This window comes from Lolium perenne, chromosome 2, assembly GCF_019359855.2.
Source record: "Lolium perenne isolate Kyuss_39 chromosome 2, Kyuss_2.0, whole genome shotgun sequence".
Lineage (NCBI taxonomy): Eukaryota > Viridiplantae > Streptophyta > Magnoliopsida > Poales > Poaceae > Lolium > Lolium perenne.
Window position 1 is genome coordinate 9,448,558 of NC_067245.2, and position 71,800 is coordinate 9,520,357.

The 71,800-nt window shown below is 51.7% G+C and overlaps 1 protein-coding gene across 1 annotated transcript; it reads left to right on the top strand.

Annotated features, from left to right (window-relative positions):
- Window positions 1-11,640: 11,640 nt before the first annotated feature.
- LOC139835391 (uncharacterized) lies at window positions 11,641-35,554 on the top strand. Its single transcript, XM_071825235.1, has 3 exons — window positions 11,641-11,868; window positions 24,197-25,039; window positions 35,309-35,554. Exons 1-3 carry the CDS (start codon window positions 11,641-11,643, stop codon window positions 35,552-35,554), a joined length of 1,317 nt encoding a protein of 438 aa, XP_071681336.1.
- Window positions 35,555-71,800: the final 36,246 nt, after the last annotated feature.

Sequence of the window (71,800 nt, forward strand, 5' to 3'; positions counted from 1 at the left end):
GTTTATTTAGTAAAACATTCGAATCATAATGAATATTTTGCTCAATGTCTATTTTGTACAGGGATGATGGTAAATGAGGCTGGTTCCTCTGACGGATCAGGTACCAGTTAACTGCTCTCGTGGCAAACCCACAAAAACCTACTTCAAGCTCGAGTCCCTAGACTCGAACTCGGGATACTGGCGCGATTCGACACGCGCCGCTAAAGGACTTACCGTGAATCAAATCCCAGTTTTATTTTATCGAGTACCTTACGCGTCCGTCAGGATTTTTCTTCGCATCTGCTGATGCGGATAAAGTGGGAGAGCGCATTCGGGTGCGATGCCACGCCACACAGGATGGATCCTGGGGTCTTACCTTCGCACTCATTTTTGAGTCACGGCATTCAGAGTTTTTATCGCGGCGGACGCGCTCTGAGAATATATTGTCGAGCATCTTTGTGCGGCTGCTGGAATTCTTTATTTTGTCGAGTTAACTCGTGAAACAATATCTTGACCTCCCGATGGGAGTACATGACGAGTTATATGTAACTCGAAGATGTACGGAAGAAGTTCCTCGACTGCAATTTTATATTGACTTGTTACTTTCCCTTCTTTTTCTTCTCTATATTTCATCGGGTGTGCGACCAGCGCTCCCGATGGGAGTAGCCCCCGAGGCTACAGCCGAGTGTTTGCACTTGGTTGTAGGCTCAACTTCTATTATTTTGATCAACTCTGTATTTTTTCCTTCACCACGTCATCTTATCAGAAGTATGCACAATACTTCTGATAAGAGAAGCCCCCGAGCATATGAACAGGTGCTTGCATCTGGGCATAGGCTCCCGAATTTTCTTTCCAGCCATACATTGCTTCAGATCTCGAAGTTTTCTTTCAACTATATTTCGCTCCATCACTCGAAGCTTTTTCGATACTGACGTCTTTGCTGACGAGAGCCATGTGTGACCACCTTGGGAAGACACGACTCCTGGCAAACCACTGTTCTGTGGGTCCAACTTCTGCACTTCCTCCACGTCGGGCAAGTGGGGCGTGCACGTCCTCCGAAATTCCCGGCACGCGCGCGGTAACTTCCTCCTGGTAAAATTAAAGTGTAATGACCATTTTGCCACTTGAACACGTGTAGGGCTCGGGATCTTTTCCTTTTCATCTAACGGCTGAGCGTATCGTCTTCCACCTATAAATTCTACCCTTCTCCTCACTTTTCCCCCTTTGCTACGCCGCACATCTGCTCTTGCCTCTCTTCTTCTTCCTCCTCGACCACCTCGCGCACTTGTCCTCTACTTCCCCTCTGCTTCTCGACCGCGCTTCCACCATGGCCCCGCGCACCAAGCTCTGCAAGAACCGTGCTCCTTGCACCGAGGAGCGCGTGGAGAAGAACAAGATCTCCGGATGGGATAGGTCGAAGCTTTCCGCGCAGGACAAGCGGATGCTCAAGAGGATGGGCCTGCTCAACAAGGAAGCAATGAGGATGCCAGGGGATGAAAGTTCCCCTCATCCCCCTTCAGGTTTCCGGGTAACTTTCGTCGATTTTCTCATCCGCGGTTTTTCCATTCCCGTCCGTGAGTTTCTCCGCGAACTCCTTCACCAGCTGACCCCTAATTCTCTCCTCCATATCTCTATCTTCATCACCCTCTGCGAGTGCTTCCTGGGCATCCACCCTCACTGGGTCCTGTGGAAACGCATCTTTTACCTCCGCTGCAACAACTCGAAAAACACCATCTACAACGTAGGTGGTGTGTGCATCTGTGTCCGGCCAGAGGTCAGATATTTTGATGTGAAGTTCGCCGACTCCGTCCAAGGCTGGCGTAGGAAGTGGCTTTACGTCAAGGATGAATCTTCGGCTACCCAAGAGTATGGTCTTGCTCCCTTTGACGCTTCCAAAGATATTCAGAGGCGCAGGTCTTGGGACGCAGAGGCTACAGCCGAAGAAAAGGCAGCCACTGACGCGCTGATCGCTCGCATCCAAGAGCTCCAAAACACTCAAGGGGCGGAACTATCGGGTATGCAAATTATTGCACACTTTCTGCGGATTCGAGTGCAGCCTCTTCAGGCTCGCCAAAATCCTCTGTGGATGTACTCGGGTACTGAGGATGGTGACAGAGTTTCCGAAGATATTCCCTTGAAAGATTTGGAGAAGCTTGTCCGCCGCTTCACCTCCCTGAGCAAGAACAACGAAGTCCCTTCTTTCTACCGCGTGGAGCCTTTCAGTGGTGACCACGCTCTCCCCGATGTAAGTTTTTTTCTTCGAATTGTACTCCTATCTTGTTGGCTACGATTGTTTGTCCTTCGAGGTTTGATAATTTCATTTTGCTCTCTCGTTCTTTTTTGGTATAGGATCACGAGACTCTTTCCTTCCTTCCTCCACTACCTGAAGGTGGAGATGTAGATGAGCGAGCCGTCGGTACAGACGACTCGCGAGAATCTTCTGTTCCCAAGAGTGAACCCGCAGAATCTCAGAAAAGTGCGGGTTCCTCTGACAAAGATTCGGAGTCATAGGAACCTTCTGACTCCGCTCACTCCATCTCTCCTCCTCCTGCTGCTTCTCAAGACAAGTGCAAGAGGAAGAGAAACACCGACGAAGAAGATTCCGGTGCATCCAAACTCTCCGAACCAGGCGTCGAAGAATCTTCTCCCGAAGAACAAGAAGCCTTCGGCCCCTACGCCGCTACTGGCGATGTTAGCTCGTAAGTTGCCCTTTCCTGTTCTTTGCTATCTTTTTTCTTTTGGTTTCCTTATATTTATTTTGCTGCTATATTGACAGAGCCGATGAAGAAGAAGTGGAGCCTGATACGTCTCAAACGTATCTATAATTTCTTATGTTCCATGCTAGTTTTATGACAATACTCACATGTTTTATATACACTTTATATCATTTTTATGCATTTTCCGGCACTAACCTATTAACAAGATGCCGAAGCGCCAGTTCCTGTTTTCTGCTGTTTTTGGTTTTAGAAATCCTACACAGGAAATATTCTCGGAATTGGACGAAACAAAAGCCCACGGTCTTATTTTCCACGGAGTCTTCCAGAACACCGAAGAGGAGACGAAGAGGGGCCACGAGGCAGCCACACCATAGGGGGGCGCGGCCCCACCCCTGGCCACGCCGCCATATGGGGTGGGCCCCTCGAGCGTCCCCCGACTCTGCCCCTTCGCCTATATAATCCTTCCGTCGCGAAAACCCTAGTACCGAGAGCCACGATACGAGAAAAGTTACGGAGACGCCGCCGCCTTCAATCCCATCTCGGGGGATTCTGAAGATCGCCTCTGGCACCCTGCCGGAGAGGGGAATCATCACCGGAGGGCTCTACATCACCATGCCCGCCTCCGTACTGATGCGTGAGTAGTTCATCCTTGGACTATGGGTCCATAGCAGTAGCTAGATGGTTGTCTTCTCCTCTTGTGCTATCATGTTTAGATCTTGTGAGCTGCCTATCATGATCAAGATCATCTATTTGTAATGCTACATGTTGTGTTTGTTGGGATCCGATGAATATAGAATACTATGTCAAGTTGATTATCGATCTATCATATATGTGTTGTTTATGATCTTGCATGCTCTCCGTTGCTAGTAGAGGCTCTGGCCAAGTTGATACGTGTAACTCCAAGAGGGAGTATTTATGCTAGATAGTGGGTTCATGCCTCCATTGAATCTGGGACAGTGACAGAAAGTTCTAAGGTTGTGGATGTGCTGTTGCCACTAGGGATAAAACATCAATGCTTTGTCTAAGGATATTTGTATTGTTTACATTACGCACAGTACTTAATGCAATTGTCTGTTGTTTGCAACTCAATACTGGAAGGGGTGCGGATGCTAACCCGAAGGAGGACTTTTTAGGCATAGATGCATGCTGGATAGCGGTCTATGTTCTTTGTCGTAATGCCCTAAGTAAATCTCATAGTAGTCATCATGATATGTATGTGCATTGTTATGCCCTCTCTATTTGTCAATTGCCCAACTGTAATTTGTTCACCCAACATGTTCTTTATCTTATTGGAGAGACACCACTAGTGAACTGTGGACCCCGGTCCATTCTTTTACATCTGAAATACAACTTACTGCAATCATTGTTCTCTGTTGTTCTTTGCAAGCAAACATCATTCTCCACACCATACGTTTAATCCTTTGTTTACAGCAAGCCGGTGAGATTGACAACCTCACTGTTAAGTTGGGGCAAAGTATCTTGATTGTGTTGTGCAGGTTCCACGTTGGCGCCGGAATCCCTGGTGTTGCGCCGCACCACACTCCTTCACCAACAACCTTCACGTGGCCATCATCTCCTACTGGTTCGATAAACCTTGGTTTCTTACTGAGGGAAAACTTGCTGCTGTACGCATCACACCTTCCTCTTGGGGTTCCCAACGGACGTGTGCTTTACCGTCACAAGGAGCTACTTTCTGGCGTCGTTGCAATCCCTGCCGCGTCAACATCAGCTACTTTTCTGGCGCCGTTGCCGGGGAGATCAAGACACGCTGCAAGGGGAGTCTCTCACACCCAATCTCTTTACTTTGTTTATTGTCTTGCTTTATTTTATTTTCTATCTTGTTTGCTTTCTTTATATCAAAAACACAAAAAAATTAGTTACTTGCATTTACTTTATTTATCAGTTTACCTTAGTTTATTTCATCATGCTTCTCCCTAAGTTCACTTTGAAAGATATATCAGTAGGGCGTGGGTCTATCATTGGAAGAGATAATATAGAAGAATTTTTCACTCATGTTAGTAAGGTTAAAGATTTTGAAGATAGATCCTTGGTGGAACTTGCTCCTAATTATGAAATTGCTACTGCCTCTTTAGTGCACATGTTGGAAGCTAGATTTGTTAATCTTAATCCTATAATGCAACATATGTTTCTTACACTCTGTGATATGGAAGAAGGAGAGAAGAAAGATTTTATTTTAGAAACCCTTCTTAAAGAATTTGCTCATGTAGCTAGAGAAGCTAGAAAAGTCTTTATTCAACATAAGATGCTTGGCTTTTATACCAATTTTGCAAGTCCCTTGAAAAGATGGAAAAAGATACGCTAAAGTACACTAATGAAGCCAATTGTGAGGGGGAGACTAAAGTACCAATACCTTATAAGCTCATAGGAATGCATGAGGCACTAGAAAAGAATTTTGATTGGATTGTTCCTGAAAATTTATTTGAGGAGGATAGTAAGCCTAAAAGTAATGAAAGAGGAGTTTCTGAAACTTACATAGATAAGATACAATGCATTGTTGAGAAAACTCCCAACTCCTCTGTTGATGCTTCTTCTCTTGATGTTACTTGATTTACACTTTCTGCGCCTAGCTGAAAGGCGTTAAAGAAAAGCGCTTATGGGAGACAACCCATTATTTTATTTCTGCAATTTTTGTTTTATATTTGAGTCAAGGTGCTTGTTACTACTGTAGCAATACCTTTGTATCTTTACTTTATTGCATTGTTGTGCCAAGTAAAGTCTTTGATAGAGAGTTGATACTAGATTTGGATTTCTGTGCAGAAACAGATTTTTTAGCTATAATGAATTTGAGCTGTTCTCTCTGTAGGAGAATCTAAAAATTCTGTAAAAATTCATGAGTAATCCTCAGATATGTACGCAACTTTCATTCAATTTGAGCTTCTTCATCTGAGCAAGTTAAGTGCCTCGAAAAAATTCGTCTTTACGGATAGTTCTGTTTTGACAGATTCTGCCTTTTATTTCACATTGCCTCCTTTACTGTGTTTGAGTGGATTTCTTTGCTCCATTAAATTTCAGTAGCCTTGGGTAATGTCCAGAAGTGTTGGGAATGATTGTGTCCTCGCTGAACATGTGAATTTTGATTATGCACTGACCCTCTAATGAGATTGTTTTGAGTTTGGTGTGAAGGAAGTTTTCAAGGATCAAGAGAGGAGGATGATATAATATGATCAAGAAGAGTGAAAATTCTAAGCTTGGGGATGCCCCCGTGGTTCATCCCTGCATATTTCAAGAAGACTCAAGCATCTAAGCTTGGGGATGCCCAAGGCATCCCCTTCTTCATCAACCACTTATCAGGTCACCTCTAGTGAAACTATATTTTTATTCCGTCACATCTTATATGCTTTACTTGGAGCGTCTGTGTGCTTTTATTTTTGTTTGTGTTTTAATAAATTCGGATCCTAGCATTCCTTGTGTGGGAGAAAGACACGCTCCGCTTTTTCATATTGAACACTGGTGCTCTTAGTTTTACTTTTAATGTTCATGGCGAAAGTTGAAAGCTTCATTTATTGCTATTTGGTTGGAAACAGAAAATGCTTCATGTGGTAATTGGTATGTTGTCTTGAATAATTTGATACTTGGCAATTGTTTTGAGCTCTCAAGTAGATCATGTTTAAGCTCTTGCATCATGTAGTTTAAACCTATTAGTGGAGAACTACCGTAGAGCTTGTTGAAATTTGGTTTGCATGATTGGTCTCTCTAAAGTCTAGATATTTTCTGGTAAAAGTGTTTGAGCAACAAGGAAGACAGTGTAGAGTCTTATAATTCTTGCAATATGTTCTTATGTAAGTTTTGCTGTACCGGTTCATACTTGTGTTTGCTTCAAACAACCTTGCTAGCCAAAGCCTTGTACTGAGAGGGAACGCTTCTCGTGCATCCAAAACCTTGAGCCAAAACCTATGCCATTTGTGTCCACCATAACTACCTACTATGTGGTATTTTTCTGCCATTCCAAAGTAAATTGCTTGCGTGCTACCTTTAAAAAATTCATTCCTTGCCTTTGCAATACATAGCTCATGGGAAAGTAGCCTAAAAAACTATTGTAGTAAAGAATATGTCGCTTATGTATCTTAGTTCTTATAAGTTGCTTGTTGAGCGGTAACCATGTTTCTGGGGACGCCATCAACCTGTCACACCTTTGTTGAATATCATGTGAGTTGCTATGCATGTTCGTCTTGTCTGAAGTAAGGGAGATTTGCCATGAGTTAAATGGTTTGAGTATGCATATTGTTAGAGAAGAACTTTGGGCCGCCAACCAAAGCCATGTATCATGGTGGAAGTTCCAGCTTGGACATTAATCCTCAAATCTCTTATGAGAATATTATCTGTTGTTGAATGCTTAAAGCATAAAAGAGGAGTCCATTATCTGTTTTCTATGTTGTCCCGGTATGGATGTCCTCAAGTTGAGATCTATCAAAATTGAGAGATCAAATGCGATCTATCTCCTTGGACCTTTGTACAGGTGGCATAGAGGTACCCCTTTGTGACACTTGGTTGAAACATATGTAATGCAATGATAATCCATGGAAATCCGAGCTAATTAGGACAAGGAGCGGGCACTATTAGTATTCGATGCATGAGGCTTGCAACTTGTAGGAGGTTTTATGCATAACACATATGAATTATTACTACCGTTGACAAAATTGTTTCCATGTTTTCAAAATAAAAAGCCCAAGCACATGAGTAATCCCTGCTTCCCTCTGCGAAGGGCCTTTCTTTTACTTTATGTTGAGTCAGTTTACCTACTTCTTTCTATCTTAGAAGCAAACACTTGTGTCAACTGTGTGCATTGATTCTTACATACTTGCTTATTTGCACTCATCATATTACTTTGTGTTGACAATTATCCATGAGATATACATGTTGAAAGTTGAAAGCAACTGCTGAAACTTAAATCTTCCTTTGTGTTGTTTCAAAACCTTCTATTAAGAATCTATTGCTTTATGAGTTAACTCTTATGCAAGACTTGTTGATGCTCGTCTTGAAAGTACTATTCATGAAAAGTCTTTGCTATATGATTCAGTTTTTTAGTCATTATCTATTTGTTAACAAACTATAGACCATTGCTTTGAATCACTTCATTCATCTCATATGCTTTACAATAGTATTGATCAAGATTATGATGGTAGCATGTCACTTCAGAAATTATCCTTTTTATCGTTTACCTACTCGAGGGCGAGTAGGAACTAAGCTTGGGGATGCTTGATACGTCTCAAACGTATCTATAATTTGTTATGTTCCATGCTAGTTTTATGACAATACTCACATGTTTTATATACACTTTATATCATTTTTATGCATTTTCCGGCACTAACCTATTAACAAGATGCCGAAGCGCCAGTTCCTGTTTTCTGCTGTTTTTGGTTTCAGAAATCCTACACAGGAAATATTCTCGGAATTGGACGAAACAAAAGCCCACGGTCTTATTTTCCACGGAGTCTTCCAGAACACCGAAGAGGAGACGAAGAGGGGCCACGAGGCGGCCACACCATAGGGGGGTGCGGCCCCACCCCTGGCCGCGCCGCCATATGGGGTGGGCCCCTCGGGCGTCCCCCGACTCTGCCCCTTCGCCTATATAATCCTTCCGTCGCGAAAACCCTAGTACCGAGAGCCACGATACGAGAAAAGTTACGGAGACGCCGCCGCCATCAATCCCATCTCGGGGGATTCTGAAGATCGCCTCCGGCACCCTGCCGGAGAGGGGAATCATCACCGGAGGGCTCTACATCACCATGCCCGCCTCCGGACTGATGCGTGAGTAGTTCATCCTTGGACTATGGGTCCATAGCAGTAGCTAGATGGTTGTCTTCTCCTCTTGTGCTATCATGTTTAGATCTTGTGAGCTGCCTATCATGATCAAGATCATCTATTTGTAATGCTACATGTTGCGTTTGTTGGGATCCGATGAATATGAAATACTATGTCAAGTTGATTATCGATCTATCATATATGTGTTGTTTATGATCTTGCATGCTCTCCGTTGCTAGTAGAGGCTCTGGCCAAGTTGATACTTGTAACTCCAAGAGGGAGTATTTCTGCTAGATAGTGGGTTCATGCCTCCATTGAATCTGGGACAGTGACAGAAAGTTCTAAGGTTGTGGATGTGCTGTTGCCACTAGGGATAAAACATCAATGCTTTGTCTAAGGATATTTGTATTGTTTACATTACGCACAGTACTTAATGCAATTGTCTGTTGTTTGCAACTCAATACTGGAAGGGGTGCGGATGCTAACCCGAAGGTGGACTTTTTAGGCATAGATGCATGCTGGATAGCGGTCTATGTTCTTTGTCGTAATGCCCTAAGTAAATCTCATAGTAGTCATCATGATATGTATGTGCATTGTTATGCCCTCTCTATTTGTCAATTGCCCAACTGTAATTTGTTCACCCAACATGTTATTTATCTTATTGGAGAGACACCACTAGTGAACTGTGGACCCCGGTCCATTCTTTTACATCTGAAATACAACTTACTGCAATCATTGTTCGCTGTTGTTCTTTGCAAGCAAACATCATTCTCCACACCATACGTTTAATCCTTTGTTTACAGCAAGCCGGTGAGATTGACAACCTCACTGTTAAGTTGGGGCAAAGTATCTTGATTGTGTTGTGCAGGTTCCACGTTGGCGCCGGAATCCCTGGTGTTGCGCCGCACTACACTCCTTCACCAACAACCTTCACGTGGCCTTCATCTCCTACTGGTTCGATAAACCTTGGTTTCTTACTGAGGGAAAACTTGCTGTTGTACGCATCACACCTTCCTCTTGGGGTTCCCAACGGACGTGTGCTTTACCGTGACAAGGAGCTACTTTCTGGCGTCGTTGCAATCCCTGCCGCGTCAACAGCAGAGCCCGAAGCTCATGGGCCAGCCAACACGAGCAACTCCAACACATTGGTCCTTTCTGAGGATCGTCGTGTCGCGCCAGAAGCTTCGCCTCCCGCGCAAGATGATCCAGAAGCATCGATTCCAGCGCCCAGCCCCCGAGCACCGAAGAAGAAGATGGCTAAAACCGGGGCTGCTGGCAAACAAGAACTTGCCACCGGGAGTATGTCGACTCCTCTCCTTGACGATGTAAGTTACCTTTTCTTGTTTGTCGCCTTTTTTGTTTAGTCAAACAATTTTCTGTTTTTTGGTACTATATTTCTTTCTTGTCGACTTTTTGTAGCCCTTGATGAAGGAGTTGGTCAACTTAGGCTCCCGTTTTATCGGGTTCCGTGATGAGGCCGAAACTTTAAGAGGTAAGACTTTTCCGCACTTGATGTTTTATATATTCCTATCTTGTTTTTGTATCTTCATTTATCTTTTCTTCCAAAGGTGTTGCGTCGTGCTGAAGAACGCGCCAACGATTTGGAGGAAAAGCTCAGAGCTAGCGAGGAAGCTCGCGAAAAGGCTGAAGAGGATGCTGCCGGTGTCAAAGATCTTCGTCGAAGACTTCAAGCTGCTGAAGATGCCTTGAGCGATAGGGAGGACAAGCTCGTCCAGCATGATAATGATATAATTACGCGCCTCGAGACACAATCCAGAAGATTCTCGAGTAATACTACCTCTCCCTTTGTCATTCAACTTTTCCTTGTGCTAAAACTATCTTTGATGTTGATGAAGTCCTTCTTTTCTCCAGCAAGGAAGATGGGTGAGCACTACAACTTGAACCAGGAATCGGAAGATCGTGTCCTGGATCCTCTCGACATTCTTGAGTTGAATTGCGACCTGGCGCACAAGTGCCCGACGGCCGCGCGGAATGCGCTGAAGCGCATCTTCCCTCACTTCTTCGCGAAGATCATGCAGCCCGAGATTTTCTCCCAACTCTCCCACCAATTTCTGGCAAAGGATGATCCAGCTTTGGCCTATCATCAAGCGAGCTTAAAGATTGGAGTTGAAGGGACCATCGCTCTTGTGGCGGCCAGTGGTCAAAAGGTCGACTGGGTGAGAGCTGCTGCTATCAAGGGTTTGAATAGCGAGAAGTGGAAGGCCCTAGTGAAGGATGCCAAGCTTTCCTCGAAGAAACTTATCGCCTTCCTTGACCCGAAGTCTTCAGCATCTGCTAGCACTGCCCAAACGAAGGTCAAGTAGACCAACTTGTACTTCCTTTTGTTTTCCTTTTTGTAGATACTGCCGCCTTTTGCTGCTCCCGATCATTTATGTAGGCTCCCTATGAGCCGTATTTTGTAAAGACTCATTTATGTAACGTGCTCTGAATATGAATGAAAAACGTGTCTTGCCGAATGATTGATGTCGATACTTTCTTGTCTTCCAGTTAATTTTTGACAACTATACTGGGGCTGGACCTTCCGACGCTTCTCCTGCTACCTCACATTCCGCGAGAGTACTTGGCGGTGCTTCCTTGGATGTTTCGTCGTGTCCTGGCTCAGTTGACCAAGAGATAGCTGATCTACGACAACAGTTGCAGTCGATGAAAAAAACAAACCGTGACTGTTTTGGAGCAATCTCGTAAATCCTCGAATCGGGAACAAGCTGCTCTTCGTCAAGCGCAAGAAGCTCTTGAATTGAAGGAAACTACGACTGCCAACGCCGCTCGATCTGCTCAGCGCGAGAGTTATATGCTCGACCTGATGACTGATGCAAGTCAAGATATGGCTGGTATGTTACTTCTGTCTCATCATTTCCTTGCTGTTTTTCTGTGTCCCTCCTTGTGCTACATTGCTTCTTCTCTTGTTTCTCGTAGGTTCGTTCCTGGATGCTGTCGTCGAAGAGCAAAGAGTGAACTCGCGAGTTGAAGCCCTTCTTCGTCTTGCCAGGGCTAACGACATTGATTTTTGGGCACACAAAGATCGCACTCGTCGTATTGTTCAATTTCAGGATCGAGCCACCCAAACTCGAGGATTTCTTGACTTCTGCAATAGTACCTTGGATATGGTGTATAATGCCTGTTTCCTCGGAACCCTAAGCCCAAAAATCTTACCGAACTCATGGACAAATTCAAGGACGTGCACAATATCCACGACTTTGTAAAGGCTCAGATGGTGGCTGGCGCCAAGTTTGCATTGATTTGTATGAAGATTTTCCATTCGAAGTTGGATCTTGACAAGGTCTGCGAGAGCCTTCTTCTCAAGATGTCGAAAAGGAAAATAAACATTGACAAGCACAATGCGGCTGTGTCTCCTGTCGCCGAAAAAATGATTGATGAGCTCCTCAAGGTAGACACCACTTTCTTCAAGGAGTATCGATACGACGATTCCAGACAGAATATTCATGCTACAAGAGAAAACATAGATAGATGGATATAATTTTTTTATATTGCTCAATGCGTGAGGTTTGGACCAAGACGCAGAGTTCTATATGTATATTTGTCGTGTATACTGTAAATTTCTGCGAGACATATATGAAGTCAAAGCAAATTCTTCTAGTTGTACTGTAACCTTTCCCTTAGCCCCCGAGTATCTCGGGTAACATGATTATGTTTATTTTTCGTGAGGTTTTTGTAGAACCAAAGTGTATATATTTGCTGAGTGTGTCGAAGTCAACTATGTTGTAATTTTTGCGGGTTCGAGCCCCCGAGTGTTGCTCATACAGAGAGAAAAACATATATCACCAATATTTTTTATTTCAACCATGCTATATTGCAGCACCGCAAGCCCGCCTCATTAAAAACCTTTCAGCCCCACTCGTTGCCCTGAAAGGAAAAGAGTGCGTCTGAAAACTTGCGAGCTCTTCAGATACAATGTATGTTTACATAGTTGGTACTATATTGATTTCCTTCTAGGCGTAAAAACGTCGCAGCTGTGCAACGTTCCACGGGTTCGGTTCGTCCTTGCCCATCTTCTTGTCCTTCAGTCGATATGCTCCTCCCGGAATAACTTCAGTAATGATGTATGGTCCCAACCATGGAGATTCCAGCGTCTTGTGTCCATCTTGCTTGAGTCGAAGGACTAGATCGCCGACTTCAAATGATCTGGGCCGTAAACGTCGGTTGTGATAATTTTTGAGGTTCTACTGGTATGCACTTACTCTTGATAGCACCACATCTCTTGCTTCATCGATTGCGTCGACATCATCTTCCAGCGCCTTCTGTGAAGCTTCTTCATCATATTCCATGACTCTGGGAGAGTTGTGTTCTATTTCTATCGGGAGCACTGCTTCAGCACCATGGACCAAAAAGAACGGAGTTTCTTGAGTTGCTGCGTTTGGCGTTGTTCGTAAGCTCCACAACACATAGGCAACTTGTCCATCCAGGTCTGTCTCGCTTTTTCAAGTGGTGTCAGTAGACGTTTCTTGATGCCATTGCAGATTAGGCCGCTTGCTTTTTCGACTTGATCATTGGTTTGTGGGTGCGCCACCGATGCAACTGTAGCTTGATACCTACACCTTCACAATAATCTTTGAATTCTCGGGAGGTGAAATTGCTGCCATTGTCCGTGACGATGCTGTTAGGGACGCCGAACCGAAAAACTATCCCCTTGATGAAGTTTACTGCTGATGTTGCATCTGCCGAAGTTACTGGTACCGCTTCAATCCACTTTGTGAATCTGTCGACAGCCAGAAGCAAGTATACGTGTCCTCCTGGCCATGACTTGTATAATTTTCCCATCATATCTAATCCCCATTGTGCGAAAGGCCATGCCAAGGGTATTGGCATTAATTCTGCTGCTGGAGAATGAGGTTTAGACGCGAATCTTTGACAAGCTTCGCAAGTACGCACGATTTCTTTCGCATCCTCTATTGCTGTTAGCCAATAAAATCCAGCTCGAAAAGCCTTGGCTGCGATTGCTCGACTGCTTGCGTGGTGGCCACATATCCCTTCGTGTATGTCCTTCAATATGACTCATCCTTCTTCGGGTGTAACACACCTCTGCAGCACGTCCGATATACTTCGCTTGTATAGCTCTCCCTTGACCAATGTAAACGCCTTAGATCATCGAATAACTCGTCTTGCTTAGACCGGATCTTCGGGTATTTCTTTCTTCGTGATATATGTCAAGTACACCTGCATCCAGGGGATTTGAATCATCATGACCTCCTCTGGTTCTTCCTCATCATCCGACATATGTGTTTCTGGAGCTGCTGGAGCCCCCGAGTCTTTCTTGGGTTTCTCTTTTTTCTTCGGCTGTTTTGGCGCTGTTGCTTTCTTTGACTTGGTTGACCTTTCACTAATTTCCTCCCAAAAAACTCTGGGTGGTATGGGCAAACACTGCGAGCCGATGTTTGCCAAAACATCAGCATCATCGTTGCTGAGCCTGCTCACGTGATTAACTTCGCAACCATCGAAGGTTTTCTCGAGTTCGTTGTACACCTCCTTATACGCTATCATACTGGCATTGACTGCATCGCACTTGTTCATCACCTGCTGGGCGACCAACTGGGAGTCGCCTAAGATTTTTAGGCGAGTAGCGCCTCAAGCTTTTGCCATCTTCATCCCGTGAATAAGGGCTTCATATTCTGCTTCATTATTTGATCCATTGGGGAAGGTCATCCGCAATATATACTTCATCTTGTCATCCTGTGGTGAAACAAGTACCACGCCTGCTCTAGCTCCTTCCAATCTCTTGGACCCGTCGAAGTTCATATGCCAGGTACTCGATAAATCTGGGGGTCCCATGTTTTGGAGTTCCGTCCACTCTGCAACAAAGTCCGGTAGAATTTGCGACTTGATTGCCTTTCTTTTTTCATATGTGATGTCCCGAGGGGAAAGCTCGATTCCCCAAAGGGAGACACGTCCTGTAGCTTCTGGATTGTTCAAGAAGTTCGAGAGAGGCGCCTCGTCGACCACTATTATCGGGTGTGCCGAAAAATAGTGTCTTAGCTTCCGTGCTGACATAAAAACTCCGTATGCCAATTTCTGATAGTGCGGGTAGCGCTGTTTGAATGGTGATAAGACTTCTCTGAGGAAATATATTGGCCACTGAACCCCATGAATTTTCCCTTTTTCCTCTCGTTCTACCACGAGAACTGTGCTAACCACTTGAGGTGTGGCCGCGATGTATAACAGCAGAGGCTCTTTTTCTCGTGGTGCCACTAATACTGGGGGTGTCGAAATTGTACGCTTTAGATGCTCAAAAGCTTTGTCTGCCTCCTCGTTCCACTTGAACTTTTCTCCTTGCTTGATGAGCGCGTAAAAGGGCACCGCTTTTGTTCCCAACCTTGTGATGAACCTGCTCAAAGCTGCGACTCGTCCAGTTAACTGATGTATCTCTTTGAGATTGGTTGGTTTTCTCATCGTCAGGATAGCTTGTATTTTCTCTAGATTGGCCTCAATTCCTCTAGCTGACACCAAGTATCCGAGGAGTTCTCCCGCAGGAACACCAAAGGAGCATTTTGTCGGGTTCAACTTGAGACGGGACTTGTCGAGGTTGTTGAAGGTTTCCCTAAGATCATCAATGAGGGCTGACCCTTGCTTTGTTGTTATGACTACATCATCGATGTATACTTGGACGTTTTTCCCGATCTGCGTAGCGAGGCACTTCTGCATCATCCTCTGATATGTGGCTCCCGCGTTTTTCAACCCGAAAGGCATTGTTCTGTAGCAGAATACGCCATAAGGGGTTATGAAAGCTGTTTTGACTTCATCTTCTTCTTTTAGGCAGATCTGGTTATAACCAGAATACGCGTCGAGGAAGGAAAGACATTCGCATCCTGCCATGGAATCGATAATTTGATCGATCCTCGGGAGGGGAAAGTGAGCCTTTGGACAATGTTTGTTGAGACACGTGAAATCGACGCACATGCGAAGGACTTCAGTGTTTTTCTTCGGGACCAGCACTGGGTTGGCGACCCACATGGCCTCAGTGTGTAACTCTTTGATGAAACCCGCCTCTTTTACCCGACGGATATCAGATAGCATAGCTTTGCGGTTTGGCTCGAAGAATCGCCGCAAAGGTTGTCGAATTGGTCTAGCTCTTGGATCTAAATTGAGAGGGTGCTCGGCAAGTTTTCTGGGTACTCCTGGCATGTCAGCTGGACACCATGCAAAGATTTCCCAGCGCTCACGGAGGAACTTGATGAGCGCGCTTTCCTATGCGCTGTCCAAGTTGGAAGCGATGGACGTCGTCTTTTTAGGATCTGTCAGGTGGATCCGCACTTCCTTAGAATTCTTGGAGGTGTCGAAAGCTTGCTCTTGCAAGGATCTACCTCCATCAGGCAACACGTCGTAGTTGGTGGTAAGCTTGGATGCCTCGTACTCAGCCTGCATCCCGAATGTTTCGGAAAGCTTGTGGAAATCCTTGTCGCACTTATCTGCCAAAGCAAAACTTCCTTTGACTGTTATTGGTCCCTTAGGTCCAGGGATTCTCCATAGCAGGTACGTGTAGTGCAACACAACCATGAATCTGGCATATGCGGGTCGTCCCAAGAGGGCATGATACTGCGATGGCCAGTCGATGACTTCGAACTCCAACTTCTCCTTTCTGAAATTTTCTTGTGTTCCAAACTGCACGTCGAGAGCAATCTTGCCCAAAGGATAATTTGGTTTCTCAGGTGCGATGCCGTGAAAACGCGTGTCCGTTCGTGTCAAGTTTGCCAGAGAGATGTTCATCTTCCTCAATGTGTCCGCGTATATGAGATTTAGACTGCTTCCACCATCTATGAATATTCGGGAGACATCATATCCTTCAATAACCGCTGGAAGTATCATGGCTGAGTGTCCTGGCCGTGGAACTTGAGGTGGGTGATCCTCCTGTGTGAATCCTATCAGCTATCTCGACCAATTAAGGTACTCGGTGGTTCGTGGAGGTGATGTCACTGCCATGTACACCTGTCGAGAAATTAGCTTCTGCGACCTATTCGAAGGTCTGCCCTTCTGTATTATCGATACTGCTCCTTTTGTATTTGTGAAGTCATCATTGTTGCCTGGAGGTGCCGCGAGTTGCAACTGATGCTGGTTCACACTAGTAATTGCGGGCGGTGGTGGCAGATGAACTTCGCTCCTTGGCCCCTGCACATATCCCCTGCTTGCTTCTTGCGCGTTTGTGCTCTCCGTATATCTTCGCAAAGCTTGGAAAGTTCGACAGTCCTTCTGAAGATGACCCGACTGTCTCCTTCCATCATTGTCAACGTAAAAGTGCATCTGGCACGGTCCATTCAGCAGATCTTCGGGTGACATGTTGTATGGTCTTGGAAACCTTGGCCGATTATTTTGTCTGCTAGAACTTGGTGCATCTCTATGATCGTTGTGTTGGTCATTGCTCCTTTGATAATCATCGCGAGGATTTCCTCCATTATTTCCTCGGAAGCCAGCCGCTATTTGGCTGGGACCGTCATAATCTGTGAAGTTGCGGAAACGTCGCATGTTTTGGTTATTGTTTATGTTACGATCTTCTTCGGGTGACCTCTGCCGCTTGTTATAGACAGCATCTTCTCCATCTGCCCAGTGATTCGCTATTTCCATTTGATCTGCTATTGTCCTGGGGTTGGATCTTCCCAACTCTTCGACTAGGTCTCTCCTTCGGATTCCTGCAACAAACGCGTCGATTGCTCTTTCATCAGACACGTGCTCAGCCGAGTTTTTTATGATACTCCACCGTTGAATGTACATCCTCATCGATTCATCCGACTTCTGCTTGCATGTCCTTAGCTGTTCTATCGACGCTAGTTTTTTGCACGTGGAACAGAAATTCCTCACGAACAAGTCCTCGAAAGTTTCCCAGCTATCGATGGATCCTTCCGGCAGCTTCTTCATCCAGGATCTTGCGGCTCCACTGAGGTGAACCTGAATGCTCTGCATTGCCGTTGCTCTGGTTCCGCCCATCAACTTCTCTGTCTCCAGATAATCGACTAACCAATCCTCTGGATCTTGCAGCCCGTCGAACTTTTTTTAATTATCTGGTAACTTGAAGCTAGTGGGCACTCGAGTTTAGCGAACCCGTCGGGTAAAGCAAGGGAGTCCACATAAGTCCTCATCACTATCTTCTGGGGTGTGTCGACGTTAGCGTGTTCTTCTTTCCTCACGTGCTCTGTCGACTCGAGCTTGAGCCACTGTGTTTCTTGCGTCACCTTCTCTTGGAGTGTCTCGCGCCGCCACCACAATGGGTCGGGACTGTTTTGCCTTGGACTGTTCCTGCGTGGAGCACTTTCGGGTTGTGGTGCAACTTCTCTTCCTGCTATCGGCGCACCCATAACGCCGACTCCTAGCATAGCCATCTGGTACAGTGATGACCTTGGATCTCCCTGAGGTGGCTTGGATGCCATTAGGAATGCATGTGTCGCCATATATCCTGCCTCTGGCGTCTTCGGGATGATATGCCCTCTCATGTCTATTGACATGAAGGACATGTCGAGGTTTTGAATCAGGTTCTCCTGATCTTGCTCGGGTATTCCTGCCAGTCGATATCTTGCTCTTGCACGGGTATCTCCGTGACTATCTCCTGAAGTCCTTGATTGTCGACTCAGGTTGTTCCTACGCTAACTTGACGCATCGGCTGCAGCTCTTCTTTCGTCGAGTGTTTGCCGTAATTTTTCTAACTCTCATCTGGAACGAGCGATTTTATATTGATATGCTTGCAGCGCTTGCGGCGTGGCTGTAGTGGTCATCGGCTCTGTGCCATCCATGGCTCTCTGAGCTCTATCCCACACTTCCTGCGGCAGCTGCACTTTTTCTCGCGGCGTGGTTCCAATGTACTTGTTGCCACTTCCGCGCGTGATATCTGCGGGATCGACGTAGGGGTTGCCCAAATCGTCGAAAGCCTCAGACGCTTCATCCTCTTGACGGCTTGCTCCCGCAATTACGCAGATCTGATGATATATTGCGGCTGTGTATTCGTCGGACTCAGGGTCGATGACACCGTCATATAGATCGGCGAAGACCTCCCCACTGTCAGTATAGTTGTTGGTGAAGTCGAAGTTGTTTGTCGGGGGGAAGACCCCGGATAGGGCAATGGACGTGGAGTAGCCGGCTGGCCACTGGCCGGCTCGCGGCAAAGGCCGGCTGAGGAGCAGCCGGCTGGAGCCGTGGCCGGCTGGTCCGGAAGCCGGCTGGCTCTAGGTCCTAGTCGGCCTGGCTGCGGCCACCAATGCTGTAGCTGGGCCGGCTTTTACAAGCCATATCCGACTGGGGTTTGTACCTCAGACCGACTCGAGGCTGGCGAGTCTTGCACTGGAAGGAACCGGGTTGGTGATCCGGGTTCCCAAAGTCCACGCTGACTTCATCTTCCGTAAAGCGCGGGGCACTGTGGAGCAATAGTGCCACGCGCCGGACAGGCCGTCAGGGCTTACGACGATCCGTACTGGCTACAGTGGCTGACGGCGACAGGGACACCTCCTCTCCATACCGCTGACCGTGGCAGTCGGATGGGACGGGCCACGACGCCTCAACGTCTCCTGACGTCACCGCCTCGGGAAGGAGCGGAAGCCGGAGCCGGCCGAGCCGGCCAGTAAACTATAGGGTCTTATATGTAAGAGTACCGGCGCCTATATAAGCCGCACTACCCCCTCTCGTGCAGGGGATCGATCATTTTACTACTTTCACCCACCTACAGAGCTGCCCTGTGAGAGAGACCATCGTCTCCCTTAGCCTCTCAGGAGCAGCCGGTCACAGCTCTAGGAGCACCATTGTATTGTGTGATCATCATATACACTCATAGCAGGAGTAGAGGTTTTACCTCCATCGGAGGGCCTCGAACCTGGGTACGTCGCCGTGTCGCTCGTGCCCATACCCGCATCCGGATACCGCCGTGAGATCCCTCAGGAACCACTTCGATTAGCCACCCTATGGCATATGCCGTGACGATACCACGACATTTGGCGCCCACCGTGGGGCCTTCAGCATCCTCGGCCGGTGTCTTCGTCTGGACGGGCCTCACCATCACCACCGGCGAGCGAGTCGCTTCAGGCTTGATCTGGAGATTCGGCTCCCTCGACTGCGTCAGCGACAACGCTGGCTACTTCGCTGACCGGCCCTTCCCAGCCGGCGGCAGCGTCATCTCCTTCGGCGGCTTCGACGTCTACGTCGCCACCGTCGCACCGCCGCGCTACCCGCGGCAGGTGCTGCGCTGCGCTAGCCCTCCTCCGCGACCCGGCAGCAGCGCTTCCGCCAGCCCCGCCGTCGTGCAAGTCATGATGGCTGGCGACGAGCTCCCCACCAAGAACCCGCGCATGCGCGGCCCCAACTTGGAGCGCAACATCGACCCCAACGCCTCCGGCTCGGGCCCGAAAGCGCCACCACCACCGTCCCGGCTGGATGCAGTCCGGGCAAAACTGAGCACCCCGCTCACGCCTGGTGCAGACCCCACCGCCATCGAGGCGGACTTGGAGGCGCACCGCCAGCTCCTCCTCAAGCAAACCGAAGAACTGGCTGCTGCTAAGCGCCAGATGGAGATCACCCAGCGCGAATACAACCGCGCCCACGGCCTCACTCCAGGCGGCGACGAGCCAAGCCGAGCCGGCCATATCCGCCGCAGGGGCCGCGACCTTGGCGCTGAGATCGCCCGCGACGGCGCTCCTTCGCCGGCTCCGTCCGCGGAGCTCCCCGTCTACAACACCCCCGACAAGAACGTGCGCGCGGCAGAAGCCGCCGCGGAAGAGCTGAACCGCCTCGAAGGCGAAGAGTTACGCCGCCAGACCAGGCGGGTGACTGAGCTGCTCAACGCAGCCAACAGGCAGATCGCCGACCCCAGGTATGTCAATGCCCCCAGAGCTTCTCACGCTCGTGGAGCTGCAGGCAACGACAGGGAAGGCGCCAGGGACACGGCCGAGTCCGCCTCCCCAGCACCAAGCCGGCACCGTGACTCCCGGGCCACGCACGCAAGCTCGGGCCGGCCAAGCCACCAGCCGAGCGGCAGCAGCCGCAGCCGGCCCCCTCCAAGCCGGAACCAGGAGCAAGACTCCGGGCCCCGCCGTCATCACCGGCCGGCTCCAGAAGCAAGCGGCGCGCGCCAGCCGGCACACTCCCGGCTGGGCCCGCGCATCGAGCCCACCGACGCCCGGGACCGCCTCGACCGGCTGGTTCAATCCCGCATCGCGGAAGAAGAGGGGCCAGCCGGCCCAAAGTGCTTCGGGCCGCGGATCCTCAACGAGCCCATGGTCGACGGCTTCCAGCTCCCGCGCGACACCCCCAAGTACGACGGCACCGCCAAGCCGGAAGACTGGCTGCTGGACTACTCCACGGCAGTCGGCATCGCCAAGGGCAACAAGCGCTGGGCTGTGCGCTACTCCCCCCTCATGCTACTCGGCTCCGCCCGCACGTGGCTCAACAACCTGCCAGCCGGCAGCATAAACGGCTGGCTGGACTTCGAAGCCGCCTTCATCAGCAACTTCACCGGCACTTATCGCCGGCCGGGTCGCCCTCAACAGCTTGAGATGTGCAAGTAGGGCCCGGACGAGACGGATCGCGCGTACCTGACGCGCTGGTGCGAGATGCGCAACTCTTGCGAGGGCGTGCACGAGATGCAAGCCATCAGCTTCTTCATGGGCGGCTGCCGGCCCAACACCATGCTGTGGCACAAGCTACGCCGCAGCGAGCCCAAGACGATGGCCGCCTTGATGGTCATCGCAGACAAGTACGCGCTGGCAGAGGAAGCCGGCAAGGCGCCGGCTGATATTTCACCGGCCCCAGCAAGACGGGACAACAACAGGCCGGCTGAGCACAAGCCGGCCGAGGGCGGCTCGCATGGCAGCCGGCGGGACAACTACCGCGGCAAGCGTCACAGCGACCAGCCGGACCGCCGGTACGGTTCCGCCCATGTGGCCGCCGTGGCAGACAACGCGGCAGGCGGCAGCCACCGCCAGAAGCAAGACCGGCAATGGAAGCCGAAGTACACCTTCGAGCAGATGCTCGACTCGCCGTGCAAGTACCACAGCGGCAAGAACCCCTCCAACCACACCACCCGCGACTGCCACTTCATGAAGCGGCTGACTAGCGGTGAACCTCTACCGCCTCCACCCCCGCCTCCACCAGCCGGCGGGCCGGGTGGCCAAGCCGGCGCAGAGAACGCCAACCTCGAGCACCACGAGGCTAACCAAGTGCACCATGGCGGCCGATATCTGGCCGAAGACGCCACCTACATCATCTTCACCTCCGAGCCCGAGGACAGGACGAGCCAAGAGCGCCGTTCCCTCGAGGTCAACGCGGTCATACCGCCGGTCCCCCAGTACCTAAACTGGTCAGAGCAGGCCATCACTTTTGATCGCCGCGACACACCAGCTGTCCTGCCGAAGCCGGGCAGCTACGCCATGGTCCTCGACCCCACCATCGGCACAACCCGGCGCAGCGTGCGTTTTTCGCGCGTCCTCATCGACGGCGGCAGCAGCATCAACATCCTCTACCGCGACACCGCCCGCAAGCTGGGCATCCAGGAGGCCGAGTTGCGTCCCACCCCCACCGTCTTCCATGGCATCGCGCCAGGCCATTGCTGCCAGCCGATCGGCCGGATCACGCTGGAGGTGATGTTCGGGAAGCCGGACCACTTCCGCACAGAGAGAATCGAGTTCGAGGTGGTGGACCTCGTGAGTCCCTACCACGCGCTCCTGGGCAGGCCGACCCTGACCAAGTTCATGGCGGTGCCCCACTATGGGTACCTGAAGATGAAGCTGCCTGGCCCCAAGGGGGTCATCACCATAGCCGGCGACTATCGTCGCTCCATGGACTGCGCCACGCAGAGCTCGAAGATGGCCCAGACGCTGGTCATCGCCACCGAGAAGCAGCTCATCCACGACGCCGTCGCCCTCGCCAAAGCCGCGCAGACAGACATGCCGGCTGCGGGCAACCCGGCTGGGACGACTCACTTCCAGCCGGACGACAACACCAAGAAGATCCTGCTGGACCCGGCGCAGCCGGACAAGTTCGTCACCATCGGTGCCGGCTTGAACAAGAAATAGGAAAGCGAGCTCACCAGCTTCCTCCGTGAGAATCGGGACATCTTCGCATGGACTCCAAGAGACATGCCGGGTGTGCCGAGGGAGTTGGCTGAGCACCACCTCCACGTCCGGCCTGAAGCCAAGCCGGTGAAGCAGCCTCTCAGGCGCTTCGCCGAAGAACGAAGGAAGGCCATCGGTGAAGAAATCGCCCAGCTCCTAGCTGCCGGCTTCATCATGGAAGTGCTGCACCCGGACTGGTTGGCGAACCCGGTCCTGGTTTTGAAGAAGAACGGCTCCTGGCGCATGTGTATCGACTACACCAGCCTGAACAAGGCGTGCCCAAAGGATCCTTTTCCCCTGCCGCGCATAGATCAAGTCATAGACTCGACTGCCGGCTGTGAACTGTTGTCTTTCCTAGATGCCTATTCAGGCTACCACCAGATTCCTTTGAATCCGGATGATCAAATAAAGACTTCGTTCATTACCCCGTACGGGGCTTACTGCTACACGACTATGCCGTTCGGCTTGAAAAATGCAGGCGCCACCTACCAAAGGTGCATGCAAAAATGCTTGCAGGATCAAATCGGCAGAAACGTTCACGCATATGTGGATGATGTCGTTGTAAAGACCAAGGAGACGACTACCCTCCTTGATGACCTGAGAGAAACCTTCACCAATCTGAGAAGATTCCGGATGAAGCTCAACCCGGCCAAGTGCACATTCGGCGTGCCGTCTGGCCAGCTCCTTGGCTACCTCGTCTCTCAGCGAGGGATCGAAGCCAACCCGGACAAGATCAGTGCCCTGGAGAAGATGGAACTGCCGCAGTGCCTCAAGGACGTCCCGAAGTTCGCTGGCTGCCTGGCTTCGTGGAGCCGGTTCGTCAGCCGGCTGGGGGAGAAGGCACTGCCCCTGTATCAATTGATGAAGAAGGCGGACAAATTCGTCTGGTCACCGCAGGCGGATGAAGCCTTCCGTGACTTGAAGCGCGTGCTCTCAACCGCGCCAATCCTTGCAACGCCGGCTTCAATGGAGCCAATGCTGTTGTACATCGCAGCCACCAACCGAGTGGTTAGCGTTGTCCTGGTGGTGGAACGCAAAGAAGCCGGCAGGGAGCAGCTGGTCCAACGCCCAGTTTACTACCTTAGCGAAGTGCTCTCCCAGTCGAAGCAAAACTACCCCCACTACCAGAAGGTCACCTACGGCGTCTACATGGCGGCCAAGAAGCTGAAGCACTACTTCCAAGAGCACCCCATCAAGGTGGTTGCCACAGCGCCTTTGGCGGAAATCATCGGCAGCAAGGATGCCAACGGCCGGGTTGCCAAGTGGGCCCTGGAGCTAGCCGCCCACACCATCCTCTACGAGCCACGCACAGCCATCAAGTCGCAGATCCTCGCGGATTTCTTCGTCGACTGGGCTGAGATGCAGTACCTGCCGCCTGTGCCGGATTCCACACATTGGAAGATGCACTTCGACGGCTCGAAGATGCGCAACGGCTTGGGAGCCGGCATCGTCATAACCTCTCCCAAGGGAGACCGGCTGGACTACGTCCTGCAGATCCACTTCGCCGCATCCAACAATGTGGCGGAGTATGAAGCGCTCATTCATGGGCTGAAGCTGGCCAAGGAGATTGGCGTGCGTCGCATACTCTGCTTCGGCGACTCCGACTTGGTCATACAGCAAGCATCTGGCGACTGGGACGCGAAGGACGCCAACATGGCCTCATACCGCTTCCATGTCCAGCAGTTATCCGGCTTCTTCGATGGCTGCGAATTCCACCACGTGCCACGAGCAAACAACGAGGCGGCTGATGCCTTGTCCAAGATTGGCTCAACCCGGCAAGCTATTCCGCCGGGTGTCGCCTTGGCGGTTCTCAAGAAGCCGTCCATCATACCGTCACCGGACTCGGATTCAATATTCGTGCCGGCTGACCCGGGGGCTGCTCAGCCGAACCCGGGGGCTTCATCGCCCAAGTCGGGGGCTAACAAGCCAAACCCGCCGGCTAGCATGCCGAACCCGGGGACTTCTCAGTCCAACCCGGGGGCTTCATCGCCAAACTCGAGGGCTAGCAAGCCGAACCCGCCGGCTAGCAAGCCGAACCCGGCGACCATGCAGTCGAACCCGGAAGCTCCCACGCAGGAGGCCCTGTTGGTTAGCGTATTCGAGATAAGATGCGTACCTTCATGGGCACAAGAATTCCTCTCCTACCTCACCGACGGTGTGCTGCCTGATGATAGAGTCCAGGCCAGGCAGACTGAGAGAAGGGCCAAGGCCTATACCATCATCAACCACCAGCTGTACAAACGCAGCGTAAGTGGGGTGTTCCAGCGGTGCGTCGAGCCGGCTGAAGGGATTGAACTCCTACGGGAAATCCATCAAGGAGAGTGCGGACATCACGCCTCATCCAGAGCCATAGTGGCCAAAGCCTTCCGGCACGGTTTTTACTGGCCGACTGCGCTCAGAGACGCAGAAGATTTGGTGAAGAAGTGCAACGGCTGCCAGCGCTTCGCAAAGCAGAGACACCAGCCGGCTTCCGCCTTGAAAACCATCCCCATCACATGGCCATTTGCCGTATGGGGCTTGGATATGGTAGGCCCATTCAGAACAGCGCGAGGCGGCATGACACATCTCTTGGTGATGATTGACAAATTCACCAAGTGGATCGAAGCCAAGCCAATCAAGAACCGGACGGGTCCACAGCCGTCACATTCCTCAAGGAAATCATTGTGAGATTCGGCTACCCCCACACCATCATCACCGACAACGGCACCAACTTCTCCCAAGGCATCTTCTCTCGCTATTGCGGGGAAATGGGGATCCGGATGGCCCTATCTTCTGTGGCACACCCAGAGTCCAACGGACAAGTGGAAAAGGCTAACGGCTTAGTACTAGCTGGCATCCGGCCCCGGCTGGTGGAGCCGCTCGAGCGAGCAGCCGGCTGCTGGATTGAAGAACTGCCCAATGTGCTATGGAGCCTACGCACAACGACAAACCGCTCAGTCGGCTTCACACCATTTTTCCTCGTATACGGGGCCGAAGCCGTCCTGCCGACTGATATCGAGCACGACGCGCCAAGGATCAAGCTCTACACAGAAGCCGAAGCCAAAGAAGCTCGCGAAGATGGAGTTGACCTGGTCGAAGAGGCCCGGCTGCTGGCTGAGTCTAGATCTACCATCTACCAGCAAAGCCTCCGACGCTATCACAGCCGGAAGGTCCAGCCCTTAGCATTCCGAGAAGGAGACCTAGTGCTCCGGCTGATCCAGAGGACAGCCGGACAGCATAAACTATCATCCCCATGGGAGGGTCCCTTCATCGTGAGCAAGGCAGTAGGCAATGATTCCTACTATCTCATAGATGCCCAAGAGGCTAGAGAAAACAAGCCGGACAAGGCTGACGAGGAGACTAAACGTCCCTGGAATGTCAGGTTACTCCGCCCATTTTACACATGAGAGCAGGAATGTATGTATCCCTTGTATCCCTTTTGTAAGTTATGAAAAAGCTTGCGCCGAGAGCGCCGTTTCCGACAAGTTTTTCGCATACTCTATTTCGTTTCGCCAATTGGCTTGAACCCTTTCACGTGGTTGGCTCAGTAACGTGATCCGGTTTCCGACAGCCGGCTTCCGGTCTAGCTACAGACCGCAACCCGGCTGTCCGGCTGGCGGGAGTAAGGCCTAGGGAGCCGGCACGCGAAAAACGACTAAGGGAAAGAGTAAAAGCGAGTTGACTTGCAACTTTTCATAAAAGTGCTGGATTGCCGAATCCAGCTCGTTCGACTGAAATACCGTCGGCCTCACCCAGCGGCCCGCTCTTGATCCGGCGACGGATCGCAAGTCGGACGTACGACCGGCAAGAGCACAGCCAAAGAGTGGGGCGGATGGGAAAAAGCGAACGAGTCGAAAGAAAGCAACTCGGCACGCAAAATGATTAACAAACACATTAAAGCGTGCCTTAATAAAAGGATAATAATATTGTCTTACATATGCACCCGGCATCCCGGGGATTTAACGAATTGTCTTGGCAAAAGCAACAATTGAAAGACAGGTAGAAGCTAAGCACCGGCTGGATCAGGAGAGCCGGCTGCCGGGTCATCCTCGGGCACGTCGTCCGCCTCCTCGTCCTCAGCCTCCTCCTCCTCGTCAGACGGCGGATTCGGGTCCGCGATGAAGATGGACTTGTCGACGAAGTCGGCAATGGCGCAGGCGCGGGCAAGCCGAGCAGTCTTGTTCTCCGCCGGGAGCTTGTCCTCCACGTCGGCGCGCCGGAACTCCAACTGGTCGAGGCTAACCTCGTTATACCAGGAAAGCACAAAAGATAGCGCCATATCGGCTCCGGCGCGCGTGGCCGACTCCTTCCAGTCCAAGAAGCGGTCGGGAGCCCTGTCCAGCCAAGCGATGAGATTGGAGAGATCTTCCGGCAGCGTCTCCGTCGGCCACAGCAGTCGGATCAGCTCCTCCGCCGCCTTCCGCAGCTCCCAGCCAAGCTTGGTGACCGGCTCCACGCGGGCGGCGATGGACGCCAGATAGTCGTCCATGGTGAAGCAGTCGGAGCTCTGCTCCCCAGTGGCCTGCCGGCGATCCTCCCGCGCCTTGCCAACAGCCGCTAACGCCTCCTCCTGCGCCTCAGGGAAGGCCGCTGCAAAGAAGAAAAGCATGTCAGAAGCCATCAAAGCCGAAATAAGCTGAAAAATGCAAATTTTCGAAGTCCTAAAGTAAGCCTGGCGGCAGCCGGCAAGATCCGACTGCCCCCAGCCTGAAGATGGAGATTCCGAAGCTCTAAAGTAAGCCTGGCGGCAGCCGGCAAGAACCGACTGCCCCCAGCCCGAAGATGGAGATTTCAAAAAAAAAAAAAAAAAAAAAAAAGCCTGGCGACAGCCGGCAAGAACCGACTGCCCCCAGCCCGAAGATGGAGATATCGAAAAAATCAAGTTTCTGCCGCCGGCTGCCAACCTAAGCCGGCAGCCGACGGCCGAAAGCCGGCAAAGGGGAAGGCATAAGACAAAAGACTCACCCGCCAAGCCGCGGTCGAGCGCGCTAAGTTCCTCCAACCACCGCTTGGCGGTGGCCGACAGCTCGTTGGACTTGGTGGTCACCTCTTGCTGGAGCGAAAGCCGTTGCCGCTCCACCTCCTCCAACCGCTTGCTCAGACCCTCCAGCTTTTCCTCCTGCTCCTTCTTGAGGGCGGCAAGTTCCTTGAGATGGTTAGCCTCAAGGAGGCGCAGCCGTTTCAGCTCCCCGTCAGCCACCTTCAGCTTGGCGGCAGCAGCCCGGTTCGCCTCCTCACTTGTGGCGCATTGAGCACGGGCAACTCGGAGGTCCGACTCAAGCTGCGGGACCCGGGCGGCCTCAGCTGCAAGCCGGCAAAAATGGGCCGTCAGTAAAAAAGAAACTCACAGGAAAAGCAAGTCAAAAGAGAGAAGGCCTCACCCTTGACAGCCTCCAGCTCGCGAGCCAAGCCGGCTCGCTCGATCTTGGCCTTGTGGTAGCTAGTCACCACCTTGTTGTACAAGACGGTGCGTCGCTCCGTAACCGCCTGAAAGAAACAATCAGATATCCAGCCGAAACCCGGACCGGCTCCAAGCAGCCGGACCATGCGTCGGAGGGCTACCAGGATAATAACAAAATTGCAAAAACAAGAAGACACCTACCTTGTCAGCATCCTCCAGCGTTGCTAGCTGGGCAAGGGCCTCGGCGGCCTTGTTCTTAAGGCTGGCCCGGTAGCCGGAGAAGACCATCTTCATGGGCGTCGCACCAGGCTGTCCCTCCCGGTTGAACACCTCGCAAGAATCCGCCTGGTGCCACGCAGCCTCCATGGTGCCAGCCGAGCCAAGGCTGGAGTCAGAGGCAGACGGCACATGCAGCAGCCGGGCCCCCTTGGCCACATGAAGGCCCTCAGTTGGGCCCGGCGGGCCCCTCGTCCTCACCAGCGCCCGGGAGTCGGCGTCCCTCGAGCGCGCTGGCTCATCCCTCGCCGGCTCCTTCCCGGTCGGCTCCCTCCTCGTCGGCTCCGAAGCCGGAGGCGGCGCGGTCGAAGGAGTCGGCCCGGTGGGAGCCGTCGCATCCGGCGCTTGAGGCGCTCCTTCCGGGGAGCTCTCCAGCACCACGACGTTGGGCGCGGGCCCGCCGACTCCGGTCGAAGGTGGCGCAGCCCCACCAGCTCCAGCTCCGGCCGCAGATGGCATGCTCGCCAGCTCCGGCTGCCTGCTCCACAAACGGGGCGCGGCGCGGGAACATGTCGTCTAGGGTCGGCCGGCGCGCCGACTGACCCTGGTCTCCGCCGCCAGGCGCGGCAGAAGAAGACGCCCCCGCAGAAGGTGGCGTGGCCGCAGACGGCACGTTAGCAGCCGGCGGCGTGCGCGCGTGCTGAAGGTTGCGGGGTTGGCTCCCTCCTTTGCCGCTGAAGCGGCGACGTGACGGGAGGAGCCTGCCGAGAGCCGCCTCCCTGGGTAAACTTAATCGCGGCCCTAGTTGAACAAGCAAGAAAAGATAAGTACAGAGAGGAAGGAAAGAAAAGGAATCAAACAACAAAGGAAAAAGAACTCACCCGGCTTTTCCGGGACCTTCTTGGGCGCCAGCCGGCGCTGTTTCTTGGCCCTCGCCTCCGAAGCGGCCGTAGACCCGACGCCGGCCCGCTTCCTCCCCTTCGGCGCAGAAGTCGCCGTGCTCGTAGGCGGCACCGCGCGCAGAGGCACCGCCGGGATGGGCCCCGTGCCGGATTGGGCCGGCTCCGCCTGCGGCTGCTCCTGCTCCTGCTCCTGCTCCTGCTCATGCTCAGGCGAGGGCGGCGGGTTATGCTCCCCCTGGCCGCCCTGATCCTGCACCACCGGCAGATCGTCGTCGCCGGCTTGGTCGCCGGCTAGGTCAGCCGGGTCGATGTGATCCGGCGTCCAGACCTTCGTCGCCAAGTCGCCATCCTCGATGCCTTGGCGGGTGAAAAGCTGAAAACAATAAGATAAATATCAAGTCGGCCACGCAGCCGCAAGCCGGAAGATGGCAAAAAACGTCAAACTTACCAGTTCAGGCGGCTGTTCCCGATCGTAAGGCGGCAACCCCCAATCCCAGTTGTCCGGCATGTTGGCCTTGGTGATGTTGTTCACCCGGTGAGCCACCTGGGACTTGGAGAGCTCCATCTTCGACGTCCGTGTCGGGTCGAGCCGGCCGGACATGTGACCGATCTTGTGGACGCGCCACTGGAGCGGTATGACCCGGCGCGAGATGTAGGTGCAGAGGAGGTCCTCGGCACTCAGCCGGCCCCCCGTGACGCACTCGCTCAGGAAGTCCCACAAGAGGTTCACCTCCGCGTCCGGGTCCGAGGACTTGGGGTTGTAGCCCCAGTTGATCCGGCCGACTGGCGGAGCCGGGTTGTATTCCGGCAGGTTGAGCCGGTCGAAGGCCGGGCTCTCGTTCCGCACATAAAAGAAAGACATCTGCCAATTCTTTACAGAATCGACAGTCGGAATCCGCGGGAAGGACGTACCCGTGCGAGGATAGATGGAGGCGGCGCCGCAGGTCCTCAGGCGGCCTTCGGTCGTCTGCGCCTTGATGTAGAAGAGCCGGCTCCAAAACTCCACGTCCGGCCACAAGCCGGCGTAGCCTTCCATGAAGGCCACGTAGCAGCTGAGGAGGATCATGGCGTTGGCCGGCAGGTGGTGCGGCTGCAGGCCGAAGTGGTCGAGGAACCGGCGGAAGAAGTTGGAAGCCGGCAGACCCAATCCGCGGTCGAGATGCGCGCCGAAGACCACGCGTTCGCCGGGCTCCGGCCGAGGCTCCTTCTCCGCGCCCGGCGCCCTGGTAATCACCCCCGCCGGGATGCGGCGGAGGCGCACGAGCCGGGCAATGTCGTCCTCCTGCATATAGGAACCCTTCCAGGAGCCGCTCGGCTGGGCCATCGAGGACGAAGAAGAAGAGGAGGTCCAGGAGAGGCGGAAGGGCGAAGAAGAGCCGCTCCTCGCCGGAGGAGATCGCGGTGGAGAAGGGCGCGCCGTCGATGCGCGTGGCCCCGTGGCGCCGGATTGGCGGGTTTGCGGCGGCAGCTCGGCGGAGGATCGTCGGGGCAACCGCTCGCTGAGGTTCGCCAGAAGAACGGAAGAGGAACGGCGTCGGAGCAGCGAAGAGCTTGAGTGAAGAGAAGGAGCGAGGCAGGAGCGCGAGGAGGAAGAAAGGGGCAAGTGCCGCCTCGATACCGCCCCCGCGGCATTTATAGCCGACCGCGGCGGGCGGTTGGCCTCCAAGTGGCCGACGTGGGCCACGTCTCCGGATTCTCGCGCCGTAACTCCTCCCACGACCGCTACCGTTACCAGAAACGGCCACACCACGTCGCCCACTACCGCACCGGATCCGGAGGGACATTGATGTGACCAGACGAACCGACCGCCAGGCCAGGCGTCAGACCAGTCAAGTCGGGCGCAGGGCCCGAGGCGGCGGAGACTCCGGCGCGCCGCAAGCCGGAGCCGGACGATAAGTTCCATCCGAACCAAAATTCATCAGCAAGGCGGAGACGCCATCAGATCTTGCGAGAAAGCAAAAACTATACAAGTGTAAAAAGCGGCCGGCTGGGAGCAGCCGGCAGGAACGAGCCGGATGAGGGCGCAGCCGGCTGAATGGAAATTCTCAGTCGGCCCCTCCAAGTGCCGTCTAACACATTCGAGAAGCCAGGAAAATCTGCCTAGGTCCTTCTAAATGCAGGACCTTGCCAGCTTCGGGGGCTAATGTCGGGGGGAAGACCCCGGATAGGGCAATGGACGCGGAGCAGCCGGCTGGCCACTGGCCGGCTCGCGGCAAAGGCCGGCTGAGGAGCAGCCGGCTGGAGCCGTGGCCGGCTGGTCCGGAAGCCGGCTGGCTCTAGGTCCTAGTCGGCCTGGCTGCGGCCACCAATGCTGTAGCTGGGCCGGCTTCTACAAGCCATATCCGACTGGGGTTTGTACCTCAGACCGACTCGAGGCTGGCGAGTCTTGCACTGGAAGGAACCGGGTTGGTGATCCGGGTTCCCAAAGTCCACGCTGACTTCATCTTCCGTAAAGCGCGGGGCACTGTGGAGCAATAGTGCCACGCGCCGGACAGGCCGTCAGGGCTTACGACGATCCGTACTGGCTACAGTGGCTGACAGCGACAGGGACACCTCCTCTCCATACCGCTGACCGTGGCAGTCGGATGGGACGGGCCACGACGCCTCAACGTCTCCTGACGTCACCGCCTCGGGAAGGAGCGGAAGCCGGAGCCGGCCGAGCCGGCCAGTAAACTATAGGGTCTTATATGTAAGAGTACCGGCGCCTATATAAGCCGCACTACCCCCTCTCGTGCAGGGGATCGATCATTTTACTACTTTCACCCACCTACAGAGCTGCCCTGTGAGAGAGACCATCGTCTCCCTTAGCCTCTCAGGAGCAGCCGGTCACAGCTCTAGGAGCACCATTGTATTGTGTGATCATCATATACACTCATAGCAGGAGTAGAGGTTTTACCTCCATCGGAGGGCCTCGAACCTGGGTACGTCGCCGTGTCGCTCGTGCCCATACCCGCATCCGGATACCGCCGTGAGATCCCTCAGGAACCACTTCGATTAGCCACCCTATGGCATATGCCGTGACGATACCACGACATTGTTGAAGCTTTCCGAGTCGCTGTCCAGATCGGTTTTCGTGAACGACCCGAAAGTCATGTCATCGAGCAGATTAGCGAGTGCCCCGCCGTCGGCGGGCTTGGTGAAGCGTGGCGGTGAAACTTCTTCGTTGCCTAATCCGATAGATGATGTTGACGATCCCGAGAAATCAGATTCGACCGCTAACGGTCCCTAAAAAATCGGTGCCGCGAGACGATGCGATCCTTCTTTCCCGACGAGGAAGCGGAAGCTCCCAAACGTCATCTCCGTCGACTCTTCCAGATCAGCATATGCATGCAAACGGGCGGGATGGCAAGGAACAAAATCGGCGAAATCAGGTTGGACTCGTTTACCTCCGTCCATCGAGTTGCTTGCAGTTGATGATGATGTTGACGATGCCATCGAGACCAGGACTTTGCGACCTCCAATTCCCACAGACGGTGCCAATTGACGAGGTATTAACTCGTCAATGCCTATAGATTGTAGACTTAGGGTTTCGTAAAAAGTAGAGGGCAAGTAGATCTCGAAGGTTTCAGCCGACAATGGTGCTCGACTAAAGGCTACGGTGGTTCTGTTGACAAAGATTCGATCCCTCATTTCTCCCTCGGCTCCCCTTTATATAGGAGGTGGAGCCGAGGCTTTTCGTGTCATACAAGTTACAAACTATCCGAGGCGTATTGGCCTTTCCTATTTTGATACAACATTCCTACTACAACTCTACTTTTCCTTATCCGAAGATCTTTGGGCTTCTGGGCCTCCAAAGCTTCGGGTCCGTGGGCTTCACGTCCTCTCCATATAACCCGGGTACTTTATTCGGCATTCCTATTCGGCATACCTATGTCACATAGTAAATAAAAATATTGCTGAGATGCTCATTGTCTGTTTGTCTTGTCATTTTGGCATGGGATTGCTCCTACAAGAGTACCTCCATATCATCGGGCAAGAGGTACCCCGTTGGCGGTTCTCGATGATACATGTATATTTACAATGACAAGAACTTATTTGGGACCTAAGTTGAGTAGCATGAGATTTAGGTACTCGCATTCAAGGGGCATGAGATTTTCAACTTGTGATTTGCAAGCATATAGCTCATTTTTGACTCACATTAACTTTAACCATTCAAGATGCTTATGATAGGGGCAATGAGAGCTCAAAGCTAATGAGTACCATACTTTTTGGAAGGTTTATAAAACTTGTTAATCTTGCTTACTCTGCAAAGATTCTCTCTTTTACTATTATGTTGAGTCTTCATCTTCTACTTTATGCACCAATTAAGAGAGTATAGTTGTCATTCTTAGTGCAATGTGCATAGTCCCAAAATTATTATTGATTGATTCATGATTATGCCATTGCTTGTTCTTAAGTTACTTGTATCTAGTCACCCTTTGAACTTTAAAGGTGTCCTAGCATTTATGTTTTGCTACTTCATAAAGGACATGTTGAGTACCACTTTGTTATGTTTACTCTATGCTCATAAACAAACAGTTGCTTTTAATGCACTATTATTCATGATCCTTTGTTTGAGTTACTTCTCATGTTACAACATAGTTGCTAAGTTCTATTGAATTATATATATCATGCCTATGTTTAGAGTACTTTTGATCCCAGCTCACAATGCTTACATGCTTGATCAAGATTGTGTTGGCTTGATGTCACCTCAAAAATTATTTTGTTATCACTTACCTACTCGAGGATGAGCAGGAGTTAAGCTTGGGGATGTTGATACGTTGCAAACGTATCTATAATTTTTGATGCTCCATGCTTTTTTTACACCAATTGCTATATGTTTTGTTTACACTTCGTGGAACTTTTATGCATTTTCCGGGACAAACCTATTGACAAGATGCCACAATGCCAGTTCCCTGTTTTCTGCTGTTTTTGTATTTCAGAAAACTTGTACATGAAATATTCTCGGAATTGGCGAAACAAAAGCCAAAGTTCCTATTTTTCCCGGAGCGAAGACGGAGTCCAGAGAAGAGACGGAGGAGTGCCACAGGCTGGCCAGACCATGCCTAGGCGCGGCCTGGCCCTGACCCGCGCCTAGGGCTGGTCTGGGCCCATCTGGTGTCCACCGACCTCACCCTTCTGCCTATATAAAGCTCCCGACGCAAAAACCATAAATATACAAGCCTCCATCCACGAAAAGTTCCGTAGCTCCGCCCCCGTCGCAGATAAGATTCGGGGGACAGAAGTCTCTGTTCCGGCACCCTACCTGGACAGGGAATTGCCCCCGGAGCCATCTCCATCGACTCCACTGCCATCTTCGTCGCCATTGCTGACTCCCATGATGAGGAGTGAGTAGTTATCCCCCGGGGCTGAGGGCTCTACCGGTAGCTATGTGGTCTATCTCTCTCTCCCATGGTGTGATCTTTATGTGACCATGAGCTTTGTAATCTAGATGTCGTTATGCTATTCAAGTGAACTTTACTAATGTGATCTCCGGAGACTCCTTGTCCCACGTGTGTAAAGGTGGAGTGTGTGCACCATGTGGGTCTCTTAGGCTATATTTCATAGAATACTTGTTCACTGAATTATGATTTGAGTTGGATGTCTCTATGAAATTGTGGTGTGTTAGTACCGCCTATGAATGCTCAAAGTGCAGCGCGTGGTGTTCATTAGTACTTGGGAATACATTTTTAAGGTTTGCTTTTGCAGACCTACGCGGTGAATTAGTGTTCGTTATCCAACCGGAGAGTAGTTCAGAGTAGCATAGTGAAGTGCTTATATTTATATTCCTTTATGATATCATTGTTGAGAGTGACCACTAGTGAAAGTATGATCCCTAGGCCTTGTTTCCAAACATCGAATCACCGTTTATTTACTGTTTTACTGCATGTTTACTTGCTGCCATATTTATTTCAGATTGTTATTACCACTCATATTCATCCATATCACTTGCATTTTACTATCTCTTCACCGAACTAGTGCACCTATACATATGACAAGTGTTGTCGGGGGGGAAGACCCCGGGTATGGCAAAAGACTGGGAACAGTGGGCTCAGGGCCGGCTGGCCCGCGGCAAAGGCCAGCTGGAGCCGTGGCTAGCCGCCTTTTGAGCCGGCTGGAACCAGGTCTACGCTGGCTTGGCCGTGGTTGGCTGCGCCATGGCCAGGGCCGGCTTCTACATATCATATCCGGCTTGGTCCACCTTTCCCCTGACCGGCTTGGAGCTGGTGATCCTTGCAAGAGAAGGCCCCGGAAAGGTCATCCGGGTCCAAAAGTCCACTGAGGACATCAAATCCCGCAGATCAAGGGGCACTGTAGAGCAACAGTGACCCGCGTCAGGACTGGCCATCATGGCCCGGCTTCTCCAGGAGCCGCAGGCTACGGGCGGCGCTAGCTAGCGGCCGCAGGCTACGGCCGCAAGCTAGATCCTCCTACGGCATGTCGCTCGGCACGTCCTATCCCCGCCGGCTGCGACAGGAAGGACAAGACAGGGCCGACAGCCGGGCAGCACGTGTGCCTCCAGAAGGCGCGAGTGAGCCGGAGCCGGCGGAACCGGCACCATAGGCTATAGGGACTAGCACCCCCTTGCACGGGGACGATCGATCACTCATTTCATTCATACTTAGCACCTCTCGGGAGAGAGGCCTTCGTCTATCTCGAGCCCTCCCTCCAGCCGGATACAGCTCAAGGAGCACCATTGTACTGTCTCATACATCATATACACTCTAGAGCAGGAGTAGGGGTGTTACCTCCATACGAGGGCCCCGAACCTGGGTACGTCGCTGTGTCGCTCGTGCTCATACCCGCATCCGGAGACCGCCGTAGGCCAAAGGCCGGAACCACCCTACTTTAGCCATCCCATGGCATATGCCGTGACGATGCCGGCAACGCCCCTAGTAATTCCCTGGCTCCCGATGTAGCCGGCCACTCCAGGAGGGGTCCCAGGGACAAGGCGGAGTCGTCATCGCCGCACCCAAGCCGGCACAGAGGTTCCCTCGGAGGGGCCATGCCGGCCCAAGCCGGCGCAGCCGGCATAGGGAATCCCCTGCCCCGTGTGGCAGGAGGAGCCAAAGCCGGCCTGCACCCAGCAGGGAGCAGCCGAAGCCAGCCTGCACCCAGCAGGGAGCAGCCGGGGTACTCCACCGACGAGCCGGCACACAGGCGCCCGTACCGGCTAGCTCCCAAAGCCAGCGGCTTGCGCCAGCCGGCCCACTCCCGGCTGGGCCCACGCGTCGAGCCGGCTGATCCCCAAGACCACATCAACTGGCTCGTGGAATCCCGCATCGCGGAAGAGGAAGGTCCTGCCGGCCCCAAGTGCTTCGGGCCGCGCATCCTGAGCGAGCCGGTCATCGACGGCTTCCAGCTCCCAAGGGACACGCCCAAGTACGACAGCACCGCCAAGCCGGAGGATTGGCTGCTGGACTACACCACTACGGTCGGTATCGCCCGCGGCAACAAGCGCTGGGCCGTGCGCTACTCGCCCCTCATGCTAGTCGGCTCTGCCTGCACCTGGCTCAACAACCTGCCAGCCGGCAGCATCAACGGCTGGCTCGACTTCGAGGACGCCTTCGTCAGCAACTTCACCGGCACCTACCGCCGGCTGGGTCGCCCCCAGCAGCTGGAGATGTGCAAACAGGGCCCGGACAAGATGGATCGCGCGTACCCGACGTGCTGGTGCGAAATGTGCAACTCATGCGAGGGCGTGCATGAGATCCAGGCCATCAGCTTCTTCATGGCCGGCTGCCGGCCCAACACCATGCTATGGCACAAGCTGCGCCGCAGCGAGCCCAAGACCATGGCGTCCCTGATGGCTATCGCGGATAAGTACGCGTTGGCCGAGGAAGCCAGCAAGATGCCGGCTGAAGGCTCGCCGGCTGCGCCAAGGCGCAATCATCACAAGCCGGCTGAGCACAAGCCAGCCGAAGGAACCTCCCACGGAAGCCGCCGCGACAAGTACCGCGGCAAAAGGAACATCGACCAGCCGGACAGCCGGTATGGCACCGCCCACATGGCGGCTGTGTCCGATCACGATCACGCGGCGGCTGGCGGAAGCCACCGCCAGAAACAAGACCGGCCCTGGAAGCCAAAGTTCACCTTCGAGCAGATGCTCGACACGCCGTGCAAGTACCATAGCGGTGCGAAGCCGGCCAACCACACCACTCGCAACTGCCACTTCACCAAGCAGTTGAACAACGGCGAGCCGCTGCCGCCTCCACCCCCGCATCCACCAGCCAGCGGGCCGGGTGGCCAAGCCGGCACAGAAAATGCCAACCCCGAGCCGCAGCACGAGGTGAACCAAGTTCACCATGGGCGGTACCTGGCTGAGGACGCCACGTAAATTATCTTCACCACGGAGCTGGAAGACAAGACGAGTCAGCATCGCCGCTCCCTCGAGGTGAACACGGTCATGTCGCCGGTCCCCCAGTACCTCAACTGGTCCAAGCAAGCCACCACCTTTGATCGCCGAGATCAGCCGGCGGTCCTGCCAAGGCACGGAAGCTACGCCATGGTCCTCGACCCAACCATTGGCACAAGCCGGCGCAGCGTGTGTTTTTCGTGCGTGCTCATCGACGGAGGCAACAACATCAACATCCTCTACCGTGACACAGCCTGCAAGCTGGGCATTACGGAGAGCCAGCTGCACCCCACTCCCACTGTCTTCCACGGCATCGTGCCGGGACATTCCTGCCAGCCGATTGGCCGGATAACGCTGGACGTCATGTTCGGCAAGCCGGACCACTTCCGCACCGAGGCAGTCGAGTTCGAGGTAGTGGACTTGGTCAGTCCCTACCACGTGCTCCTGGGCCGGCCGGCTCTGACCAAGTTCATGGCGGTGCCCCACTATGGGTACCTAAAGATAAAGCTGCCGGGCCTGAAAGGGGTCATCACCATCACCGGCGACTATCGCCGCTCCATAGAGTGCGCCACGTAGAGCTCCAAGATGGCCCAGACGCTGGTCATTGCTGCTGAGAAGCAGCTCATCCACGACGTTGTCGCCATGGCCAAAGCCGCGCAGACCGACATGCCGGCTCTAGGCAACCCGGCTGGGATGACTCACTTCCAGCCAGCGAATGACACGAAGAAGATCATGCTGGACCCGGCGCAGCCGGACAAGTTCGTCACCATCGGTGCCGGCTTGGACAGCAAATAGGAAAGCGAGCTAGGGTCAGTCGCTGTGTGGGGCCTCGACATGGTCGGCCCATTCAAAACTGCCCGAGGCGGCATGACACACCTCTTGGTGATGATTGATAAATTCACAAAGTGGATTGAAGCCAAGCCGATCAAGAAGCTGGATGGCTCCACAGCCGTCTCCTTCCTCAAGGACATCATCATGCGATATGGCTATCCCCACAGCATCATCACTGACAATGGCACCAACTTCGCCCAAGGAATCTTCTCCCGCTTCTGCGGGGAAAAAGGAATCCAGCTGGACCTAGCTTCCGTGGCACACCCAGAGTCCAATGGACAGGTGGAAAAAGCCAACGGCTTGATTCTAGCCGGCATCCGGCCCCGGCTGGTGGAGCCGCTCGAGCAAGCAGCCGGCTGCTGGATTGAAGAGCTGCCCTCCGTACTATGGAGCCCGCGCACCACGCCAAACCGTTCTATCGGCTTCACGCCATTCTTCCTCGTTTACGGGGCCGAAGCCGTCCTGCCGACTGACATCGAGCACGACGCGCCAAGGATCAAGCTATACACCAAAGTAGAAGCCAAAGAGGCCCGCGAAGACGGAGTCGACTTGGTCGAAGAGGCCCGACTGCTGGCCGTGTCCAGATCTGCTGTATACCAGCAAAGCCTCCGACGCTATCACAGCCGGAAGGTTCAACCCTTGGCATTCCGAGAAGGATACCTAGTGCTCTGGCTGATCCAACGGATAGCCGGCCAGCACAAGCTATCCTCCCCATGGGAAGGTCCCTTCATCGTGAGCAAAGCCCTGGGCAACGATGCCTACTATCTCATAGATGCCCAAGAGGCCAAGAAAAACAAGCCGGACAGGGCTAACGAGGAGACTAAACGTCCCTAGAACGTTAGCCTGCTCCGCCCATTTTACACTTGAGAAGTGGAAAGTATGTATCCCTGTAACTCTTTTGTAATCTATGCTAATGAAAAAAGCTTGCGCCCAAGTGCGCCCCGTACCAATGACTTTTTCAAAGTACTCTACTGCTTTCGCCGACTGGCTTGAACCCTCTCATGTGGCCGGCTTAGTACCGTATTCCGGCTTCTGACAACCCACTCCTGAACCAGCTACAGACCGCAATCTGGCTATCCGGCTGGCGGGGGCAAAAGCTCAAGGAGCCGGCACGCGAAAAACGACTAAGAGAAAGAGCAAAAGCGAGTCGACTCTCGTCCAAACTCTTCATGAAAGCACCGGTTTGCTCAACTCTGCTCGCTTGACTGAAATATTGTCATCCTCACTCAGCGGCCTGCTCTTGACCCAGCTACAGATCGCAACCCGGCTGTCCGGCTGGCAAGAGCAATGCAAAGGGTGGGCGGATGAGAAAAATCAAGCACGCGAGGGAAAGCAAGACGGAGCGCAAAAATGATTAACAAACACGCTAAAGTGTTGCATAATAAAAGGATAGTAATATTGTCTTTACAGCTACACCTGGCATACAGGGGATTTAACGATTGTCTTGTTGCAAGCCAAGAGAAAAGACAGGTAAATTCTAAACGCCGGCTGGAGAAGGACCAGCCAGGGGAGCCTCCGAGCCGGCGGCCCAATCCACCTCCTCAGCGTCGGCCATCTCCTCGTCTTCTCCTGGCCCCTCCTCGGGAGCATCGGGGTCGTTGACGAAGGTGCTCTTGTTGGCGTAGTCGGCGATGGCGCAGGCTCTTGCCAGCCAGCAGGTCTTGGTCTCCGCGCTGAGCGTGTCCTCCACGCCGGCTCGATGAGACTCCAGCTGGTCCAAGTCGACCTCCTCGTACCAAGACATCACAAAGGAGAGAGCCATTTCAGCACTAGCGCGAGCGGTGGACTCCTTCCAGTCCAACAGGCGGTCAGGCGCGGTCTCGAGCCACTTCACCAGGTTGGCAAGCTCGCCTGGCAGCGTCTCGGTTGGCCAGAGCATCCGATAGAGCTCCTCAGCCGCAAGCCGAAGCTCGAGCCCGAGCATGGTCATCGGAGTAATCCTGGCGTGCATGGACACCAGGTGATCCTCCATGCTGAAGTGCACGGAGCTCTCCTCGCCGGCTGCCCGGCACACCGCCCGCACCCTGCCTACCGCCGCCAGCGCCTCCTCCTGAGTCTCGGGGAAGGCGGCTGAAGCAAAGAAGAAAAAACGTAAGTTTATATGTCTGACTGAAAGCAGCCGACAGAGCCCTGCCACCAGTCTCAGCCGGAAGCCGGCAGAAGGACAGAAAAGGCAAAATTTCGAAGTAAAAATCAGCCTGGCGGCAGCCGGCAAAGCAAGTGCCGCCTGGCGGCCACCGGCAAAGCAAGTGCCGCCTGGCGGCAGCCGGCAAAGCAAGTGCCGCCTGCCACCAGCCAGAAGCTGGAGACAATCGAAGTCCAAATCAGCCTGGCGGCAATCGGCAAAGCAAGTCCCGCCTACCACCAGCCAGAAGCTGGAAATAATCGAAGTCACAATCAGCCTGGCAGCAGCCGGCAAAGCAAGTGCCGCCTACCACCAGCCGGAAGCCGGGGATATTTGAAGTTTTTCCAGTTGCCGACTGCTGACAAAATTCCTGCCACCAGCCGACAGCCGGAAGCCGGCAAGGGAAAGAAGAAAACACAAGTCAAGATTTACCTGCCATGCCGCGGTCCAGCGCACTGATCTCCTTGACCCAACGCTTGGACATCTCGGAGAGCACCTTGGACTGGGCAGCCATGTCGCTGCTCAGTTTCTGGCACTTCTCGTCCACCATGCCCAGGCGCTGGTTTAGGTTGTCCACCTTCTCCTGCTCAACCCATTTGATGGAGTCGAGCTCGGCGATGTGGTTGGCCTCCAGCCGGCGTAGGCGCGCCAGCTCCCCCTCGGTCTCCTTGGCCTGGGCGGCCAAGACCCTGGCCGTCTCCTGGCTCGCGGTGCACTGGGCACGCGAGAGCCGGAGCTCCTCCTGCAGCTGAGGCACTTGGGCGGCAGCAGCTGCAAGTCGGCAAGATCGAAGGTGTCAGCCGGCTGGAACAAGAAAAAGAAAAATATGCGAAGACAGCAGCGAAAGAGAAAGCATACCCTTGGCAGCCTCCAGCTCGTGAGCCATCTCGGCGCGCTCGGTCTTGGCCTTGTGGTAGCTGGCCACGAGCCGGTTATACAAGTCGGTCCGCTTATCGGTGACCGTCTGAAGAAAAAGAACAAAAGTTAGCAAGGACGAAACCCGGGCCGGCTCCACAGCAGCCGGCCCGTGCCTCAGAGGGCTACCAGCACAATACCAAATTGCAAAAACAAAGTCAGAAGCTCACCTTGTTAACCTTCTCGACCCGCTTGAGGCGGTTGTCGGCTTCAGCGGCGGAGCCATTGATGAAGGCACGGAAGTCGGAGAAGAACATCTCCATAGAGGCCACTCCCTTCTTGCCCTCCCGGCTCATCACCTCATGGCCGTCGGCGTCGCGCCACTCCTTCTCCATGGTGCCCGCAGAGCCCAGGCTGGAGTCGGCGGTGGAGACAATGTTCGCCAGCTCGGCAGCCGGAGCCACATGCAGGCTCACCAGTGGCTGCGAGGACCCCTGAGGCTCCACCGCTGGGCCCTTGGCCTTGACCAGTGCCCTGGCATCGGTGCTGACCGAGCGCGCCGGCTCCTCCCTGGCATCGACGCTGGCCGAGCGCACCGGATCCTCCCTGGCTGGCTCCGAGGCCGAAGGCGGCACGGCCTGGCCTGCCGGGTCAGATATGACCATGGGCTCCGGCGGCGGCGTCACCCTTGGGCCCGAGCCAGCCCTAGCTCCAGGCGCGGCCCCGCCTGCTCCAGTCGACAGCACCTCAGGCCGCCGGCGCTGCAGAAGATCGCCGATGGTTGGCTGGCTGGTGCGGCGAGCTGGCTCATCCTGGGAGCCAGAACTGGAGCTAGCTGGGGGCGGCGCGGAAGATGAAGTCCCCGCTCCCATAGAGGGCAGCGGGAAGACCGGCGGCGTGCGCGCCCGCTCCCTACCCGGATGCTGCTGGGTCGGCTCCCTCCTCGCCCGTGGCGGAACAGGCGGTGGTGAGATGGTGCTGGAAGCCGAGCCGACCCCCGCACCCTTGGAGAACTTAATGGAGGCCCTACGCCAGGGAAGCAACAAGAAAGCAAATAAGAAACTCACAAAGATGTGAAAATGGAAGGAAATAAAAGGAAGCAAACAAGTCAAAGAAGAACTCACCCGGCCGCCTCCGGGACCTGCTTCGGCTGCAGCCAGCGCTATTTCTTCAGCGCGGCCTCCAGCTATGCGGTGGTCCTCTTCCGCGTCCTCGCTAGCTGCCCTGCGTCGGCCGCGGGAGGCGCCACAGCCAAGGGAGCCACAAGGAGCGGTTCCACAACGGCAACCTCCTCCTCCGGCTGCGGGGGCGAGGAAGGCTCACCTTGCTCCTCGACAGCTTGGCGGGCGGCGTCCTGGTTCTCGTCCTCGCCGGCAGCCCGGTCCACCGGGTCGGCGTGGTCGGCTTCCCAAACCTTCTCCGCCAGGTTGCCATCTTCGACGAGCATCCGCGGGAAGTTCTGCAGCCAGCAGAAACAACGAAGCTATAGCAGCTAAACAAAGCGAAGGAAAAAGCAACCGCATACCGCCAAACCGGCAAAAGTACAAAAAGACTTACCGCAGCTGGCAGATCGTGACGGCTGAAGGGCTCCATCCCCCACTGCCAGTTGTTCGGCAGCCGGGCATTGGAGATGTAGTTCACCCGGCTGGCCACTCCCATGTGGCCGATCTTGTGGGACCGCCGCTGCAGCGGCAGCACCCGCCGGCTGACGAAGGTGCAGAGGAGATCCGCAGCCGTCAGCCGGTCCCGCGTGATGCAGGTCCGCAGGAACTCCAGCAGCAGGTTGACCTGGGCCGCCAGGTCAGTCGGCTTGTGGCAGTAGCCCCAATTCATCTTGGTGGGCGGCGCCAGTGAGAACGATGGCAAGTTGAGGAGTTCGTTGGCTGGGTTCTCGTTCTTCACGTAGAAGAACAACGCCTGCCACTTCTTCACCGAGCTCACCATCGGTGGTCCGCGCCTTGATGAAGAAGAGCCGGCTCCAGAAGTCGACGTCGGGCCAGACACCGACGTAGCCCTTGCAGAAGGCCATGTAGCAGGAGAGGGTGACGAAGGCGTTCACCGGAAGATGATGCGGCTGGAGCCGGAAGAACTCCAGGAAGCCGCGGAAGAACGGGCTCGCCGGCAACCCGAACCCACGGTCGAAATGCGCGACGAAGACCACGCGCTCAATGGGCTCGACCTCCGGCACGATCTCTCCCCCGGGCACCCGGACTGCCACCCCCTTTGGCATGCGATGCATCCGACAGAGGCGCTGTACCTCGTCGATCGTGGTGGTGGCTCCCTCCCAGGACCCGTTCAGCTGCGCCATCTCCTCCGTTGTCGACGATGAGGACGGCGGCGTGGTGGGCGGCGAAGAAGAGCAAGGCTTTGAAGAACGGCCTCCCGTGGCGCCTAACTGGCTGCGGGGCAGCAGCGTGTCGAGGAGGAAGCCCCGCCGTGTCCGGGTGCAAGCTCTCGCCGGAGTTCGCCGGTGGAATCGAGCGCCGCGCAGAAAAAACTGAAGGAGGAGAGAGAGAAGCGCGTGGTGGAGAGCGAAGGTAGAAGACGAAGTGAGCCAGAAGTGCCTCGAAGCCTCCCTCGCCCATATTTATAGAGGCCGGTGAGTGGGGATCGTGGGCAGCGACGTGGGATTAACTGCGTCCACGATCTCTACTAACTGCGTGCGTTACTCGTAACTGCTCCCGGAGCCGACGGTTTCTCCGGAGGCCACGTCAGCCCTGGCCGCAAAGGATCCTGGGCCAGCAGCGATGTGACCACACGCTAGGCCCGGCCCAGGGAATCTTGCCAGAGCCGATCGCGTCAAGGCCCGTGCCCCGAGGCGGCACTTAATTCGGAGCAGCCATGCCCGAGCCGGCCACGTAGTTCCAGAACTAGCCGGCACCTACTCCATCAAGCTGGAAACATCCTCAGCACTTATGCGAAGAAAACTTACGAAACCAAATCGGCATCCGGCTCGAGAACACCCGGACGATGCAAGCCGGAAAGGGTGCCACCGGCCGGAAGAAATTCCTATCCAGCCCCTTCAACCGCTTTTCAGCAGGACCAATGAGATCAACAACGAACGGCCAGGAAAAACCTGCCAAGGCCCTTCTCTACGCAGGGCTTCGCCAGCTTCAGGGGCTAATGTCGGGGGGAAGACCTCGGGTATGGCAAAAGACTGGGAACAGTGGGCTCAGGGCCGGCTGGCCCGCGGCTAAGGCCGGCTGAGGAGCGGCCGGATGGAGCCGTGGCCGGCCGCCTTTTGAGCCGGCTGGAACCAGGTCTACACTGGCTTGGCCGTGGTCGGCTGCGCCATGGCCAGGGCCGGCTTCTATATATCATATCCGGCTTGGTCCACCTTTCCCCTGATCGGCTCGGAGCTGGTGATCCTCGCAAAAGAAGGCTCCGGAAAGGACATCCGGGTCCAAAAGACCACCGAGGACATCAAATCCCGCAGATCAAGGGGCACTGTAGAGCAACAGTGACCCACGTCAGGACAGGCCATCATCGCCCGGCTTCTTCGGGAGCCGCAGGCTACGGGCGGCGCTAGCTAGCGGCCGCAGGCTATGGCCGCAAGCTAGATCCGCGTACGGCATGTCGCTCGGCACGTCCTGTCCCCGCCGGCCGCGATAGGAAGGACAAGATAGGGCCGACAGCCGGGCAGCACGGGCGCCTCGGGAAGGCGCGAGCGAGCCGGAGCCAGCGGAACCGGCACCATAGGCTATAGGGACTTATTTGTAATGTTCCAGGCTCTATATAAGCCGGACTAGCACCCCCTTGCATGGGGACAATCGATCACTCATTTCATTCATACTTAGCACCGCTCGGGAGAGAGGCCTTCGTCTACCTCGAGCCCTCCCTCCAACCGGATACAGCTCAAGGAGCACCATTGTACTGTCTCATACATCATATACACTCTAGAGCAGGAGTAGGGGTGTTACCTCCATACGAGGGCCCCGAACCTGGGTATGTCGCTGTGTCGCTCGTGCTCATACACGTATCCGGAGACCGCCGTAGGCCAAAGGCCGGAACCACCCGACTTTAGCCATCCCATGGCATATGCCGTGACGATATCACGACAAGTGTATTGGGTGTGTTGGGGACACAAGAGACTTCTTGTTTCTTAATTGCAGGGTTGCTTGAGAGGGATACCTTTGACCTCTACCTCCCTGAGTTCGATAAACCTTGGGTGATCCACTTAAGGGAAACTTGCTGCTGTTCTACAAACCTCTGCACTTGGAGGCCCAACACTGTCAACAAGAATAGAAGCGTGCGTAGACATCACTCCACTATGGTTGGTAGATTTGGTTGATAGGTTTTTGAGGGTGAGTAGTTGGATGCATGTTTTGTGTGGCCAGCGGTTGTCAGCACGGTGTGTATGGATGTTTTGTAGGTGAAGATTGTCGCGCTCGGGCGGTGTGCGATGGCGAGATGATGTTTCTACGTTGAGCTCTATATTGTGCTTGAATGTTTGCTTGCGAAGAAGAGTCCTGTTGTTGCTTGCGCCGGCGTGGTGCATGGATGTTTGCCAAAATGTTGATTCAATTCCATTTCGGAATTTTTTTGCACTAGCCATATGTCCTATTTTTAGGAGAGGTCATGCCGAAATTGTCTGGCGATCATGCATGCATGTACATGCATGTGTGTGTGAGCATGGTGTGTGGTTCTAACATACTCTCTTTTGCTCTATGTATGACGCGCAGGCAACCATGGTCGTCTGGATGAGCGAAGGCCAAGTGGTTAGATACAAGGTAGATGTGAATGCCGACATGGTTCAGAACAACACAAACCTGATAAGATGTCCGTGTCGAACATGCGAACTCCGGAAGTGGATCGAACCAGATTCCAGACAACTGGAGGATCACCTGCTCATGCGCGGTTTCATGCACGGCTTCAATAAGGAGCCGGCGGCAAATGGTGGTCGTGAAGAAGAGGGCGATGGCAGGCAAGAAGACGAAGACTCTCCCGGACATGGTAACCATCATGACGAAGGAGATGCGGACGAACAGGATGATCATGAAGAAGGAGATGTTGGCAGACACGATCATCATGAAGGAGAGGATGCCTGAGCAGATGGTGGTGGAGAAGACGAGAGAACGCAGACGCCGCTAACTTCAGCCTTGCGGGACCCTCATCTTCAAGAAATGATCCTCAAGGAGACGGGCAATGCCAAAGCTGAAGCTAGAGAGAAAGCCAAGCTGACACAAATGGAGGTAGACATGATGAGTCCATTGTATCCTGTGTGCTGGCCCGAGGATACACGCTTGGGTGTAATGCTCAAGGCTCTGGAGATGAAGGCGGAACACAAATGGATCGACACTAGCTTCAACGATAACATGCATTTCTTGCACGCTCGTCTTCCCAAGGAGAACACATTGCCAACAAGTATCGAGGAGGCCAAGAATATAGTTTGCTCACACGACCTACCGCATGTTAAGTACCACACATGCATCAATTTGACTGCGCACTTTATCGGGATGAGTACGTACAAGGATAGAACCACATGTCCGGTGTGCGGCCAAGGATGGTACAAGAGAGGGAACAAGAAAGTTCCTCGAAAAGTGGTGTGGTACTTTCCTATCACTCCCCGTCTGCAACGGTATTTCATAGACCCCAAGGAAGCAAAGCTCATACAATGGCACACGAAAAGGGAGAAGCCCGCAGATGATCCGGAGAAGGGAAAGATCCTGACACACCCTGCAGACGCTAGCCAGTGGAATGCGTTGGACATTGATTTCCAAGATGAGTTCGGACGCGATGGAAGGAATGTCAGGCTGGGCATGAGCACCGATGAACTCAATCCCTTTGAAAGAAGAGTAGCACGCATACCACCTGGTCTGTGTTTGTATGGCCGTACAACCTACCCCCTGGCTATGCACGAAGAAGCGGTACATACACATGAGTATTCTTATTTAGGGGCCAAAACAAACGGGTATCTACATGCATCTGTATCTCGGGCTGTTGAAAGAGAAGTTAGCCACGTTGTGGGAGACGTCGGCCCGTACGTGGGACACCTACACAAGAGATTATTTCCCTCTGAGAGCCGCATTGCTCATGACAGTGTAGGACTATCCTGGTTACACATATGTATCGTGCCAGGTAAGCCACGGATTCAAGGCATGTGTCAAGTGCATGGATAAGACCCCATATCTGCAGCTACATAAGATTCCCAGGTCTTCAAAAACCATGTTCCAAGGGACTCGAATGTGGCTTCGCTTGGATCACCCGTGGAGAAAACGCGGAGACCTATTCAATGGCAAAGACGAGCTCGGAAGAGCCCCACGACCGAGGAGCGGCGAAGAAATCTACGAGCTTTTGGAAAATTGGGAAGAGTGCCCTGCGCCGGGAAAGAAGCGACCGAGCAAAAAGCCGCTGCTGGGCGTATGGAAAGCGAGGTCCGTTTTCTGGGACCTGCCGTACTGGAAGGTCCTCCACACGCCCCATAGCCTCGATGTCATGCATAACGAAGAACATTACAGAGAGCCTACATGGCACTCTGATGAACATGTCGGAGAGAACCAAGGATGGCCCGAAAGCAAGAACCGGCCTGAAATTGCTTGGCCTCAAGAAAGAACTTTAGTACCCCGATAGTGATCATGCTGATGATGATGAATAGACGGAAGGGACTGAGGGTCGCCACAAAAGGGCTAAGAAGAATGAGGTGGTGGTGCTTAAAGCTACCTGCTTCACTTTGAGAGAGGAGGAGCTCGAGGGTTTTTTCAGGTACCTCCTAGGAGTCAAAGTTCCTCACGGTTATTCTGGAAAGATAAGTAGATATCTGGAAGTAGCAAAGAAGAGGTTTAGCAGGATGAAGTCTCACGACTGTCACGTGTTGATGACGCAGATACTTCCCGTTGCGATCCAAGGGGTAATGGACGAGCACGTCCGTGAGACGTTGTTTGGCCTCTGCAACTTCTTTGATGTCATCTCTAGGAAGTTGATCGGTGTGAAGCGGCTCAACATGCTACAGGAAGAGATTATCGAGATACTATGCAAGCTCGACATTTACTTCCCTCCCGCGTTCTTCGACATCACGGTGCATCTTCTTGTCCATGTCGTGGATGACATCATCCACGTCGGGTCGACATTTCTTCACAACATGATGCCGTTTGAAAGGTTGAACGGTGTCATCAAAGGATTCATTCACAACAGGGCCCGTCCATATGGAAGCATACACTACAAACAATTGAGGCTTCAATGATGGTACAGGGCTGACGTTTGAGAAATCCGCCAGTGAATGTGTTTTTCTGTGACGGTACCGCATTTTCGCGTCACATGTGGCGTTTTGGGCCGCTCGGCCCCAAAAATTAGTGACGTGGGAGCTCTAAACGTCAACGATTGTGCAGAAATGAGCGTCGCGGGAGGTGGGCGGCCCGAATTGTGGAGTCGGCAGGGGGTGTCACAAGAGCTGGGCTTCGGGCCGGTGGACACACTTGACCCACACTCTACGCGCTTCTGTTCACATACTTTTCTGTCTGCCCGCACAACAGTCCAAGGCCTACAACACTGGGACCCATATTTGTAAGGGGAGAAAACCACTGTCTGCACACATGTACCTAACCTGCAGCACTCCGGCCCGCATGTCAGGTACCGACACGACCCTCCTGCGTGGGGCCGCCCGTTCCGACAGCCTCCCAGCATGCGAAGTGGACCAGAACTGTCAGTACCACCAACATGGGTTCCACATGTCAATTGCCATGCCAAAAATATTTGGGCACGTGCGATCACAAGTGTCTGCCTGCCTTCAATTCTGGACGCCTGGCCCCGCATGTCAGAGCTTGGTGGGTCTACATAATATGTCGGGCCTACGTGGGTCCCGCTTGCCATTCCCGTTGGGCCCACTTGGAGATGTGGCGTGGCCCCACATGTCAGAGCTTTGGTAGGCCCGCATGTCAGAGCTTGGTGGGCCCGGTATGTTAGAGCTTGGTGGGCCCGCATGTCAGACTTTGGTGGGCCTGCCAGGCCTACGTGGGTCCCATGTGGCATTCCCGTCGCGCTTACATGGAGACGTGGGACACACCTATCAGTTACGCATCCAGAAGTCTTTGGGCCAGATTGGCTGACTAAAGGCCCAAGGCCTATTTATTCAGGTTGAAAAAAGACACGCAGAGGAGCCCAGCTTATATCGTCTGTTGGATCGGCTGGCCAGTAACGCTCCGAGGTGTCCTTACCTATATTCGGGAGAGTAAATGGGCCACGTACCAAGGTCAACAAGTGTCGTGGATTTGACCACGACAGGTGCTACAGGGTGCAGCACTTCGTTGATGCGGGAGCAAGGCGACGTAGCCATCTGCGGAGCGAGGTGCACAAGATGCAAGGTTTTACCCAGGTTCAGCCCCTCTGGAGAGTAAAAGGCCTACGTCCTACTAGATCTATTACTCAGTGGAGAATTACAATGGGGTGGCTCAGTCGGCAGGGGTACCGAGAGCTACAGAGGTGAGATCCGATCTCTGATGGTGTGTCATCTAGGGCCTAGCTCGGGGGTTTATATAGGCACCCCCGATCTAGGGTTACATGAGGATAACTACAAATCGTATCTGAATCATATCAGCTGCTACAAAGCCGTGATCTGTTATCCCATACTCAAGTAATCTTGTTCTCCAGTTGCCTGGGCCTTCGGTCCAGTCGCCACCCCAGGGTTTAGGCCCAGTCGCACCAGGGTTTTAGGCCCAGTTGCCTTGTTCGACTGGGGCACTCTCTGGGCCTTCACTCCTACGGCGAGTGAGACTGATGATGCACCCCATTGGGCATATCCCCATCAGTAGTCCCCGAGCGCGTCGTGGATTCGGCAAGAGCTTGAGGCAGGGTGTGAAGAGGCTTGGCGATGGATTGAGGCGAATCGGCGGCGAGCTCCTGAAACAAAAGGAACAAACCGGACCTCAGTCCTTGGTCATAACGAGCCAATCGGAGTTGTCCAGTCGGCGTGTGCTAGTCGACGCATGTCAGTCGGCGCAAGTAACCTTCAGTGAACCAGTCGGTGTGAGTCTGTCGTCACGGGTCAGTCGGCGCGAACCGTCCAGGGGACGTACGTGACGATCTCAATGGCTAGTTTCATGTTGACCAAGGCGTGAACCGTTGTCCCACAGTTGACCATTGGACTTGATGTGATGGGTAACGGCTAGTTAACGGCCGCACAGGTAACTCCGCCGTAAATCTTGGCCGTTGATCCTCTGGCCCCGATTGCAGAACGTAATTGAACGGCGGATCTTCTTCCTTATCCGGGGCGAGTGAGGAGATATAAAGGGCTAGCCCGTGACCTAGTGAGGGCCACTCCGGCCCACTTCTTCTTCTCCATTCCTCTGCTTCTCCGCATCTCCGCCCACAACCTTCAAACCATCTCTGCTCGAGCTCCGATCATTACAATGGCGGCGCAGGGGTGGACGAAGTCCAAGGTTACCAAGGAGGCCCTCATTCCATACATCTCCGCGGGCATCATCCCTGAGATGGCCCGCGAGAGGTGGAGGGTGCCGGCGGCAAACGAGACGGAGCCACTACCGCGGACGGGGGAGTTCGTGATCTTCATGAGCTTCCTAGACCGTCGTTTTGCGGTGCCGAGCTCGGACTTTCTGCGGCAGCTGCTCGACTTCTACAACATCAAGATCTCTGACCTCGGTCCGCACAGCGTCCAGCAGATCTCGCTGTTCGTGGCGCTGTGCGAGTGCTATCTAGGCTGCCCGCCCTACTTCCCGCTGTGGTTCTCCATCTTCCATGGGAGGGCGGCTCGGGTGAGCAAGAGCGACCCATCGCTCATCCCGAACGGCGGGATCACCTTCCAGGTGAAATCCAGGGAGGCCTTCATCGACATGGCGCTCCCGAAGAAGGCGCAGGTGCAGTGGTGCAAGTATTGGTTCTACGTGAAGGAGCACATGCCCAAGGGCGATGTCCCCATCGCACAGTACTCGCCCGAGCCGAGTATGCCGCGGCGACTGAACGTGCGGTCGCTGCCTCGCGAGCAGGAGGAGGTGGTGAAGGAGATGCGGACGGTGATCCAATCGCTGAAGGATGCGGGGCTGACCGCCGCCAACCTCTACAACTGCTGGCTCGCCCAGTGGTTGATCCCCCTGCGGAGCCGGGGCCACTATATGTGGGAATACAAGGGGCAGAACAATTGCACCCGCTCCACCGCCGCCGAGTGGACTAAGGCCGAGTACCGGAAGGTCCTTGCCAAAATCACCACGGCGACGTTTACTTCGTTCGATGCCAAGCTGCAACCCTTCTCGAAGGATAAGCCTGCACCCACGGTGAGTAGCGACTGACTTCTCTTGCAGTGAGTAAACTGAGCTCTTCTTGCAATTAACTTGTTTCTCGGTTTCAATACAGTGGTGGCAGAAGATCACCAACCACCTGCCGCCACTCACCGGGAAAGAAGCCTCCGGAGATGATCGAGGGCGAGGAGGGCGACGAGGAGGACGAGGAAGACGAGGGCGAGCGCACGTAATCTGATTCCGAGGCGCCCAGCCAGGAAGTCGTGGGCCGCGCCTGAGGCTCAAAGAGAGGGGCGACTTCCTCCTTGCAGGTATCCCTGGAGGAGACTGCGGAGGAGGAGGTGGAGGAAGAGACGACCTCCCCGATGGAGGGAAAGGCGGCTGCCAGTCGACCTGAAGAATCGCACCCCAAGCGACTACGACAAACCGACCTTGAGAGCGGTGTGGCGCTCCAGCGCCTGCTTGGAGCTGCGATGAAGGCAGGGGAGCGAGTCGGTCCGGGCGTAAAGATGCTGCCGACAGTGAAGTAAGTATCGCATGCTTTGTTCTGGTTGAGTTATTACTAGTGAAGCTTGGCTGACCATGGCATCTTCGCAGGGCCAAGCAGAAGGTCCTGAAGAAACCCGCGACCGCGCGTGGGGCAGCCGCGACGAAGGTAGCGGAGGCGAAGAAGGCCGCTGAATCGAAGAAGAAGGCTGGCGAGGCTACGGCGTCGAAGAAGACGGCCGGTGAAGCCGCTGGTGACACGACGGCATCATAGGTAGAAGCAACGGCGGTGAAGAAAACCGCTGAGGCCGATGCTTCGAAGCAGGCCGTCGAGGCCGACACGGCCCAGAAGGCCACCGAGGCCGATGCGGCGAAAGGGACGACTGAGGTCTAGGGGACAGCAGCGTCGAAGGGCTCCGAGGCCGAGTCACTAGACGTGGCGACTTCAGTGCTCAATGAGTAGGTGGTTCCCAAGGGGGCCAGGGCACCAAGGGGCTCTGGTTCAGCGTCAACAGCGTCGCACAAGGAGCAGCGGTCAAAGATGGCGGTGGACCCTGCTCGTACTGGCGACCCGCCCGTACCTGAGGTGGATACGGCGTCGACCGAGGCGACGATGCACGCTCCCCGTCCAGAAGACGGAGAAGAGCTGCGCACAGCCAGCCAGATGCCGATGGCTTCCCTGACGTTTGCCGAGATGCACAGGGCTCTCGGTGAACTTCACGTGGTAAGTAACATGCTTGTGGTGTATAACCTCCTACCAGTCCCCGAGGGTCGACTTGGGCTGAAGGGGCGAGTCGAGTCTCCCAACATTTCGGAGCCAGACGACTAACATCTTCCCTGTTGTTTACCTTTGTAGGCTGAGATGAAGCACCTGACCGGGCTGATAGAAGAAGCAGCGAGGAAGAATCGCTCCCTCATCGCCATCGGCAGTGAGTTGCCCGCCATTTTTCCTTTTCCTCTTTCGTTCGTGTCAAGTTGGTTGTTCTTTAATGTGGTGTTTTTGTAGCAGAGGCGCGTGAGAAGACGATCGCCGATGCGCGAGCGGGGTATGTGAAGGAGACGCTGCTGAGGGAGGCCGAAAAGCGGGCGACTGCGGTCGAAGCGGCGGTGAAATGCTCTGAGTCGGAGGTGACTGACCTCACGCAGGTCCTTAATGACAAAAGCAAGGAGTTTGAGGATGTCATAGCCGATTACAAGGGCAAGCTCGTGGCGGCGCTGGAGGAAAGGGACACGGCGCGCACAGCGACCACCGCGGCTCAGAAACAACTGACCACGTGGAAGAAGAAGCACGCCGACGAGCTAGCCACGGAGAGGGAGGCCTCATCGTCGACCATTCTGGCGATGCAGAAGGAAAAGACCACCTCCGAGGCGTTCGTCCGGGAGATGTCACGGCAGCTCCTTGGTGAGTACTCGCGCTTTCTCCTTTCCCATTTTTTGTTTATGTCTTTAGTGGGATGAGCTCTCGATTGGCCAGTCCCCGGGCGTGGCGAGTCCGCTTGGGCGACCAGTCCCCGAGCGTGGCGAGCCCGCTGGGGCGACCAGTCCCCGAGCGTGGCGAGCCCGCTTGGGCGGCCAGTCCCCGAGCGTGGTGAGTCCGCTGGGGCGACCAGTCCCCGAGCGTGGCGGGCCCGCTGGGGCTACCAGTCCTCAAGCGTGGCGAGTCCGTTTGGGCGACCAGTCCCCGAGCATGGGGAGTCCGCTTGGGCGACCGGTCCCCGAGCGTGGCGAGCCCGCTTGGGCGGCCAGTCCCCGAGCGTGGCAAGGCCGCTTGGGGCGACCAATTCCCGAGCATGGCGAGTCCGGAGTTGTCCTTTGTTTTTGCAAGTGCTAACTTTGTTTGTTTCCTTGCAGGGACGTGCAACTTCGTGGAGACGGCGACTCCTCGTGAGTGTCTGGAGACTGCAACGACACGCATCATCCAGTGCGCGGCGGACATCTTGGCGGCGCTGCAGTACTTGAGTCCGCGGGAGCGGATTCCACATGATGTTGCGTCGATTTTCAAGGCCGTCACCGATGTCCCTGTTGTGGTCGATTGGCTGCGGCGCTCGTCGTGCTAGATGGGAATTACCATGGCTTTGAGCATGTTTTTGGCCCACTACTCCGAGGGCTTTGACGTGGAGGAGGTAACGGCGGGCTTCCCCTCCGACACCGGCGAGTTCGACGTGGCGGAGGTGTTGTGGCTGATGGAGCTTGTCCGGCCGTATGCCGACCACGTGCTGGCTACGGCGGACCTGGAGTCGCACATCACCAGTCAAACCGCCCCTGAGGACGCCGAGAAGGAGCAAGCCGAGGAGAAGCCGCAGGACTTCCCCGCTGAGCGGCTGTTCCATGCCGTTGCTAATAAGGCACTGACGACATACCCCGTTGTGAGGTATGTGCCGAAGTTCACCTTTGGCGACAGTGGTATGGAACCCATGATCGATCCCGAGGCCGGCGCTTCCAAGTAGGGGAGATTGTACTCGTGCGGGGAATGCCCCCTTTTCCCTGTAATAAGACAGTTTGTGCCCGTGAGTCGACGGGAGCGACTCGCGGTTCTTTTGAGTAATAACAATATATTAGTGTGTAAACTTTTATACCTTTTTTGATTTTGGCCAAGTCCGCAGTCGACGAACTCTAGTCGTCAAGGGCTACTATAGAGCTTTTTGCGTTTAACGCTGTTTTGTTAGTGTGCATACTCGTCGTGGCCCGACGGGCCAGTTGCTTGACGACCTCGATGAAGGCTCTCGGCATGACTGTTTTCCTGTTCGAGCTGGGCGTCCCCAGTCGTAGTACGTAGTCATTTGCACGAGTCGCTGCTTCGAGGGTGGAGGAGAGAGGCGATTGACTATGCGCTGTTTTAGGTAGCGTGCCACTCGTCGTGGCCCGATGGGCCATTCACTGGACGACCCCGAAGGAGGTTCTTGTCTCGGCGTTTTTTCCTGACGAGCCATGGGTCCGTTTTGCGGAGTCCCCGGTCGTGGTACTTGGCTTTACAAGTCACCGATCCTAAGGTAGAGGAGGGCGAGTGGGTGCTGTATAGCGTAGCACTGATCGGTTGCTAGGGCCCGTGGGGCTGGTCGGGCGAGCGACCCTACTGATGGATCCTGTGGGGACCCCAGACTAGCTGTCCGAAATACCCGTTATGCATTCAACTCACGATCCCATGATCAGTGTACCGTGAGCACATAACCCAACTGATAAGAAAGATTACATCATCCATTACAATACCGAATTTAAAGTCTTACAACACGGTCACATGACCAAGTCTTACAATAATTGCCACTTCGGGCTGAATTCAAACTAACATAGCAGCGGATACAAATCGGCGTCATTGGGCCCAAGTCATGCCTTAAACCCTACAGGCAGCTGACTGGGAGAACGTCCTAGGTCGCATAGTCGTCATAGAAACCTCCTTCGTCTTCATACTCCTCCTCATAGTCTGGTCAAGTAAATAGCCAGGGACAACGCCGTGAGTACATTTGGAATTGTACTCGCAAACCATCACGCGAGAATAAGGATGCATATATGGCACTAGCAAGGAAATATGCGCTAATCTAAGGCAACAAGGTGAGAGATAGTTTCTCTCGTGGATATAGCATGTGTGGAAGAAACAAATTCTCTTGTGGATATAGCATCTCTATATCTTTGTTGAAGAAGATACTTCAAAAGAAGATAAGACATAAAACCACTAGGATGGGGTAACCCTATTTTCCTTTCTCCGGCCATCTCCATATGACCTCCAAAAACCTTTCCACTTTCCTCCGTACCCTTCCGGTACACCGAAAACAACTTCCTCTTTTCCTTTGTAAACCATTTCTAAAACAAAACTAGCCCAGCTTAAGTATGGCCATTCCAACCGTCCATGACCGCGGACGCGGCTATTCGGATAGATTTACACTCTGCAGAGGTCGCGCACTTTCCCCACAAGAACCGATAAATCCGCCTGGATCATCCCCGGTTCGTCATACAAGGGTATGCGAGTCTCGGATAATCAGTCAAAGTTTTTCGCTTATCTCCCCTGGCATGGGTCTTTCCCTGTGGGCTTAACCTTCCCAGCACCCCGGCAGCACACCTCCCTATTTGAGCATGTCTCCGGCGCCACGGCAGAAGACCCCCAGTAATCGTCCGGCTGTAGGCAACTACAGTGTATTGCCTCCTCCAGAGCGCAACCCGGCGTCAAGGGCCATAGTGACCCTCCTAGAGAGTTGTGAGGTGTCCCACGCCAGCTTCAACAAACTACGGACTAAGCCCGTGCCCACTTTAGGATAATGTGGTTGCGCGGTAAAAGTTGGTTTGGCGAACACTTATACGCAGTGCTCTTAAAAACATTTTTCCCCTTTTTTTTCTCACCAACAAACCATCCTTGTAACATTTTTCGAAAATACAACAAATCCTTTCCACTTAAAACTTTACCCTTGAGCAAGACCAATTCTTCCCAAGGTTTTCAAAACATTTGCACAAGCATTTCCAAGGGGTTCCCAACCTATAGTTTAAGTCTCACGATCAAGGCTACAACAAGGGGCATGATGCTAATCATCATACATCAAGTAAGGGGGTATTTAGGTATCAATAGGGTATCCTACAACTAGTGAGATTATAACAAGGTATCCATAGAGCCAATCAAACTTGGGAAGTCCAAGTTTGACAAATAAATGAATAGAATCAACACAATGATAATGCAATGGACAAAGAGTGTAATAGTGCACAAAATGCAATAGGATAGAGGTATGAGATCAAAAGATGGCTTGCCTTGAGTGGATACTTGTCCCTGGTCTTCCTCAAACACTTCAAAGTCCTCTTCTCCTTCAATTCCGAAAGCGTTCGAATCTAGCGTCACAAAATAAAAGAGCAAGCAACATACAATCACCACACCATTTGAAAACATAAGCAAAACAATAAAACAAGTTTAAGTTGCAGAGGGTTTTGTTTTGCAAAGCCAAACATTTGCGTTGGTAAAACAAAATTGGTGGAAACAAAAAAGGGTTTGACTATAAAAGAAATTTGGGTTCATATTCTATGTACAACACAATTCTATTAACTAACATAAGGATTAGTTAAACAGAGAGTGAAAACAATTTTAGTTGAAATCTATCATTAAAACAAGACTAACAAAATTGGTTTCATCGAAAAATATTAAACCTAGAATTTTAAAACAAGATTTGAATCTAAACTACACATAGGGCATAATTCAAATAGCATAAATCGTAGAAAAATCCTAAAACTATGAGACCAGTGGCATTGGAAAGGTAATGAAATTTGTGATCCAACGCAATTGGTTTCATTTGATTTGAGTTTGAAGAACTGGAGTTATTCACATTTGAAACTCTCTGGTTTTGACACAATTTAACAGAAATTTTCAAAACCTGGAATTGGGCGGGAAATGCCTGGGCCGCACGGGGTGGAGATTTGGGCTGGCCCAGGAGGGTTTTCTAGGTGGAGGTGGGAAAAAAAGAAAAAGAAAAGAAGAAAAAGGGGCGGGGGCGGGCTAGGCTCACCGGCGGGAGGCGGGGCGGGACGGTGGCGTCACGCGGTAGTGCAGGGATGGCTCAGCGGCGTCCTTTTTTCCTCGCAGTAGCTCCTCCCGGTATTGTGTCCTTTGTGGCGAAGTCCGACGAATGGCGAGGGCGGCGAGCTCGGACGGTCCTGGGCAACAGCGAGGGGAGGGTTAGGGCTTGCAGAGGCAGGGTGATGCTGGAAAAAGAGGAGGGAGGTAGGGGTTCGACGGGGGCGAGCTGCACCTCCCGTCACCCTCGCGGTGACCACGGTGGGCTCCTGGCTTGGGCGCCCCCTGGTGGAGTCTGGGGAGGGAGTGGAGAGGAGTGTGAGGAGAGGGAGTGGACGGAGGGCCGTTTGTCGGGGAATGACCCCCGGTAGGTCAAGAGTATGCCAAGCTTGGCTAAGTAAGATAGCCAGAAACCGGTTTACACAGGTGATCCGGACATGGTCGTTTCTAACAAAAGATACCGGATTACCAGCATAAGATACCGGTATACACAAGGGGTATACCAGAAAAGATGATACCGGCATAAACTAAACCGGATTAAAGAATAAACTAGACTATGATGGCTTAGTTCAACAGTGTTGGATGAAACAATCCGGTATACCAGGAGGGGTAAACCGGAGTAAAGGCAACCGGTGATATCTAAGCCGGAGATATGCCCAAGAGGAGAAATTAAGATACAAAGGGTAAGAAGCCAGCATAAGATACCGGATTACCGGCATAGGATACCGGATTACCGGCATAAGATACCGGTATACGGTTACTGTAGCCTGTCGGCACTTTGGTCAAAGATTCCATCAAGGACTAGAGGACAAGGATGAGCGAAGCACTGAAGCTTTAAACGAAGCCCTGGCGCCAAAGCAGAAGATGACGTAAAAGATACCGGACGAGGTCATCGCTCCCTGATTAAAGTCATAACCGGCGCCAGGTGGGCCAAAGTAGCTCTATAAAGTAGCTTAGCTCATCAAAGATTCCATTAGGGTTTCTTCCCTTGTAAGCCACCCTCTCCCCTATATAAGGAGAGGGGGCACACCCCTGTAAACAGGTGGAGATTCTGAGATAATAGAGAAGGAGAGGCTTTGTAGTCCGTACCATCTTCAACCTCTGGCCATCGGCCAAGTTTAGCAATACATACTGGTATCTTTTCTGATAACCGAACCCTCCCCCGGATCCTCTAGCGCACATTCGGCCCCAACTTAAGCCATCCCATGGCATCTGTCTGTTCACCACGACGACAGTTGGCGCCCATCGTGGGGCCAGCAGCTGCGCTTGCTGGAGTTCATATCCGGACGGGACCTTCTTCACCAACTCCGGCGAGCACCTCGCGAAGAGTCGCGGGGTTCCGCTCGTCGGGCTGCTTCATCAAGCTCTTCTTTACCGGCGCCAGTGTCGTCAAGAAAACCCGGAGGCTACGACAGGCTCGCCATGCCTCCCGGGTGCCTGGCGGCACGACACCAACTCAGCCGCCGTGCTCGCCGACATCGCTGGCATCTACGACAGTGCCCGGGGGCTCGGCGCGGCCTAGCCGCTGGCTGCGTTCCTCGCATTCGCAGAACGGGCAGCATCCGCGCAGCTTGCGTCGCGTGACGTGGGCCCCCATGCATCTTCTTCATCATCTTCACCGATGATACAAACGTAAGTCTTATACCATGTGTAGAGTCGTATCATGAGCACGAGGATAACCTCAAAATTAACTCGGGGGCTATCACCCTCTAGCGTATCTTTTATTGTTCCCCCCGGTTCCGAGACATCTCGACCCGGGAGCTAGCCGGCTAGTTTTTTATATGATCTCCGGTATCGCTCGAAAAATAACTCGCAGGCTCGGACAAAGCCGGGCCGACATTCCCATGCGTAGAGTTGCTACTAAGGTTAAATATTTATGATGTATATGCATTGACTAACCTTGTCTTCAGGCATAACTATTTCCGGATGAGAATTCATCGCTACCATTAGCTTTCTTAGCTCATCATATATCATGGCATCATCTAATATCTCATATCGCTGTTTATCATGGCATCATCTAGTTTCTCATATCGCTGTTTATTATGGCATCATCTAATATCTCATATCGCCGTTTATCATGGCATCATCCAATATCTCAGATCGCCGTTTATAATGGCATCATCTAATATCCCAGATCGCCGTTTATTCCGGTTGGCCAAAGTATCATGCCAAAGTCAGCTACATCGTGTCACAAGTAACGTGGCATTGACTACTAAGTCAAACCACTGCATATCAGGGATGGCCAACTGCCATGGCTCATCGAGTATCATTCTGACAAAAGCCCAAGCAGGCAAAATGTCAAACATGCCCAAAATGGAAAAATCTTAATCCGGTAAACGCCCAAGAAGGCTACACACCGGTATGTGACAAAAGCCCAAGCAGGCAAAATGTCAAACATGCCCAAGATGGCAAAATCTTAATCCGGTAAACGCCCAAGAAGGCTATACACCGGTATGTGACAAAAGCCCAAGAAGGCAAAATGTCAAACATGCCCAAGATGGCAAAATCTTAATCCGGTAAACGCCCAAGAAGGCTATACACCGGTATGTGACAAAAGCCCAAGCAGGCAAAATGTCAAACATGCCCAAGATGGCAAAATCTTAATCCGGTAAACACCCAAGAAGGCTATACACCGGTATGTGACAAAAGCCCAAGAAGGCAAAATGTCAAACATGCCCAAGATGGCAAAATCTATTCCGGTAAATGCCCAAGAAGGCTATACACCGGTATGTGACAAAAGCCCAAGCAGGCAAAATGTCAAACATGCCCAAGATGGCAAAATCTATTCCGGTAAACGCCCAAGAAGGCTATACACCGGTATGTGACAAAAGCCCAAGCAGGCAAAATATCAAACATGCCCAAGTTGGCAAAATCTTATTACGGTAAACGCCCAAGAAGGCTATACACCGGTATGTGACAAAAGCCCAAGCAGTCAAAATGTCAAACATGCCCAAGATGGCAAAATCTATTCTGGTAAACGCCCAAGAAGGCTATGCACCGGTATGTGACAAAAGCCCAAGCAGGCAAAATGTCAAACATGCCCAAGATGGAAAAATCTATTCCGGTAAACGCCCAAGAAGGCTAAACCGATATGAAAAAGATGTCGGTAAAAGAAGGAGATGAGAACAAGAGCTAACCATTGGCAAGTTTCGCGCTAAGTACTGCATGCTTAACCCGAAAGTCGGGGACTGGCTATGCCGGTTTTTTGGCAAGTTTCGCGCCAAGTACTGTGTGCTTAACCTGAAACTCGGGGACTGGCTATGCCGGTTTTCTGGCAAGTTTCGCGCCAAGTACTGTGTGCTTAACCCAAAACTCGGGGACTGGCTATGCCGGTTTTCTGGCAAGTTTTGCGCCAAGTACTGCGTGCTTAACCCGAAACTCGGGGACTGGCTATGCCGGTTTTTTGGCAAGTTTCGCGCCAAGTACTGCGTGCTTAACCCGAAACTCGGGGACTGGCTATGCCGATTTTCTGGCAAGTTTCGCGCCAAGTACTGCGTGCTTAACCCGAAACTCGGGGACTGGCTATGCCGGGTTTTTTTGGCAAGTTTCGCACCAAGTACTGCATGCTTAACCCGAAACTCGGGGACTGTAAGTATATACATCGGGTTTCATGTGAAAACCGGCATAAGATACCGGTATTGGTTAATATCATGGTATGAGAATGCAAATTTTTCAGCGGACGGGGGCTTGTTGATAAAAGAAACCGGCGGAGGTGCAGTAGGGCCCTTCTTCGAGGATGAATTGATTAAGGGGTAAGAAGCCGGTTCTCACGGATAAAGATACCGGAGAACCGGCATAAGATACCAGATAAGTAATGAGTGTTCCGGGTAGGTGTGGTCCTACGTTGGAAAAACGCAGACGATGTTCGGAGCGATAAAAATAGAAACCGGAATAACTAATCCGGTATGGAGTTTGAGTGAACCTGGTATGACCCATCGGATAGTACCGCTGACCCGCACCAGCTTCGGGGACTAATGTCGGGGGTATGACCCCCGGTAGGTCAAGAGTATGCCAAGCTTGGCTAAGTAAGATAGCCAGAAACCGGTTTACACAATTGATCCGGACATGGTCGTTTCTAACAAAAGATACCGGATTACCAGCATAAGATACCGGTATACACAAGGGGTATACCAGAAAAGGTGATACCGGCATAAACTAAACCGTATTAAAGAATAAACCGGACTATGATGGCTTAGTTCAACAGTGTTGGATGAAACAATCCGGTATACCAGGAGGGGTATACCGGAGTAAAGGCAACCGGTGATATCTAAGCCGGAGATATGCCCAAGAGGAGAAATTGAGATACAAAGGGTAAGAAGCCAGCATAAGATACCGGATTACCGGCATAGGATACCGGATTACCGGCATAAGATACCGGTATACGGTTACTGTAGCCTGTCGGCACTTTGGTCAAAGATTCCATCAAGGACTAGATGACAAGGATGAGCGAAGCACTGCAGCTTTAAACGAAGCCCTGGCGCCAAAGCAGAAGATGATGTAAAAGATATCGGACAAGGTCATCGCTCCCTGATTAAAGTCATAACCGGCGCCAGGTGGGCCAAAGTAGCTTTATAAAGTAGCTTAGCTCATCAAAGATTCCATTAGGGTTTCTTCCCTTGTAAGCCACCCTCTCCCCTATATAAGGAGAGGGGGCACACCCCTGTAAACAGGTGGAGATTCTGAGATAATAGAGAAGGAGAGGCTTTGTAGTCCGTACCATCTTCAACCTCTGGCCATCGGCCAAGTTTAGCAATACATACCGGTATCTTTTCTGATAACCGAACCCTCCCCCGGATCCTCTAGCGCACATTCGGCCCCAACTTAAGCCATCCCATGGCATCTGTCTGTTCACCACGATGACACCATTTTATAGGCGGGGAAAGGCACGGGAGGGGGACATGGGCGGTGGCCGTGCCCAATGGCTGGCGAGGGCGGGTGTTAGCATTGACGTAGGAGGGTGGGGTGGTCGTCAGCAGGGTGGAGATCGAGGCGACGGGGGAGGGATCGAGGCGACGGGCTCCCGCGCGCGTCTGTTTTCCTCTCGGGCTCTGTTAGGGTTTCGGTTGGGGAAGTGGGCTGCTGGTGTTGGGCTTGGTGGAGGGGGAGGGAGTGGTCCAGGGGGGTCCAAGAAGGTTTGAAGTCAGGCCAAGGCCAGGGCGGTGCAGGAGACAGGGTGGTGCAACGGCACAAGTGCCTCGGCTATGTGAAGAAAGAAAAAAAAAAGAAGAGGGGTGGTGTTTCTCCTTAGGGTTTGCAAAGAGAAAGGAAAACAGAGGGGGAATGAATGAGGTAGAGAGGGTGCCATGCAAAGGTGAGACATGTCTTGAGAAAAAGAACAAGAAAGAAAATGGAGAAGAATAGGGGTGGGAGTGATGGTGATGCATGGTGCCCTCATACTTGATGAAGAGAGGAAGGGTGGAGATAGAGGGTGGTAAGTGTCCTCTTAATCAAAGAGAATTTAGAACAAAACAATTAGGTAGGGCCATGGAATGGCAAGATAATTTTATGCCAAGCTTTTGAGAAGAAAGTCAAGAAAGAGAATAAGAGGTGAGGGAAAAAGAGATGGGATGGTGGTGATAATGCCACCATGTAATGAAGGAGAAGAAAGGTGGAGGGGAGATGGGGAGTGTCTTCACCATAGAATTTTAAGGAAAATTGGAGACAAAGGGTTACTTAAAGACATGGTCTTAAAACTAGAGGTTTTGGCACAAGTAGATGAGGACCACCAAATAGATGGAGAGGGGTATTAGGGTTTAAGAATACCTCTACTTAGGGTTAGGGTTTGAGGTGCAACTCCAAAATCAAGAGAAAATAATTACCACTACAAACAAGAACCTAGCCTATGCTCAACCAAGGTAGCAAAAATAAAAGTTTTTGTTGGCTCTCAAATTTAGAAACATGCAAGGTTGAAAAAAGTGGGTTGTTACAGATCCAATCGTTGTTTTCACTTTGCGGTGTAAAGGACGGTGACTAGGTCAGTCCTGGGATTGCGACTGGCATGTCAGCCGCTACTCTTTTTAACCGAGTTACTTAGCTGTTTCTGGATTGCTCTATCAGTAGAAGCAAGCGAAAGTCTCCCGGATCCGGAGCTGCGCAGCTTGGCGTCCAGCTCGTATCAGCGACTTGGGAGATATGTTCGTGCAATGCATGGTTGTGACGTTAGGTCGGCGATTTGTAGACCGAATGGAGTGAACAATATCTTTATTGATGATCTTATGGCGTGTTACATGGCGATTTTACGTGTAGAAGCGGCGAAGGAGGTTGACGTTCCACGGGCGCTTGATACGTCCAAAACGTATCTACTTTCACTTTTGCTATTGTTTTGCCTCTAATTTGTGTATTTTGGATGCAACTAACACGGACTAACGCTGTTTTCAGCAGAACTGCTCTGGTGTCTCGTTTTTGTGCAGAAATCCAACTTTCGGGAAAATCCTCGGAATTTATGCAGAAGGCCCTATTTTCCCAGGAAACTAACGGAGCCAGAAGGACAATTGAAGTGGAGGCCCGAGGGCCCCACACCATAGGGCGGCGCGGCCCAGGGGGGGCCCGCGCGGCCCTGTGGTGTGGCCCCCTCGGCCGGCCTCCGACGCCCTCCTTCGGACTATTTATCGGCCTCGACCTAAAAACGCACGAGGAGAAGTCGAAGTCACCAGAAACCCTCCAGAACGCCGCCACATCGCGAAACTCCGTCTCGGGAGCCAGAAGTCTCCGTTCTGGCACTCCGCCGGGACGGGGAATTGGAGGAGATCATCGCCATCGTCACCGCCAACGCCTCTACATCAACCAGCCATGTTTCCCCCATCCATGTGTGAGTAATTCCCCCGCTGTAGGCCGAAGGGGATGGTAGGGATTGGATGAGATTGGTCATGTAATAGCATAAGATTGTTAGGGCATAGTGCCTAGTGTCCGTAATTGGTACTTTGATGATATTGTTGCAACTTGTTATGCTTAATGCTTGTCACTAGGGCCCGAGTGCCATGATCTCAGATCTGAACATGTTATTGTTTCATCATGATATTCATTGTTTATGGTCTTACCTATAAGTTGTATACACATGTCGCTGTCGGGAACCGATGGCCCCGAAGTGACAGAAATCGGGACAACCGGAGGGAATGGTAGCGATGTGAGGATCACATGTGTTCACGGAGTGTTAATGCTTTGCTCCGGTACTCTATTAAAAGGAGTACCTTAATATCCAGTAGTTTCCCTTGAGGCCCGGCTGCCACCGGCTGGTAGGACAAAAGATGTTGTGCAAGTTTCTCATTGCGAGCACGCACGACTATATATGGAACACATGCCTATTGATTGCTTTGTACTTGGACACCGTTTTATTATTATCTGCAAATGCCCTGCTATGATTGTTACATGAGTTTCTCTCATCCATGCAACGCCCGCTCATCCGTCCCCGTGCCTACAGTATTTTAATCCTGCTGTTTACTAAAATCACTACTGCTGTCTTTGTTACTCTGCTCTTTGTTATTTCACGACTGCTACTGCTATAAAACTGTTACTACTGATAAACCCTTGCGAGCAAGTCTGTTTCCAGGTGCAGCTGAATTGACAACTCCGCTGTTAAGGCTTCCAAGTGTTCTTTGTCTCCCCTTGTGTCGAATCAATAAATTGGGTTTTACTTCCCTCGAAGACTGTTGCGATCCCCTATACTTGTGGGTCATCAAGACTATTTTCTGGCGCCGTTGCCGGAGAGCATAGCTTTATTTGGAAGTTCACTTGGATTAATATTGTTCGCTGCAAATTATCCATCATGGGTAAACCTCGCGATACTAAGATCGCCATATTACCATCCACTACAAGAAAAGGTACAATTCTGAATACCTCTGCTGCTCTTGATTCACCATCTGTGATTGATAAACTTGTTTCACCGCCGCATGCTTCAAATGCGGGTACTTCTGCTGAATCTGAAAACTCTCATAATATTGATAATATTTCTGCTGTGCTTGATGATAGTGGTTCATTGGGATCCTTTCTAGATGCTACAATTGCTAGGTCTAGACAAATTGAAAATACTGAAACTCCTAATGCTACTACACCTGTTAGTTCACCTGAACTTGGTTATTTTAGTGATGATCCTGAGGAAGATTATGTGGAGCTTAATGATGATTTTATTGAAAAATGCAATGCTACTACTGATGCAAGAAAAATTAAAAAGTTGCTTGCAGAACATGCTATTAGATATAAACTGTCTCCTGATCCTATGTTTGCCACATCTCCTATAAACATTAGGGATAAAGATTATGATTTTTCTCTTGATCTATCTCATATAGCTATTGTTGAGAAAACACCCTTTTGTGGTACTGAAAAAGAAAGTGCTGTTGAACACATGACTGAGTTATCTACTCTTAGTAGCTTGTTTTCTGATGATGTCAAGATGCGTACTTACTTTGTTGCTAAAATATTTCCATTCTCATTAAAGAATGACGCTAAAACTTGGTATAATAATTTGCCACCTAATTCTATTAAAAGTCCAAAAGAATTGCTTGATGTTTTCTTCCGCAAATACTTTCCTGCTAGTGCTCAACATATTGCTTTGTAGAGAATTTATAATTTTAATCAGGAAGATGAAGAGAAATTGCCTGAGGCTTGGTCGAGATTTTGCTCTCTTATTAGAGCTCGGCCTGAGCATGATCTGGAAAAGCATGATTTACTTGATATATTTTATAGTGGACTAACCATTGAGTCTAGGGCATACCTGGATAGTTGTGCTGGTTGTGTTTTCAGGAAAAGAACTCCAGACGACGCTGAAGAATGGACTACGCCTGAACCGACTCCAACCCCAATATTGAAGAAGAGGGGTTTAATTAAATTGAATGATGAAGATATGAGGGAAGCCAAGAAGTCTCTCAAGGAGAAAGGTATTAAATCTGAAGATGTGAAGAATCTACCTCCTATAGAAGATATATGTGAGATAATTCCCCCTTCATCTATGATTGAGGTAAACTCCCTTCAATGCTTTACTAGGGAAGATATTCCGTATTCGAAACCTCCTGCACAATGCTTAGATGAGTTTGATAATTATATTGTTAAGCAAGAAAATTTTAATATGAGAGTAGAGAATCATTTAATGGAAAATTCTCAAGCTATTAGTGAATTGCATGATATTGTGGGGAGAACTTCCAATGATGTTAAGATGCTTGTTAAACATTTTCAAATGATTCAAACTCAAATTGATCAACTCACTAAAGTGCAAAAAGACTTGTTAGGGAATAATTCTAAAGAGAAACATGCTTATGAAGTAACAACTAGAGGTGGTGTCTCTACCCAAGATCCTCTATATCCTGAAGGGCATCCCAAAAGAATTGAACAAGATTCTCAACGCATTGAACCTAGTGCTCATTCTAGGAAGAAAAAGAAGAAGAAACATAAAAATGTTGTAGAATCCTCTGAACCTGTTAATGATCCTAATAGTATTTCTATTTCTGATGCTGAAACTGAAAGTGGTAATGAACATGATAATGATAATGATAAGAATGATACTCCTGATAAAGAAGAGGTTGAAGAAGAATCTGAAAAGCATGCTAAAAATAAAAAGTACACTAAAGAAGATTTTATTGCTGAGAAACATGGTAATGAAAGAGAACCTTGGGTACAAAAGCAAATGCCTTTTCCTGCTAAGAAACTAAAATCAAAGGAAGAAGAACACTATAATAAATTTTGCGATTGGATGAAACCTTTATTCTTGCAAATCCCTTTGACTGATGCTATTAAATTGCCTCCTTATTCAAAGTATATGAAAGATATTGTTACTAACAAAAGGAAAATCCCCAATGAGGAAATTTCCACTATGCTTGCTAATTACTCTTTCAATGGCAAAATTCCAAAGAAGTTGGGTGACCCAGGTATACCTACTATTCCTTGTTCTATAAAGAATAATTATGTTAAAACTGCTCTATGTGACTTGGGAGCCGGTGTTAGTGTTATGCCTTTTTCTCTTTATAAGAGACTTTATTTAGATAAGTTGATACCCTCTTTTGATATATCTTTGCAAATGGCTGATAAATCTACTGCTATTCCTGTTGGTATATGTGAGAATGTTCCTGTTCAAGTTACTACTAACTGCTTGATATTAACTGATTTTGTTGTGTTGGAAATGCCTGAAGATGATAATATGTCTATTATTCTTGGGAGACCCTTTCTTAACACCGCAGGGGCTGTTATTGATTGCAACAAAGGAAAGGTTACTTTCAATGTTGATGATAGGGAACATACCGTTTATTTTCCCAAGAGGATTGAGAAAGCATGTGGAGTTAATACTATTTCTAATGTGAGAACTATCAAAGTGGGAACTATTGATTGTCCTATATATGAGCCTAAGGAAGAATATCAAACTCTCGTGATTGGATCCATATCAATACAATTCAAGGTAACATGATTGATTTGAGGTTTATTTCTTCTTATGCTATGAAAAAGTTATTTGGTGACAAGACTTGATCAACCTTGTTAACGGATACTTTTTTATATGCATAGAGGAGGTAAACAACATATCTTTCTTCCTCCATTTGCTCTAGTTGCTGTAGCATTTTTAATTTGCAAAGTTCTTTAGTTATTTGAAGATTTCGAAATTTTTCCTTTCCAGTAATTATAAACTAAATACCCAGAAATGTGCGTTTTTCAAAGTTTTCAAAAATTCACAAAAATTATACCGTTGGTCCTATTTTTCGACGAGGCACCTGGGAGCACCAGAGGATGACCTGTGGGGCACCAGAGGGCGCCAGACCACAGGCCGGCGCGGCCAAGGAGGTGGCCGCGCCACCATGTGGTGTGGGCCCCCCTCTGCCCCACTTTGCCATCTCTTCCTCCCAGACTCTTCTCTCTCCCGAAAAAATCGACACCAAGTTCCTCTCACTCGCGTTTTTGCTCCAGAGCTCCAGATTTCTCGATCTCTTTGTTCAGCCCAGATTTCCTGCTGAAATTTGGCACATTTGCTCTTCGAGAAGCTATGAAGAAGTTTAGCTTTGGAGAGTTGTTCAAGAAGGGGACAACCAGAACTGGGAGGCCTTCAAGGGCCACCACCCGGATTAGGCGATCATACAATGAAAACATCCTCGCGCCTAGCTTCGCGCCCGAGGAGGACAACGGGCCTCATAATGCTTCTACTTTTCCATGCTATGATTTTCTAAGGAATGCAGGGATACTGGAGGATTTCTTAACCCTTGTCAACAGGGCAGGGTTAACCACTTATATGGGCGATGAAAGGGAGCAATACTACTTGCTCACCAAAACCTTCGTCGAGAGTTTCCAGTTCAACAACAAACACTATGAGCCAACGGTTGCATTCAGGATTTATGGTAATACTGTGACTATGCCATTGAAGGATTTTTGTTGTGCCTTGGATATTGCCCCTGTAGGTACAGCAAGTAGGATTGATGACAACCCCCGGGACTTGCTGGAGCTCTACCGAGGGATCACTGATGATGATTGTCGCACCATTCAGCGGGGCAAGATAAGGAACATTCAACTCCCCGCCATTAAGTATTTTGCATACTACATTGCTACTAGCATTCTTGGTAGGGAGAACACTAGTAATATCTCTAGCTACCATCTTGCTTTCCTGAATATTGCACTTACTGGTCAAACCTCCTATCACCTTGGTGCTCTTATTGCTCGCCGCCTGACTACCAGGGGGCCTATTTTTGGAGGAACCATTGCACTGCGTGTTTTAACATTTCTTAATCTTCCTGTTGATCCTAATGATGTGCCATTGGCCCCTAGGAGACTCGATATTACTGCTATGAAGAGTCATCATTTTGTTACCACTGACTCTACTTTAGATAATATGGTGTATAGAATGTTGTTTTCTGACGGGGAGGAGAAGGAAATCCCTCTTCCCCAACCTGGTTTGTTGAGTATTGACAGGCAGTCATGGTCGTGCACTAAGGAGGAGGTGGATGAACATTTGAAGATAAAAGACTTCCACCAGCAACATGACTCCGAGGACGTCGGGACCTCCTACGACCACACCGTCACATATCTGGGTGCTTCTTCTAGCACATACCCGGAATACGACCCATCTTCATATTACGGAGACACTACTTCATGGGATCGATGGGATTGAACTCCACTTAGGCCAAAAGCCTAAGCTTGGGGGGAGGTATACCGGCATCACTCATTCTTTGCATATTATGGTTGCTGGATACTTGCACATACTTGTTTTGTTCGTTTGAGTGGTTTTCTAATGAGAGGAAGATGATATTTGGGGAAGTGCTGCCTGAAAACAGATTCTGGAACGTTACCGTAAAAATTCTCAAAAATAGCCAGAGCGTCATTTTGAGCTGTTAATTTTTGTGCAGGTTCCCCAGGTTGTTATCTAACTTTCATTAGTTGAACACTTTTCGATCTGAGCAACGTAAGATTTTTGTAAAAATCGATTTCTGTACTGCTGTCAGGTTTTGGCAAATTTCTGCCATCTCGCTTTTATGTGTTTCTTTTAGTTTGCTATTTCTTGTTTTTGTTTTGTTTCCTTCCCAAAACACAAAAAGACCAAAAATATTTCTGTTGTTTCTCTTCACCATTTGTTTGCTTTGGTTTCTTGCATTTGTTTCACTTTATTTGCTATTTCTAGTTTGCTATAAGAAAAACCAAAAAGATTTTACTTTGTTTATTTGTTTCTTTTTATTCTTGTTTCTAAATTCGAAAACACCAAAAATATTTGCTGTTCTTCTCTGGTTTGTAAAGTTCTTTATGAGTTCAATGGTCTTCGGTGGCTGGAGCGTGGTTTTCATTTCATATTATCCAAGCTAGACAAGTGAAAAGGCAATAATGACGATCTACGACAATCTGATTGTGGTGAGAGGCTGGTATGAACTCTATTTGTTTTCATTTTTGTACATATACTCATCCATGTGAGCATGCTTAGTTGGTTCATGTGAGGTATATGTTATTTGAGAAAGTCTAGTAGTTTATGATCTCTCATGTTTAGCTCCAATCTATTAATATGAGTAGCATGTCATGGATGTTTGCTTGCATTGTTTTATTCATAAGTAAGTATGGCATTGTGGTATCCTCCTCTGAATAATTCATTTATATCGACTTGGCACATGCTCACGCATGCATATGACTGAACAAAAAGTCAATTAAGCCTCGATGATCTATATTGCTTCAGAGTTCTTGTATCACTTTTATGCCTCCATTAATTTATTTTGCCGCAAGCATGATTATGACAGTTACTGCTCTCCTGATTTGTCGCTCCCTAGTCTATTGCTAGCCTTCACTTGTACTGAGCGGGAACGCTGCTCGTGCTTCCAAACACCTGAAAACCAAGTTATTCCAAAGTGTCCACCATAAATACCTATGCATGGCATTTCAAACCATTCCAAGTAAATTCTCATGCGCTACCTTTAAAACCTTCAAAATGCTTCTCAATTTGTGTTTATGTTTCATAGCTCATGAGGAAGTATGTGGTGTTTAGCTTTCAACCTTGCCATTTACTTTTGACGGACTCTCATATGGACTAGTGGCACATCCGCTTATCCAATAATTTTGCAAAAAGAGCTGGCAATGGGATTCCCAGTCCCGAATTAATTAACTTAAATAGACACTCCTCCATGGTTTGTGATTGTTGGACGGCACCCGAAGGATTCGGTTAGCCATGGCTTGTGTAAGCAAAGGTTGGGGGGAGTGTCATCATCATAATAAAACTAAAATAAAAAGGGCACTCCTTCATGGTATGAGATTGTTGGCAGGCACCCGAGGATTCGGTTAGCCATGGTTTGCGAAAGAAAGGTTGGAAGGAGTGCCAAATAAATATGCAATAATTCATGGGAGCCGCTCTTGAAAGTCCGGTTGACGAGGTAGTTAGTGTACCCATTACCATTCGTTGACAACAACAAACACCTCTCAAAATAATTTTGCTCCTGTTGTTATAAAAATAAAAAGCTCTAGCGCATGTTAATCCCTGCTTCCCTCTGCGAAGGGTCAATCTTTTACTTTTATGTTGAGTCTCCATTATTTCTTTGAGCACTATCTTGAGAGCACAACTGTCATTCTTAGTGTAATATGCTTGTCTCAAAATACGATTGATTGTGGTATAACTTTGATGCATTTATCTTTTGACAATCACTACTTCTAGTCTTTCTATGAACTCCAGAGGTGCCCGGGCATTTATGTTTTGCCAATCAAATACAGGCAAGCGAGATACCACTTTATCATACTCTCTTATGAACATTGCAATCTTGCTTATATACATGATTCATGATGCTTGTTATTAATTGTTGGTACCTCTCCATGATTGACATAGCTGTTAGATGATCTTATTTGCATATATCTCATTATGAACTGCTTGAGTATTAGCCATTGCATGAGAATATATACATCATATGAGCAAATATGTTCGTGAAAGTTCTTTTATCGCTCAGTTGTTAACTGAATTGCTTGAGGACAAGCAATAAGCTAAGCTTGGGGGGAGTTGATACGTCCAAAACGTATCTACTTTCCCGAACACTTTTGCTATTGTTTTGCCTCTAATTTGTGTATTTTG

Coding starts and splice junctions, on each gene's coding strand:
- LOC139835391 (XM_071825235.1), top strand. CDS start 11,641: ATGGACAAATTCAAGGACGTGCACAATATCCACGACTTTGTAAAGGCT. Junction 11,869..24,196: donor TGATTGATGAGCTCCTCAAG/GTAGACACCACT, acceptor CATGTCCAGCAG/TTATCCGGCTTCTTCGATGG. Junction 25,040..35,308: donor CCGTATGGGGCTTGGATATG/GTAGGCCCATTC, acceptor GGGGCACTGTAG/AGCAACAGTGACCCGCGTCA.